At 41.1% G+C, this 72,089-nt stretch overlaps 3 protein-coding genes across 3 annotated transcripts; 2 read left to right on the forward strand and 1 right to left on the reverse strand.

Moving 5' to 3' along the window:
* Nucleotides 1-1,399: 1,399 nt before the first annotated feature.
* Nucleotides 1,400-1,951, forward strand: LOC138873630 (uncharacterized). The gene has a single exon (XM_070152104.1). It carries the CDS (start codon nt 1,400-1,402, stop codon nt 1,949-1,951), a length of 552 nt encoding a protein of 183 aa, XP_070008205.1.
* A 27,936-nt stretch (nt 1,952-29,887) lies between these two features.
* Nucleotides 29,888-30,220, reverse strand: LOC138873631 (uncharacterized mitochondrial protein AtMg00820-like). The gene has a single exon (XM_070152105.1). The coding sequence runs from the start codon at nt 30,218-30,220 to the stop codon at nt 29,888-29,890; it is 333 nt and encodes a 110-aa protein (XP_070008206.1).
* Nucleotides 30,221-48,337: 18,117 nt separating this feature from the next.
* Nucleotides 48,338-48,985, forward strand: LOC138873632 (uncharacterized). Its single transcript, XM_070152106.1, has one exon. It carries the CDS (start codon nt 48,338-48,340, stop codon nt 48,983-48,985), a length of 648 nt encoding a protein of 215 aa, XP_070008207.1.
* The last annotated feature ends 23,104 nt before the right edge of the window (nt 48,986-72,089 follow it).

Raw genomic sequence — 72,089 nt, forward strand, 5'->3', positions numbered from 1 at the left:
TTATGGAGAGAGTGGCCCAGATCGGTGCATTTTCGATGGCACCAACTGTCTCTCAGGCTGGGGGAGGAGCACAGACTCCTGCTACCCTCCGGAGCAGATGACTCCCATATATTATACTCCAGCAGTTCCGCCAGCTAGGGTAGTTTAGCCTATTGTTGCTGCACAGACCAGGGAGAGGCCTACAATAATTTAAGGGATAGATAAGGTTAGATAAGTTCACAAATCTCTTCCATATTCATTTCATTTGTGCACCTTTTGAGGACCCACAAAATTATTTGGATCGTTGGTACAAGATGTTGCGCAACATAGGTATTGTTGAGTCTAATGGAGTAGACTTTGCAATGTTTTAGATGACCAGTTCTACCAAGAGGTGGTAGTAGGATTATGAGCGGGGTAGACCAGAAAGTTTGCCACCCCTCACTTAGGATCAATTCTCGTAGCTTTTTCTGGAGAAGTTTATTATTTTCACTCTGAGAGAGGAGTACCACAGGAAGTTCGAGCGCCTTCAGTAGGGTAGCCTGACCGTTAGCTAGTATAAGACCCGATTTGTGGACCTAGCTCGCCATCTAGCTATCTTACTCCCTAATGAGAGGGAGAGGGTAAGGAGATTCATTGATGGACTTACTTTCAGTAACAGACTACAAATGGCCATGGAGACCGAAGGCGGTATATCTTTCCAGAGGGCCGTAGAGATTGCTAGATAGATCGACATGGTTCATGGTCATGATAGGGAGGCAGTATCTAAGAAGAGGCCTCATCATTTCAGTGGGTTTAGTGTTGCCTCATTTAGATGTAGAGGTTCATTTGGTAGAGGCTATCCTCCCAGGCTAATTCAGTCAGTGCTTCAGGCATCCCATAGTGCTTCGGGTAGTCGTGGTTCTTATGGGTCTCGTCCTGAGCAGTTAGCCTACAGCGCGCCTTCAGCTCCTATTAGTCCACCTCTGATCCAGAGTTATCAGGGTGCTTATCCAGGTCGACAGGTCCAGTTCCAGAGTCAACAGTCACATCAGTAAGGGCTAGTTCCAGAGTCAACATGCCACAACAGGGTTCTCGTACCATAGTTTCGGCACTAGTTGCTCCATACCCGCTCAGCTAGCTAGAGGAAGGTTCAGGCAGCTAGAGGCGAGGGCCAATATTCTAGAGGTCGAAGTTAGTCCATTAGAGGTGGAGGTCATCCATTAGAGGTGGAGGCCCACCAGCTAGAGACCATCCGAGAGGCGGAGGTCAGAGTGGTGGGGCCCAGCCCCATTTTTATGCATTTCCAGCTAGACCTCAGGCAGAGTTGCATGACGCCATCATCATAAGTATTGTTCTTGTTTGCCATAGAGATGCCTCAGTCTTATTTGATTCGGGGTCTACTTATTCATATGTGTCCTCCTATTTTGCTTCCAATCTGGTTATGCCTCGTGATTCTTTAAGTGCTCCTATCTATGTGTCCACGCATGTGGGAGATTCTATTGTAGTCGATCGTGTTAATCGCTCCTATGTGGTTTCTATCAGGAGCCTTGAGACTAGTGTAGATCTTTTACTTCTTGATATGGTAGACTTTGATGTTATTTTGAGCATGGATTGGTTGTCACCTTGTCATGCTATTTTGGACTTTCACACCAAGACAGTGACATTAGCCATGTCGGGGTTGCCTCTATTAGAGTGTAGAGGGACTCTTGGCCATTCTACTAGCATGTTTATTTCTTATGTGAAGGCTCGACATATGGTCGAGATGGGATGTCTAGCATATTTGTCCTATATCTGTGATCCTAGTATGGGGGTTCCTTCCATGGATTCAGTACCAGTTGGGCGCGAGTTTCTAGAGGTTTTTCATGTAGATTTGTCGGGGATGCCACCTAATAGAGATATCAACTTCTGTATTGACTTATCTCTGGGCACTCAGCCCATTTCTATTCCATCATACCGTATGGCCCCAGCTGAGTTAAAATATGTGAAAGAGTAGTTGCAAGATTTGCTTGATAAGGGATTCATTTGACCTAGTCTCATCCTGGAATGCACCAATATTGTTTGTGAAGAAGAAGAATGGTTCGATGAGGATGTGTATAAATTTTCGGCAGTTGAACAAATTCATCATCAAGAACAAGTATACTTTGTCAAGGATTAATGATTTATTTGATCAACTTCAGGGTGTTAAATTGTTTTTGAAGATTGATTTGAGATCTGGCTACCATAAGTTGAAGATTAGGGCATCGGATGACCCCAAGACAACTTTTTGGACTTGGTATAGGCATTATGAGTTCCTGGTATGATCTTTTGGCTTGATAAATATCCCAACAACATTTATGGATTTAATAAACCGAGTATTCAATCCCTGTTTGGATTCTTTTTTGATCGTCTTCATTGATGATTAATTTGGTCTAATACCGCAGTCAAGAGGAGCATGAGAGGCATTTGCGGATCGTACTTAAGACCTCGAAGGATAGTCAGTTATATACTAAGTTTTCAAAGTGTGAATTTTGGTTGGATTCGGTTGTCACGACCCGAATTTTCCACCCTCGGGAGTCGTGATGGTGCCTACTGGTAAAAGTTAGGCTAGACAATTATTCCAATTATTTAACCATTTTCATTGTTAATCCCTTAGCAATTCCAAAACAACATAACCAAAAGCAGCGGAAATAATAATAACAAAAATAGTGCGGAAGACAAAATTTAATAATTTAGATTAATACAAACTGCAAAAGTCTAAGTACAACTCTACCCAGAATTTGGTGTCACAACGTCACAGACCATCTATGAATACTACAAATAAAGTTTGAATAGAAATACACGAATCTGTCCCTAAATAAGTAAAAACAGAAAGGAAATGATAGAAGGAGACGCCAAGGCCTGCGGATGCCTGCAGGACTACCTCGGGTCGCCTGAATGGACTGAAGGCAGCAACCTTACTGCAGTCCAAAAGCTATAGCACTGGGATCTACACACAGTGCAGAGTGTATTATCAGTATAACCGACCCCATGTGCTGGTAAGTGCCTAGCCTAACCGTGACGAAGTAGTGACGAGGCTAGGACCAGACTACCAAATAAACCTGTGCAGTTAAATCATATACAACGAAAAATAAAGGCAGATATGTATTGGTAAGGATAGGAGGGGAAAACATGTTGCGAGGGAAATAACTAACAACAGAAAACCAATAAATAACCGTAAAGAACACCATAACTCAATTATTAGCAAGAATCAGGAAATCAAAGACAAGTGCACGGCATCACCCTTCGTGCTTTTACTCTCGTCCTCACCATAAAAATCAATATAATCGGCACGGTATCACCCTTCGTGCTTTTACCTCACATAATCATGGCACGGAATGATCCTTCGTGCATTAACACTCATATCATGGCACAACATTGTACATCGTGCGGTATGGCATCACCCTTCATGCTTTAACCTCACAATATCGGCATGCCATCACTCTTCGTGCACTAACACTCTCTCACAAATATCATGCACGACATCACCCTTCATGCTTTAACACTCTTCCTTACCCAAACAACAATCACAAAGCAATAAGGGCAAGGGAATCAATAAAATCACAATAAAATCCCGGCAAGGGAACAATAGTATAACAACCATATCCCGACAAGGGAAACAATATCAAAACAATAACATCCCGGCAAGGGAGATAACATCAAAAGTAACAACATCATGGAAAGGGAGACAATATCATAAACCTCTTCTCTTTTCCACATTTACTTCACAACTCAATTCACAACTTGATCAAATGCTCTACAATGTTTAATTGCCAATAATACTTCCACAAATTATTTTACAACTTGAGCCAACGCTCTTCAATGTTCAATTACCAATAATACTTCCACAATGTTTAATAAAAGAAATATTCATATAAAGCATGAACAATACCAATCGGAGTCACATTAATCATAGTATAAGACTCACAAACATGCTTGACACCAACGTATAGATATTCGTCACCATGTCTATATGTCGTACTCAACAATTACCACATAGTAAATAAGACACAACTCCTAATCCCTCAAGCTAAGGTTAGACCAAACATTTACCTCGATGCCACGAACACAATTCAAGCCTCAACTACCGCTTTACCTCTTGTTTCCACCACCAATTCACTTGTATCTAGCCACAATTACTTAACGATATCAATAAATGCTAAATGAATCAATTCTAATTCATAAAAATAGGTTTTCCATTGATTTCCCCAAAAAGTCAAAATCGACCCCGGGCCCATATGGTCAAAACCCAAGGTTCGAACCAAAACCCGATTACCCATTCACCCACGAACCCAAATAAACAATTTATTTTGAAATCGGACCTCAAATCGAGGTTCAAATCCCCAAATTTTGAAAATCCTAGGTCCTACCCAAAACACCCAATTTTTCCTATGAAAACCCTTGATTTTGAGTTGAAACCATGTGAAAAGATGTTAGAGATTAAAGAAAATAAGTTAGAAATGACTTACAATCGATTTGGCAGAGTACTTGCTTTTGAAAAATCGCCAAAAGATGTTTAGGTTTTGAGAAAGTTTAAAAATGAAGAATTTTCGGCCAAATTATTATTTGCATAGGTGCAGATATCGCATTTGCAAACCTCGCAAATGCGGCCCAGGCTTCGCAAATGCGAAGGTAGGCCAAATCCTGCTTTCTTCGCAATTGCGAACAGTTGTTCGCATTTGCGGTCCCTGCTGAAGTCGCATTTGTGACATAAGCCTCAAAAAAGCGAAGGTTCCTGCCCCAGCCCATCGTCGCAATTGCGACGGGTCTTCGCAAATGCGAGCTCGCATTTGCGATCCAGCCTGCAGACCTGCAACATACAACAGTTTTTTTCCTAAGTTCAAAATACTCTATGGCCTATCCAAAACTCATCCGAGCCCTCGGGGCTCCAAACCAAACATGCACGCAAGTCCAAAAACATCATACGGAATTTCTCGTGCGATCAAATCATCAAAATAACATCAATAACTATGAATTTAGCATCAAAACCAAAGAAAAATCTCATGAACTCTTAAGTTCCATTTTTAACAACCGAGGGTCCAATTCACGTCATTTCAAGTCCATTTCTTACCAAATTTTACAGGCTCAACCTAAATACCATATAAGACCTATACCGGGCTCCGAAAAAAAAATACGGGCCCGATACCATCAAACTCAAACTCATTTAGATTTCTGAAAACTCTTATAATTTCAGTTAAACAATTTTCTTCAAAAATCATTTCTCGGGCTTGGGACCTCGGAATTCAATTCCGGGCATATGCCTAAGTCCCATATTTTCCTACGGACCCTCCGATACCGGAGGATTATGGGTCCGGGTCCGTTTACCCAAAATATTCACCAAAGTCAACTTAAATTTATTTTAAAAGTAAAATTTACCATTTTTCTCAAATTTTCACATAATGGCTTCCCGGATACACGCCCAGACTGCGCACGCAAATCCAAGTGAGACAAAAAGGAGGTTTTAAGGCCTTGGAACACAGAATCGACTTGCCAAAAGAGTGATGGCCTTTTGGGTCATCACATTCTCCACCTCTAAAACAACCGTTCGTCCTCGAACGGACATAGAAAAGAAGTACATGAGTCAGAGAAAAGGTGGGGATATCGGCTCCGCATATCGGACTCGGACTCCCTGGTTGCTACCTTAACAGGCTGACCTCTCCACTGAATACGAACAGAAGGGAAACTGTTTGATCTCAACTGACGAATCTGCCGGTCTAGAATAGCTACCGGCTCCTCCTCATAGGACAAGTCCTTGTCCAACTGGACAGTGTTGAAATCTAACACGTAGGATGGATCGCCGTGATACTTCCGTGGCATGGACACATGAAACACTAGATGCACGGCTGATAAACTTGGCGGCAATGCAAGTCTGTAAGACACCTCTCCCACTCGATCAAGAATCTCAAAAGGACCAATGAATCTAGGGCTAAGCTTGCCCTTCTTTCCAAATCTCATCACGCCCTTCATAGGCGACACTTGAAGCAACACCCGCTCGCCGACCATGAATGCCACATCACGAACCTTACGATCAGTATAACTCTTTTGCTGGACTGAACTGTACGAAGCCAATCCTGAATGATCCTGACCTTGTCCAAAGAATCCTGTACTAGATCCGTACCCAACAACTGAGCCTCTCCCGTCTCAAACTATCCAACCGGCGATTGACACCGCCTACCATATAAAGCCTCATAAGGAGCCATCTGGATGCTTGACTGGTAGCTGTTGTTGTAGGCAAACTCCACTAAAGGCAAGAACTGATCTCACGAGCCTCCAAAGTCAATGACATAATCTCGGAGCATATCCTCCAAAATCTGAATAGTATGCTTGGACTGCCCGTCCGTTTGAGGATGAAATGTTGTGCTCAACTCAACCCGTGTGCCCAACTCATGCTGAATTGCTCTCCAGAAATGTGAGGTAAACTGTGTACCTCTGTCCGAAATGATAGACACAGGCTCACCATGAAGATGAACAATCTCTCGGATATAGATCTTAGCTAACCTCTTGGAAGAATAGGAGACTGCCACATGAATGACATGTGCTGACTTGGTCAGCCTATCAACAATAACCCACACTGCATCAAACTTCCTCTGAGTCCGTGGAAGTCCAACAACAAAGTCCATAGTGATACGCTCCCACTTCCACTCGGGAATCTAAATCTTTGGGAACAAACCACCAGGTCTCTGATGCTCATAATTTACCTACTGACAATTCAAATACCGAGCCACATATGCAACAATATCCTTCTTTATCCTCCTCCACCAATAATGCTGCCGCAAATCCTGATACATATTAGCGGCGCCCGGATGAATAGAGTATTGGGAACTATGGGCCTCCTCTAAAATCAACTCTTGAAGCCCATCCACATTAGGTACACAAACTCGACCCTATAGCCTCAAAAACTCCATTATGTCCTAATGTAAACTGCTTGGCACCTCCGTGCTGCACCGTGTACCTAAGGACACACAAATGAGGATCATCATATTGCCAATCTCGGATACTCTCAAATAATGAAGAACGAGTAACTTTGCAAGCTAACACACGGTTGGGCTCAGAAACATTCAACCTCGTGAACTGATTGGCCAAAGCCTGAACATCCAAAGCAAGCGATCTCTCACCGACCGGAATATATGCAATACTGCCCATACTGGCTGACTTCCTACTCAAAGTATCAACCACCACATTGGCCTTTCCCGGATGGTATAAGATGGTGATATCATAGTCCTGTAATAGCTCCAACCACCTTCTCTGCCTCAAATTTAGCTCCTTCTACTTGAACAAATATTGTAGACTCTTGTGATCCATGAACACCTCACATGACACCCCATACAGGTAGTGTCTCCAAATCTTCAACACGTGAACAATGGCTGCTAACTCCAAATCATGAACTTGATAGTTCTTCTCATGAATCTTTAACTACTGCAAAGCATAAGCAATGACCTTGCCATCCTACATCAACACCGCACCAAGTCCAATACGAGATACATCACAATAAACTATATATGGACTTGAACCTGTGGGCAAAACCAACACCGGCGACGTAGTCAAAGCTGTCTTGAGCTTCTGAAAGCTCGCCTGAGACTCATCCAACCACTTGAACTGGATACCCTTCTGGGTCAACCTGGTCATCGGGGCTGCAATAAATGAAAACCCCTCTATAAACCGATGGTAATAGCCTGCCAAACCCAAGAAACTCCGGATCTCTGTAGCTGATGCGGGTCTAGGCCAATTCTTGACTACCTCTATCTTCTTTGGATCCACCTGAATACCCTCTACTGAAACTATGTGACCCAAGAATGCAACTGAAATCAACCAGAACTCACACTTCAAAAACTAAGCATACAACTGACTATCTCTCAAAGTCTGAAGAACCACTCTCAGATGATGCTCATGCTCCTTTCGGCTGCGAGAATAGATCAAAATATCATCAATGAAGACTATCACGAACGAATCCAAGTAAGGCTTGAAAATTCGGTTCATCAAATCCATAAAAGATGTTGGGGCATTTGTAAACACAAATGATATCACCAAGAACTCATAATGCTCGTACCGAGTGCGGAAAGATGTCTTAGGGACATCAGATGCCTAATCCTCAACTGATGGTAGCCAGATCTCAAGTCAATCTTCGAAAATACCTTGGAACCCTGAAGCTGATCAAACAAATCATCAATCCTCAGCAATGGATACTTGTTTTTGATTGTAACCTTGTTCAACTACTGGTAATCTATACACATCCTCATCGATCCGTCCTTTTTCTTAACATACAACACTGGTGCACCCCAAGATGAGACACTAGGTCTAATGAATCTCTTATCAAGAAAGTCTTGCAACTGTTCCTTCAATTCTTTCAACTCAGGCGGGGCCATACGATACGACGGAATAGAAATGGGCTGAGTGTCCGGAGCTAAGTCAATGCAGAAGTCAACATCCCTGTCGGGTGACATGCCCAACAGGTCTGAAGGAAACACCTCAGGAAACTCATGAATGACAGGCACAGAATCCATAGAAGGAACCTCAGCACTAGAATCATGAACATATGCCAAATAGGCCAAACACCCCTTCTCGACCATTCACCGAGCCTTTATATATGAGATAACACTATGGGTAAAATAACTAGGAGTCCCTCTCCACTCTAAACGAGGCAACCCCAACAAGGCTAAGGTCACAGTCTTGGTATGACAGTCCAAGATAGCGTGGTAAAGTGATAACCAGTCCATCCCCAATATGACATTAAAATCAACCATGTCCAAAAGTAACAAATCTACTCGAGTCTCAAGACTCCCAATCACAACTATACATGAATGATGGACACGATCTACCATAATATAATCACCCACCGGTCTAGACACATATACAGGAGCAATCATAGAATTACTAGGCATGACCAGATATGGTGAAAAATAAGATGAAACATAGGAGTATGTAGATCCTGGATCAAATAGAACTGAAGCATATGTACTACAAACCAGAACAGTACCTGTGATAGCTGCATCAGAGGTGTCAGTCTCAGGCCTAGCTGGAAGAGCATAGCATTGGGGCTGGGCGCCACTACCCTGAACTACATCTTTGGGATGGCCTCCTGCTGGCTACCTCCACCTCTAGCAGCCTGAGCTCCACCTCTAGTAACTCTACCTCCACCTCTAGCACCTCTACCTCCACCTCTAGTTGTCTGAGCGGGCTATGGAACACTCGGTTCCTGAACCATGGCACGGGAACCCTAATGCTGAGAGCTGCTCGGTGCTCGAGGGCAAAATCTAACAATATGCCTCGTATCACCACATGTATAACAAGCCCTTGACAACTAAGACTGCTGACCCTGATGGCCTGAATAACCACTCTAAAAACTCTGGAGCGGAGGAGCACTAATAGGAGCATGCGGTGCACTCTAGGGCAACTGATCGGAATATTGCATATGAGAACCACGACTACCTGGAGCATCGTGAGAAGCTTGAAGTGCTGAATGAAACGTCCTGGGAGGATGACCCTTACCAAAAGGATCCCTACCTCTAGGTGAGGCACCACAGAACCTGCCTAAATGACGAGGCCTCTTGTCAGACCCCTGACCACTCCCCTGTGATCGAACCATCTCAACTCTCCTAGCCACATTGGCCGCATTCTGAAAAAAAACCTCACTCCTGTCTCCTTAGCCATTTGCAATCGAATAGGTTGAACGAGTCCCTCAATGAATCTCCTCATTCTCTCTCTCTCTCTCTCTCTCTCTCTCTCTCTCTCAGTGGGGAGTATAAGAATAGCATGACGAGCAAAGTCAATAAATCTGGTCTCGCACTGAGTAACAGTCATAAAACCTTGCTGGAGCCTTCCACTAAATCTTATTATCTAAGAGGATCTTAAAACTACATCACATTATCTAGGAGGGTCCTAAAAATCAACAATCAGGTCTTATCTTAAAAGTGACAATTTTTACGGCTGAATTATAATACCCTTCAACAAAACATACGCTAAATCTTGTTATCTAATGGAAATCTTCAAGCTAAGTCCCATTATCCAGGAGGGTCCTGACAATTTCGAATTGTTTCCTATCCTAAGAATGAAAACTTCAAAGCCGACTTATATTTCTTTGGGGTAAAACTTATGCTAGATCTTGTACTCATGATTGTTTTGAATTTTAAACTAGGTCCCATTTTCCAGGAGGGTCCTGAGAATTTACGGTCAAACCTGTCTGGTACTTGCTTTTCCTTACGGAGGGTTTCTTCGAAACAAACGAAATTTTCTGCCCCTATTTCAAATCAAGAAAAATCTTGTCATTTTAAAATATGGTGGTTGGTTTGTGGCCTTGACTTTGAGGACGTTTGCTCTTTCGTTTCCCACGATAACTTTGATTTCCACTCGAAAACCTTGCTTGTTTATTTACCAACCACTTTCTTTGTCACCCGTATCACAGAAAATACCTCTTCTCCGTTCATACCCAATACCTTCTATCTGTTGCATTTCTCATGAACTGACATTTACCAAACCTTTGTGTCTCACATGAATCCCAAAGCACGTCTATTGCCACCCACTCAGTGCGTATGTTATTCCTTCTTGACTTAAACCACTGGCCTTGGCCTTGAGGTCTATTGCTCCATCACTTGCCATGATAACTTTGATTTCTGCTTGGAAGACCTTGCTTGTCACTGGTTAACCACTTTCTTTTGTCAATTTTATCACAGAAAATACCTTTGATCTGTTCCAACCCAACACCCTCTATCTGTTGCATTGTTCATGAATTGACATATACCGATCTTTTGTATTTCACATGAATCTCAAAGCACGTTGATTGTTACCAAGTCAGTGCGCTTGCTGCTCTTTTCCTGACTTATGCCACTTTGATATGCTAGCCAGATACCATTTTGTGCAATTGGAAAGATAGTGGCAAATTTTGAAGTCATTTCTCACTTGTTTTTCCCAAACAGACTCAGGAAGAGGAAGTAAACAAGACAAAATGAACAAAATAAAGGACAATGGAACGAGACGATTCCTAACAAGAAAACTACAAAGTAGAAACTTATCAGATATGGATACCAACTCTAATAACCATGACATGCACCTTTGGAGTAAGTGGCCTAATCTGTCAAGCAAGTCTGATGTTCAACTCTTGTTATACCCCTAAACTGTGAAATTGGGCTTCAATGCTCCGATTATCTAATTTGATTGACAATCCTTATTCGACTTGTAGTGCCCGAAAGGTTTTCACTATCAAGCCTCTCTCATTTTGTTATTTCTCTCGACTCACCGTCGCCTTATGGTGGTCGTGAAGGTTTTCACCGATAAGACTCTCTCATTTTTGTTTTCTTTATGTAGCATAGAGTGCTGCCCCTGGTGCGAATCATACCTCAATCTCGCTTGACTTGGCATTCTCAAGTATTGGTTAGAATGTCTTTCTTTGGATCGTAATGTAGGCTTTTGGATAGGGTTAGAAAGAAATGATATCAAAAGGCTCAAAACCACTTGAATGGATTCAAAATTACAACTTTTGGAATCAGATTTCTTACAACAATCACAACTTTCTGCCCCAGTTTCTTTGCTTGGGGAATTTTGAATTTTTATTTTGATGGGACCGAACCGTGAGGCTGCCTACGTATCCTTAAAAGGAATCAGATCGAACGTAGTTCATGACATAGGAATTGCTTTGTTTTTGTACTTTTCTCTCTTTCTCTTTTTCTCTTTTTCTCTTTTTCCTTTTCTTTTCTTTTCTTTACTCTTTTTCCATTTTTTCTTTCTCTTTTTCTCTTTTTTTCTCTTTTCTCTCCCTTTTTCTGTATCATATTTCTAAACTCTACTTCTAGTTCCAAAAGAGGGATATAAAAAAAATAAGGCTCAAAGGGGTGACAAAGGATAAACTATTTAGATAGCAGAATAAAATGTTTTCGTCATTCCAATCTTCAAAACATGCCAAACACAAACAACACAATTAAATAAACCAAAGAGATCATACGTAATATCTTTTGACTGCATTAGAATTGATAGCCATATCCATATATTGGCCTTCTACATTTGTTAAATACAAAGCACCATTGGACAACACTCTCGTTACGATGAACGGCCCCTGCCAATTTGGGGCGAACTTGCTTTTTGCTTCAGCCTGATGTGGATAGATATGTTTTAATAGTACTTCTTTTATCTACCCCATTTTCACACAATTCGGGCTTTGTGATCTCAAAATCCCTTCACTTATTTCCTCAAATGTCCATATCATCTCCCAAATTGCTTCACGATTAAACTAACTTTTTAAAACCAGGCTGAGAGTTACGCATGCATGTCATATCACTATAGTCAATAGGAAAAGGACTATAAAAAGAAAAGAGAACTAAACAAAAACGACTAGAAATAATAGAAAACAGAAAATTGCATTGGACAGATGGTGAATGGGTTTGAACAACAAAACAAGCAAACTAAACTGGGGTTACAACCCTGGAACAAACCTAGACAACACTAAACGAGCTACTGCGACTAAACAAACTAGGAAAATTAAAAAGATAGAAGGGTTTGAGTCACAAGACAATATCTGGATTACAACCCTGAAAATTACCCGGACAACAGAAATGACAACAAAATAAACCGCCAAGACTCCACCCCAGCTAGCCAAAAGAGGAGCGTCTTTCCAATTACCAAGCTCTGCATCTTAGCCACTGAGTTCAACATCAACATTTCTAGAACCTTCACAAGTCTTCCTCTCATTGTCTTTAGCAAATTGCTTTTGGGTCCCTTTGGCCGGCTCATTCTTATGCTCAACTTTCGGAACCAAGAGTGATAGCGCTGAAAGCTTTGCGGCAACTGGCCCTCTGAGGATCTTAGAATAGTTCTCATATTCGTTTTTCACATGAATCATGTCCTCCATATGCGTCTCGGGTAATGGACTTTGGATGGTATCTGCTGTATTTGGATTTTGCGCGGTAATGTCACCTGCGTCAATATGCTTCTAGACTGCTCCTTTCAGACGCCAACACCTTTCTATGTCATGCCCTGGGGCATCTGAACAATATGCGCACCTTTGAGAAAAATCAAACTTCTTTAGAAGAGGGTTTAGATTTTTTATCTGAATCGGCTTCAACATGTCCAATTGCCTCAACCTTTGGAATAGAGTGGCATACGATTCTCCAATAGGGGTGATTTTCTTTTTTCAGTAGTCTTTTCATTTTATATTCTGGCCTCGGCTGGAACCTTTTGCGAGCAGGTGGTTGATATGCCTGAGGGGGCGGGTGAGACATTTGTGGAAGTGGTGCGGGCCATCGCGGGCCTCGGGGATGTGGAGCATATGGTAGTGTATTGTGGACGGGGTATCGGGGAAGTGATGTGCAATTTTGGGGGTTCTGTGGAGAGGATTACAAGGATATCTATGGGGTCGATATTGAGGTTGAAAGCATTTAGCAAGAACGACCACTGGATCTTGTCATCGGCGGGGCTCAGCAACATCTTTTCTATCAATGAGAGGACTGTCCCGAGCAACTTGTTCGTTCCATCTGAGCCAAAAATCATTAAAACTTTCCTTGGGTTTCTTTTCCATCTAAGATAGGGAGGAGCGGTCTGGGACAATGTCTATATTGTACCGACATCTTGACGATTATGCCATTCCAAAGCTGCCCCAGTCAAGCTCTCACTGAAATACGCCATCAACAAATCATCTTTCTCTCCAACACTTCTCATTTCACTGCAATAATCCCTCAAATGGGCTACCAGATCTCCGTACCTATCATATAAGTTAAACTTTGGCACTTTAAACCCTGCAGGAAGGCAAACGGCAGGGAACATACACAACTCTTTGTAAGACATGTTAACCTGGTCTCCCATCCCTTGCATGTTCTTTAAGGACTGTTCTATGCTTTTCAGTTTCCTGTATATCTCGTCTCACCCTTCTTTTCCCATGACTTTTTCATGTTCAGCATGAAGCTCATCCCGAGGGCTCTTCTTGTATGAGTCAGGAACCTTGTGGGCAACCTCTGTGGGGTAGTATTGGGCATCATGAGCTTTGAGTGGATATTCATTGTTGGGAAAAGTGGATATGACAGGAGGGAAATTTTGGGGAGAGGTAATTGGAGGATGAGTGATAGAGCTACTAGGACGGTTGGGAAAGCTATGATAAACGGGTGGATCTGGAGAGTATGGGGGATCATCCGGCACTATGACCGGAGTTTGGGTAAATGAAGCATCTAAGAGGCTAGGAGGTGGCGAGGGTGGTGTCTTCCCAGTCATCCAGGCTTGATACATGTCCATCATGTGTTGTCTTAACATCCTTACCTCATCAGCCAAACCATTGTTCTATTCAACCAACTGCTTTCGGGTACCGGTATCAACCAACCCAATTTTGTTGTTATCCACCATTGCCTTTTGACCTTATGTTGTGGAGAGGATTTACTACTTCGAGAACCACAAACCAACCACCTTTCTGCTATGAAGATATCAAAAGGAACAAAATGGGGTCATCCCGTTAACGTTAGGGCATTTAACAGATAGACAACCACACATTGGGGATGCAAGGCACCTAAGCAGTTAACCATTTCTATTATGCATTTGATCGGTTGCTTGTGTCATCCCGGCTTTTCCTAATTTCCATTTGCAACTTCTTCCTCTCTCTTTTTTTTCACTCATGTCTTTCTTTGCTTGATTTCTCGTTGCTCTTTATTCTCTTATTTCTCCCTCTTGCTTTGTCATTGTTTCCTTCCTACAGTTTCTTGCTTTCTCTCTCTCTTTTTCTTTTCTTTTCTCTCTTGTTTTCCCCTTTTTCTCTCTTTTTTTTTCTTTTTTTTCTTCTCTTTTGTTCTTTTGGTTATGATCGAATCCTATGGAGATTGCCTACGTATCATGACCCTGCATGAATCATATCTTTGCATAGTTCTGGGGGGATAAGTGTAAAAATAAGTAATAAAATATTTTGGGATTTTCATAAAAAGAAAATGCTTTGATTACAACGACACGAAAACTAACAGACTCAAAAAGACACTAACAGACTTTGATGAAAAGATGAAAATACAAACTCAAAACAAACTAACAGACTCCAACAGAAAATGAAAATACAGACTCGAAAATAGACTAACAAACTCCAATGAAAATCACGAATACATCAATACCTCAACTGCTCTTGGGGCCCGTGGGACATCATTCGGTCTCGCCACGGGCCTACGTGCTAAATCCCCTTGGAGGTGGTAGAGATCTTCCATTATCTGGCGGACAAAGGTCACCAAAGTGGCCAAGAACATGGATCTAGTCATACCCTCACAACTACTGCACTTCATCGCGTTGTAGTCGGCGATCCTTCTAACTCTCTCTCTTATGACACCCTTTCCTTGCAACAAACGCCCAATCTGCTGGGCCCTGGCTTTCAAAGTTTGTTTGGCTACATGATTCTATTCTTGAAGTTGTTGTAAATCTCTTTCTAACTGCGCCATTGCTGTATAATAGTGTTCTCTTTCAGCCTTAAATTCTTTCGCCTGCTTGATCATCTTGTTCTCACTGGTGATGACCCTTTCCTTCAACCCCGCAACCTCATTGTCGTATTTCTCTTTTAATTGTTTAACCAGACGCGCTCGTTCTTTCACATTCTTAGCCAATTTTGTTCGAGCCCTGGCTAGTTCACCATCTGCTTTGTTCAAATCAAAACCATGCTCATCCACCTTCTGCCTAAGGTTCTTTATAAGCTTTTCATCCTTTGCACTTCTGGCGGGATTTTCAGTTGCTGTTTTCATTTCTCGAATCTGGGCTCGAAGGGCCTTATTTTCTTTGGCAAGCTTTTCCCTTTCACCCTCATCCGCCGCAGCTTGCAAACCGTTCTTGAATTGGAGATCCCTGACTTGCTTTTCCGGCCTTCCTATTATGGCCTTGTACTCATTCTCCTTGGCCAACCAAGCTCATTGTTCTTGCGACGCCTCAATGAATTCTTGAATGTGAGGCTTTTTGGCTGGTCTTTCCGGTTCGGCCCTTGCAGTTTTCTTCTTTCTATACTAGGCAAGGTAGGCGGGTGAGACCTTGCCTCTAGATAGGTCATGCACTCGAGTGTTCGCTGTCAAATACTGACACTCGTTCCAAATAGAACGAACTATTTCTTCATGAAATTGTCCATCGGAGCTAATCTCGACCGCATAAACACTAAGATTTTCATCTGGGTGCATCACCTGACACCTTCCCAACTGTCTCATCGGCTAGTATGGAGTGTAAGGCTGAATGCCTCGAAGACCCATTAGGAGGAAGTAAGGACCGGTGGCGGGCATATACACAATTTCTTCAACAGGAAGTCAACCCAGTGTCCATTCTATTTGCCCCGCAGTAATGGAGCAAAGGCGGGATACCCAATCTCCAAATCCTTCTGGTGACTTGAACCCTGAAATACTTATGTTGAACCCTTCTATGCAACTTTTCTCTACGGACCTATAACTCATATACTGAGGGCGGTGACACAGGTGTTCGATCATCCACATTTGTAGTAGCAAATTGCATCCCTCGAAGAAATCTGCCCCAGCTTTACAAGCAGTGAGAGCTCGGTATATCTCAGACACTATCATAGGGGCAAGGGTGCTCTTAGCGTTGGTAATCAAGAATTTGACGACTCCAGCCACCCGCAGATCGATATTCCCATCTTTCTGCGAGAACACCACGAGGCCTAAGAAAGCTACCATGAAGGCGAAACGCCTATGCTCATCCCATTTTGCTCGGTTCCCTTTGCCACAAACCCCGCTTTCCGAGTTGTCGAATCTTCCTACATACCCGTACCTCTGGTATATGAAACGTAGAGTGGAAAAACCGTCCACCAACTCAGAGTACAGGATTCCCTTGCTTATTTTTAGCAAATCCATGAATTTGTGAGAGTGAACGGCTCTTGGAGCTATCAGATACTTTTGCCTCAGACCTTCAATACTTCCCATATAACCTGCTATCTCTTCTAAGGTGGGTGTGAGTTCAAAATCCGAGAACTGCAAGACATTGTGAGCTGGTTCCCAAAACGTAACCAACGCCTTTATGATGTCTCCTCTAGGCATGATCTTCAACAACCCGGTGAGACTTCCCAAGTGTAGATTGACCTTATCTTGCTCTGATTTACCCAGATTTTCCCACCACATATGCAACTCCAAAGGGATCTTGTTCATGACTATTATTGGCAAACTTTGACTCGTGCTCATTCTGCATATTTATTAGGGTGATTAAGCAAAATCAAGACTCATTTGGCTCAAAAACAAAGTTAACATTATTTTTCTCTCTCTTTTTTTCAAATTTTTATTTCAAAATAAAACTCGGCTTTGCAAATACGGCCTTTCAGCACTACCGGGGAGAAGATTTTAAGGCTGTGCTTGTTAACCGGCCAAAATGCCAAAACAGAGACCAAAGGTGGTTGTTCTTGCAAAAACAGCCTTTCGGCGCCCTTTGGGGACATTCGGCTATTCTCGACAAGAATGGTTTTACCTTACTTATTTCCAACAAAGTAATAAAATTTGGTGCCTTTTGGGCTATTTTTGCAAAAAGGAAGTTGGACCCGATGGGGGTTCCCTACGTATCCCACATCCGGTAAGAATCAAACTGGCGTAGTTCGGGAAATTTTGACAAAACAAAAACCAACTTTTTCTTTTTTTTCAAAACAAAACAAAAATTTCTCTCTTTTTTTTTCTTTCAAAATTTCGGCAGAGTTTCAGTATATTTTGGGACATCGGTTTTTCAAAAACAAGCAATTATCTCTCTTAGCCCTCACATTGACTTTCCTTCTCTCAACCATTCCCCTATAATCCGGTCAACATGCAAATCCCAAGCAAATGAATGCACAAGTAGCAAGTAGGATGTATCAGGATGGTCTTTTTCATTTCGGGTACACCTCTCCTAGACAGACCCAACCCCTGTGTTGAGTCTCCAAAGTCAAATGCACATGATGCAGATAAGCGTTCCTACTAGGGATCCGGCATGAGGCTTTGTTATACTAGGTATAAAACCTAGGTTTATTGTTCTAGACCTGGCTTACCCGAGCGGACAACTCGAGCCGGGGGGAGGGGGGGAGGGGCAGCGTACTGGGAATACAGAAGCTTCACCGGCTTTGTAACTTGTCCGAACCTCGTTCTAAAATGGGATAAGACTCTAGACAGAAGAGAAGTCACACGAAGTGCACCCTTCTCCATGATTTAGAAGACTCAGAAGGAAGAAGGGTTTCGTAGCAGTTTATACACAGTTCACAGAATATCAAAGCGGTAAAAGCAACACTTAGCACATTAGGCCCAAACATGTAATAAAATCAGATAATAAATAAAGCCAACTATAACAATTCATCTAAGCTCGAGTTCTGAACGTTGAACCAGAGATTCTAGGTTCGTCGTCCCCAGCAGAGTCGCTAGAGCTGTCACACCTCCTTTTTACCTACACCCCCGGAAAGGGAGTATAAGGGAGTTTTTTTCAACTTAAAGTGACAATCGAAATGGGATTTATTCATTTAATGATTCAGAACCGCTTGGGATAATTTTATGGTGTCCCAAGTCACCGGTTCAAAAAACCCGAATCGAGGAAAAGATTGACTCTGTATTACAGTCCGCGAACACAAAAAGCTGGGTAAGGAATTCTGTTAACCCGGGAGAAGGTATTAGGCATTCCCGAGTTCCGTAGTTCTAGCACGGTCGCTCAACTGTTATTATTGACCTATTATATGATTTTAAAACACTTTTGAACCAATGTGCATTTTAACTTTAAACCGCTTTTAATTATTTTAACGAAGATTTCAACGTCATCCAAAACACATCTTTGGACCACGCCACATGAAATGCACCCGCATTCCGAGACACATTTTATTTAACGCTGTTAAGATTTGGATTTGGGTCGTAAACAAGCATATATGCAAAGAAGAAGAAAAATATCGCATTCAACTCAATAAATACCAAGTGCAAAAGATTTTTAAGAGAGCAAGGTGCGAAAAGGACCTCTAACGAGTAAAAATTCCTTGCAACGTTAGAATCAACATCTGACCCTTAAGATCAGAAACTCGAACAGCGACCTCGATGACAGTCCGAATCAACCCGATATGGCTCTAAGATTCAAACAGACTCCATTGTTTTCGAAGCAAAATTCAAAACAAAAGAAAAAAACTATTTTTGTGTGAATCTGTCCGTGCTCCTTTCTCTTCCCTGTTTCGAATTTGCAGAGGTTTTTGTCAAGCAGTGGTGAAATCCGGCGACAGCGGCGGCGGCCAAAAATGGAGCTTAAAGGGTGGTCGTTGTGGCTGGTTTGGTGGTTTTGAGATGGGGTCTTTTGGGTGAGGGTAACTGAAGGACACGAGGTTTTAGGGGGGGTCTTGTATGTGTTCAGTGGCGGATGCTAAAGTCTTAAGCTCCTAGGGGTCTTTCATGGTTGAAACTCAAGGTCAAATGGTTATTGGCGTCTGGAGAACATGAAATCAGGGGGGTCGGGTTCGAATGAGACGAAAATCTGGAAGGGGGGGGTCGTTTGTGAGAAGCTGCGCAGCTTTTCAGTCTTTGTTTTTTCTTTTTTCAGATTTTAAGCATTACCTTATATGTAGAGTCTAGGTTTAGGTGTGTTTTTGTGTATTTTGCTAATTAGTCCCTAGGTCTTTTTGTGTTAAGTCCTTAGGGTCTTTTTTATTTGTTTTTGGTTCCATAGAAGAGTCTAGAAGGGTCCCTAGGCTTAATGGATTAATCCAAATTAGGCCAAGAATTGGGCTCTAAAACTCTTAAAATTATGATCCAACACCGTAATTGACTCCTTCTTAAAATAAGATAAAAATACTATACAATGCAAAAACTAACATGAAACTATTATATATTTTTTGTATTTTCAAGATTATGTAAAGATAAAAATAAGGTACTATTTTTGTATATTTTTTATTTAAATTTAATAAAGATACGTAAGCTAAAATATTTTTTGTAATTTTCCATTTTTATGAAGAAAATAAAGTAAAGAAGTCAAAAATAGTTGAAATAGCTATATTAGGCCTAAATTAAATATTTACATGTTAAAATATAAAAAATCTTGGGGAGGGTCAAAAATCACATGTCTACACATCCTACCCCGCCAACCCTGCTTTCATTCCGCCGTTGGCTCAATCCCAAGAACAACCCACTATTGATTCATCTCCAGGCTTCCCCATTTACCACCACTACCAGGGCACCACTTCCCAAACCCCACAAGCACCACCACCCAAACCAGTCCCATACCCTCCTCCACCAGTCACCCCTGTCTTCGTAGCACCCCCACCCGCTACACTCCATCGATCCTCCAGTGAGCCCTTATTCCAAACCCAGGATATCCAATACTACCCCCAGATCCTACCTTCAAGGCCCTAGAGTATTACTCCTATACTCCTCATTTTGACCTCCCTGTCGAGACTGAGAAACCACCTAAAAACCCAGAGCATGAGAAGATGTTCAGGAAAGTTAGAAGCCTGGAACAGTCATTCAGAAATATGTAGGGATTGGGAGGCTAGGTGAGCGTAGCTTACAAGGATTTGTGTCTATTTCCCGATGGTCAGTTGCCGGTGGGATTTAAGATGCCAAAGTTTGATTTGTATGACGGGCACAGAGACCCGGTGGCCCATTTGAGGGGATTCTGTAGTAAAATGAAAAGAACCGGTGGAAAAGATGAGCTATTGATGGCGTACTTTAGCCAGAGTCTGAGTGGCTCGGCATTGGAGTGGTACACTTGTCAGGATCATGGCAGATGGTATACCTGGGATGATTTGGCCCAAGCATTCGCTCGTCATTTCTAGTACAACATCGAGATTGTTCCAGATCATCTGTCTTTGACTAAAATTGAGAAAAAGTCTAGTGAAAGTTTCAGAGTATGGTTTTCGAGGAGAGAACAAGCGGCAAGAGTTAACCCCCTAACCCCCCGATTGAGGAAAGTGAAATGGTGGAGTACTTTCTACACGCTCTGGAGCCCACCTACTTTGGCCACCTGATATCGGCCATAGGCAAGTCTTTCAACGAGGTAGTAAAGATGGGTGGCATGGTGGAAGAAGGGCTTAAATCAAGCAAAATTATGAGTTACTCGGCTATCAAGGCAACTACCCAAGCCATTCAGAATAGTACTGGAGGAGTGATTGGAAAGAAGAATAAAGAAGATGTGGCAACAATTGATTCAGGACCACGATTTGGACCCAGGGGCCCGTCACACCAATATACCCAGCCTCGACCCCATCATTGAACCTGCACCCAAACCCCATATAATCCACCCCAACACTACTTCTCGTCACCAGACCCTCATATTTTTGTCCACAACACCCAGACATATACTCAACCTCCTGCCTATGCACAATGGCGCGCCCAAACCCCACAAAACACCTACCCAGCTCCATAAAATGCTTACCCACCCCCACGAGCCTACCGAAACCTTTTCGGCCCAAGTTTTCAGCCCAATCCAACATTAAAAAATGAGAGGTTGCAGCGAAAGAAAACCTTCACCCCATTAGGGGAGTCCTATACTAGTTTATTCCATAGATTGAGGTAGTTGGATATGCTGAGGCCAATTGAGTCGAAATTGCCAAACCCTCCTCAAAAGAATATTGATTACTCCATGAGCTGTGAATATTGTTCTGGTACTCCGGGGCATGATACGGAGAAGTGTTGGCACTTGAAAAATGCCATCTAGGAGCTCATTGACACAAACCGGATTGAAGTCCAAACTCCAGAGGCACCCAACATCAACCAGAACCCTTTGCCAACCCATCAGGAAACAAACATGATCGAGATAGTACATAAGGGAGGAGAGCCCAAGAAGCCTTCACAGACCGCCATAATGATTCGGTCCAGTGAGGTCAAGCCAGTTAAAAAATCAACAGTTGAAGGATCAGTGAACAAGTTGAGCAGGGCAAACGACAAACCATCTGTGGTAGTCAACAGAGGATCCCCAAGTGATGTTGTGGCTAAGCAAGAAAAGTCAAAATTGGTTGTACCAGGAGTGGAGAACAAGCCTATCATAATTGTAGAGGGTGCCCGTGTGGATCCTATCATCATTAAGCCTGTAACCTGGTTGCCGGTAATCAGCACCAAGGCCATCCCATGGAACTATGAACGGGTGATAGTGACCTATAAGGGAAAGGAAGTGAAAGAAGAAGTCAATGAGGCCCAGGGATTAACTCGTTCGGTGAGATGCTTTGCCCCAGAAGAATTAAGGAAAGCTAAAACACCCAGAGATAATCCAGCCCTAGTAAAGAAAGCAGTGACTGAAGAAGAGGCGGAGGAGTTTCTGAGAAAAATGAAGATACAAGATTATTCCATCCGGAGCAGTTGAGAAAGATGCCTGCTCAGATATCCTTGCTATCAATGTTGATCCACTCAGACAAGCATCGTCGGGACCTGATGAAAATTCTGAACGAGGCTCATGTCCCCGACAAAATTTCAGTGAACCATCTGGAAAAGATCGCCAACAAAATATTTGAGGTGAACAGGGTCACCTTCTCTGATGACGAGTTGCCTGTGGAAGGTACTGAACACAACAAAGCTCTCTATCCTACAGTAAAATGTGAAGATTCTATGGTCACCAAGGTATTTGTTGACAATGGTTCCAGTGCAAACATCTGCCCTCTCTCTATTCTAAACAAGTTAAAGTTGATGATGAGAGGATTCACAAAAACAGCATATGCGTCCGAGGTTTTGATGGCAGAGAAAAAGACTCGGTTGGTGATATAGTGCTTGAGTTGACAATAGGACCAGTGGAATTCACCATGGAGTTCCAGGTGTTGGACGTAGTCGTCTCTTACAATTTGTAGTTAGGTTGACCTTGGATTCATGCCGCCAAAGCAGTCCTGTCCACTTTGCATCAGATGGTCAAGTTCGAATGGGATAGACAGGAGATCGTCGTGCATGGTGAAGACAATTTGTGTGCTCACATTGATGCCTCTATCTCGTTCATTGAGTTTGAAGATGACAAAGGGCCTTGGGTCTATCAAGTTTCTGAAGCAGTGACAGTCGAGAAGGTTCTAGAGGGGAAATGTGTTCCAACTACAAAAATAACCTCCGCATCAGTCATGGTGGCCTTTGAAATGCTGAAAAATGTCTTTGTGTCTGGTAAAGGTCTGGCTGCATCTCTACAGGGTATCATACAGCCAGTATCCATCCCTGAAAATTTGGGTATGTTCGGTCTTGGATTCAAACCTACAGCGGTAAATGTGAAAAGGGCTAAAAGGTTGAAACAGAAGGTGTGGGCACTTCCAAAGCCCATTCCGCGTCTCTCCAGGTCTTTTGTCAAGCCGAGTGCCAGGAAACGCCCAGTGACGACAGTCTCAAGTTCTATGGTTAACATTGATGAGGAGTTAATTGAAAGGTTCCAGAGGTTGTTTGATGATGTGAACATAGTAGAAGGTGGTAAAGGTTATAGCAAAGCGGACGTGCAGTTCGTCGGGCCGAATGTAAAGCTTAACAATTGTAAGGCTACTCCTCTCCTTACCCGGAAGGAGTCTTGGTAGTTTGTTTTGTTTTCCTTTCTATATGGGTCATTCTAGGGTTATGACCCAGACTTTTATTTTCCGCTTGTTGATGTACAAACCATGTTATCCTTTATTTTAGTGAAATGCAATTTCCCTTTCCATCACTCCTGATAGTTTTATTTTTCGTGTGGTGACGAGTACCTATGCGTCGCCAGATTATCTTTTTAGCATGTTCCATTCCCCATTCCTAGTATATTGTTTTTCTGTCTTAATTGCTACTTGCTTATTGATGCTTCCATTTCTAATTGCTTCTTGTTAAATGTTGTTTCTCTATGGAAGGTATTAATTTTTCCGTGTTTTCATTATATTAAATTGTTGGTTTAAGTTGGTTTATTGGTGCTTCATGGTACACTTGGGTTGGTCTCGCTATGTAGTATTAACTGATGAAGTTTTATAATTGTATAGATTTCCCGTTGTTTTGGTTTAAGGCATAAATGTTGTGGAGGGTTTTGAGATAAATTGTGAAATACTTGTTCTTATTTTGTGATTGATACTGATATGGTAGGATCGGGTTGCACGCCTCAATAGGAGGAATAAGGGTGAAATGTGATTGTCTGGTGGGATCGGGTTACGCGCCGCAACAAAAAGTAATAAGGGTGGACAGGTGGGATTGGGTTTCACGCCGCAACAGGAGGAATAAAGGTGATATATTGAGGAGTAATAAGGGTGGACTGGTAGGATCTGGTTGCACGCCGCAGCAAGGAGTAATAAGGGTGAATGTTCATATTGTTATTTGTTATATGGTGGGATTGATATGCGCACCGCATCATTTTGTTGTTTATGGATTCTTCCTCTATTGTGATTTTAATCTGTGGTATTGTAACTCTCTTAAGGATTGGTTATAGGTGAGTACTGGCGTATTATTTGGGTTCCGTATTTATTTGTTGCAAGTTACTGTTCCATTTTTTTTCGTATTTCCTTTTTGCTTTATTATATACTGTAGCAGGTTATACTGTATATGCCCCGCCATAGCCTCGTCAGTACCTCATCGAGTTTAGACTCGACACTTACCAGTACATGGGGTCTGTTGTACTGATACTGCACTCTGCACTTTCTGTGCAAATTTTGGAGCTGGTTATGGCTGATCGAGAGGTCGGTTGCAGGCATTCACCTAGGAGACCCAAGGTAATCCTGCAGGCGTCCACAGGTCCTGTCATCCCCTCCTATGTTTTCCTCATTTTTGTTTTAATTTCTTTCGAGGCAGATGTATTTTTCTTTCAAACCCATACTTGTCATTATTCATAGAATGTTCGTGAGTTGTGACACCAGTTTCTGGTTGGTAATTGTTTCAGTTTTGTTAATGGCATAAGGATAATCAGTTAATTTTGTACTTTCGCTTTTATTTCCGTTGATTTAGTTTTGTTAAATCTTAATTATAAAATGAAATGTAAAAAGGTGAATAGGACTCTAACTTTGGCTTGCCTAACGAATGTGATGTTAGGCGCCATTACGGTCCCGACGGTGGGAACTTCGGGTCGTGACAATGGGTCATTCTGGATAGGTTGACCAACTTGCTGCATTTTATTTCAGTGATGGCTACCTATTCTTCAGAGCAGTTGGCTTAGATCTATATCTGGGAGATTGTTTGTCTCCATGGTGTGCCAGTGTCTATTATCTCCGACCGAGGCATATAGTTCACATCGCATTTCTGGAAAGTTGTATAGTGGGAGTTAAGTACACGGATTGAGTTGAGTACAGCATTTCACCCCTAGACAAATGGGCAGTCTGAGCACACCATTCATATTTTTGAGGACATGCTTCACACTTGTGTTATGGATTTTGGGGGTTCTTGGGATCAATTCTTACCGCTTATGGAGATTACCTACAATAATAACTAACAATCGAGTATTTAGATGGCTCCTTTTGAGGCCTTATATTAGAGGCGGTGTCATTCCCTAGTTGATTGGTTTGAGCCATGAGAGATTAGGTTGTTGGGCACTGATTTGGTTTGGGATGCCTTAGAGAGAGTCAAGTTAATTCAGGATCATCTTCGTACAGCCCAGTCTAGGCAGAAGATTTACGGTGATTGGAGGGCTCGTGATGTAGCATTCATGGTGGGAGAGAGGGTTTTGCTGCGGGTTTCACCCATGAATGATGTGATGAGGTTCGGGAATAAGGGTAAGTTGAGCCCTAGGCATATTGGTCCCTTTGATATCCTTGAGAGAGTTGGTGAGGTGGCCTATAGACTTGCATTGCAACCCATCTTATCGACATTTCACCTGGTGTTCCATCTTTTCATGCTCCAGAAGTATCATGGAGATCCTTTCGATGTATTAGATTTCATATCAGTCCAATTGGACAAGGATTTAACTTATGAGTAGTAGCCGGTGGCTATTCTAGCCCGACGGGTCCAGAAGTTGAGGTCTAAGTATTATCCTTCTATTAGAATGTAGTGGAGAGGTCAGCCGATCGAGGCACCTATGTGGGAGTCGGAGTCCGATATGCGGACTAGATACCCACACCTTTTTACTAGTCCAAGTACTTTTCTATGCACATTCAAGAACATTTCTTTTAGAAGTGAGGAATGTGATGACCCGCTAGGTCATTTTCTGTACTAGCTCTTATTTCCATATTTCGAGACCTCTATTAGCTCCATTTAATATTTCTCGATATGTGTGTGTAGTCCGTGTCTTTTCTGAAAAGTTTTTATGTGAAACTTTGAAGAAAACATGAATTTAAGCTTTTAAAAATAACTTGAGTTGACTACGGTCAATATTTTGTGTAAACAGATTGGTATTTTGATGATCCTGGTGGGTCCATACTGTGATTTTTGACTTGGGAGTATGCCCTGAATTAAATTCGGAAGTTCCTAACTTGATTTGACTTGTTTTGCTGAAAGCTAGTAATTTGAAGGTTTAGAAAATTCCTCGGTCTGACCGTAGGTTGACTTTGTGGTTATCAGATTCGGATCTTTTTGTCGAGACTTGGTATAGGTTTATTTTCTATTTGAAACTTGTCTGCAAAATCCTGTGCAAAACGAAGTTGGTTTGATAGGATTCGGACACTCGGTTGTGATTTTTCAAAGTTCTTGAGTTTCTTTTGAAGATTTCATGCATTTTGATGTCCGATTCATAGTTCTAGGTGTTATTTTGGTATTTTAATTGCACATGATAGTTTGTATGATGTTATTACACTTATGTGCATGTTTGGTTTGGAGCCCGGGGGGCTCGAGTGGGTTCGGATAGTCTATAGATCATTTTAAACTTAGAAAGTTGTTGGTTTTCAATTGTTGCTAGTGTTTGATGCTTTGTGCTTTACGATCGCCAAGTAACTCTCAAGATCACAAAGGGGAAATGGGGATGGGGCAGAATTTCTTCTATGCGAACGTGAAGTAGCGGGGGGTTTACCCTTCTCGAACGCAATAGGTTATGGGATTTGGGGGCAGGTTCGGCAGTAACTCTATGCGAACGCAAGCGTTGGCTCGCGAATGCGAAGGCAAAGGGGGGAGCTAAGCCTTCGCGAATGAGAAGGGTTGATCGCGATTGTGATGGCCATTTGGCCAGTGTTCTTCGCGATCTGGTGACCCCTCCATTTTCAATCTCACAAGTTGTAAACAATTCCACAATTTCAGCCCAAGCCAATCGTCATTCCAATTTAAGGACCATGTCCTTCCATCCTTGTAATTCCAATTTTTCCATTAACAAAACCATCACTTCTTTCTCTACATCTCGAAGAAGACTACCCTTCAAAATAGTTCTTTTCTAGACTTTCGTCAGCTTATCTTCCTCCACATCAGTCTCTTCTTCACTTTCTTCCTCAACTACTTGAACATTCTTTGCTTTCTAGTAAACCTGGTTCTTTTGGACAAAATAGAGTCTCTACCTCAGAAACCTTTCTTTTCTTAGCACTAGGAGTGGGTACTTCCACCTCCTTTGTCTCATCCTGATCTTGAAGGACCAGGTCCATTACCTCTATCTGAATTTCCTCACTTATTTCTCCAACTTTCTTCTTCCCCTTGGCAGCAGCCTTCTTGGCACTCTCAGCTAAGGCATTTTCAAGTTGGCTTCACTCTGCTTATCTATCTCCTTGTAGTTCTTCCTCTTGTGGAAGGAGTCTCCATAGGGATAGAAGAGGCAGTATTTCTCTTCTTGCCATCCATACCCTTTCCAGGGGTTTTATCACCGGAACTCTTCTTCTTTTGGGGGTAGCTATAAATACTTTCTGCAACAAGTTATGAAGTGGTTCTTTCCTAGAAGAAACAGGTTATTGGAACTATTTCCTTAATGTTACCAACCCTTTTAGTTGCAGTGGTGTCATCAAATCCACTCCCTCATTCCCTTTCAATAATTCCTTCCTCATCAGCACTCTCTTCACTCCATAACACCATTGTATATGTTTCTTCATCCAGCCCAACAAAAGTAGGTGAAGTATATCCAGGCACTCTTTCTTCTTCCCTTCCTCTCACATCTGCTTCAACACCCTCACTCTTTTTTTTTTCTTTTTCATTTTTCTGTACCAACAGTCTCTACACCAGTAATAGAACCAATCAACACCAACCTAGTTTCAAGATTTTTTGCAACTATAGAACCAACAACAGAAGATTTTAACCCAGAAGTTACTTGTTCAGTTTCAGATGAAACTGGTTCTTCCTCCTCGGTCGCAGATTGAAAAGAATCATTAGATTTTTTAGTTTCTTCTGCTTGACTAGCCTTTAATTTGTTTAACTTCTTGGATTATTCTTTGCCTGATATTGTTTTACATGCCATCATTTTCACATGTTTTTTTCTTGGGGGCTTGGGTGGGTGAAGGTTCTTTGGGTGTTGAAGAAGGATTCTCATAATCTTTTGGGTTTTCAATTGTGTTTGCCATCTGATCAATTTAGAAAGTTGAAAGGATTTGAGAGAGATTTAAGGTTTTGGTGTTTTGATCTTTCAAAGGTTTGGAGAGAAGAAGAAGGGAAGTCGAATCAATTTGAAGAGGGAAGCGGATGGGTGTATAACGACAGCTTTTAGAGGTTAGAAGTCTTTTCACTTTGGGAGTATCATTTTGAAGAGGCGTTGGACTCCTTCTTAAAAATTTCGACAATTATGGTGCATGAGTATTGGGATGAAACCGGTTCATTTGTAATTGATTTATATAAAAAGCATTTTGGGATAAAGTAGAATTCTTTTTCAGATCATGATTCATATGAAGTTATTTAAACTTATGTGGGTTGTAGAACACATACCTTATAAGTTCGATGAACCAGGTTCTTCACTGAAAGTTCTCTTGTGTAAGATTAAATTTTCCAAGAAAGTAAGGGTAATATCATTAGACATTAGTGAATAATTTTAGTACATGGCACAAGAGTATACTAATAAAGGTATAAGACTGAGAAATATCTAATCTAATAATTTATAATTCATAGATTATCAAACCAATTATTGAGTTAGAACTTTTTAGGTGATCTTAATCAACCCTAATTCTAACATGTTCCTTTTAAAGTGATCCCTACTCAAATCTTTTGTGAAGATGTCAAAAATTTTCTTATCAGTACCATAAAATTTCATAGTGATCAAACCTTTCTCAAAATTATCCCTCAAAAAATGGTGCCTAACATCTTTGTGCTTAGTTCTTTTGTGATGAACCGGGTTCTTGGTCATACCGATTGCACTAGTATTGTCACAAAAGATATGGATACAACATACATCAATTCCAATGTCCATTAATTGTTTTTTAATCTACAACAATTGAGCACAACATAAGGTAGTAGCCACATACTTAGCTTCACCAGTAGATAAGACCATCAAATTTTTCTTTTTGGTGGCCCAAGACAAGACATGAGCCAAGAAAATATGTCATACTTGAAGTACTCTTTCTATCCACAAGAAAATATACATAATCAGCATCATCATATCCTACTAAGTCAAAATTACTACCTTTTGGATGTCATAGGCAAAGATCAGTTGTTCCTTTAAAGTATCTCAAGATCCTCTTGACAACCTTCAAGTTAGTCTCCTTTGGATTTGCCTTAAACCTAGCACAAAGGCCTACACTGAAAATAATTTCAGGTCTACTAGCAGTGAAATATAACAAAGAATAAATTATTCCCCTATACATTTTCTGATCAACAGATGAACCAGGTTCATCCAAATCCAATTTCTTGGATGTTGTTGTATAAGTGTCAATTTCTTTGGTATCTTTCATCCTAAACCTTTTGAGCAACTCTTTGGCATACTTTTATTGATGGATCATAGTTTTATCTGAATTTTATTTAATTTGGAGGCTTAAAAAGAAATTAAGCTCACTCATCATACTTATTTCAAATTCATACCCCATTAGCTTAGCAAACTCTTCACTTAACCTATCAGTTGTTGTTCTAAAGATTATATCATCAACATATATCTGAACAACCAAAAGATCTTTACCTTTTTCTTTCAAGAATAAAGTATTATTAATTTTACCTCTTTTGTAGTCATGCTCAAGCAGGAATTTGGACAATCTTTCCAACCATGCTCTTGGGGCCTGCTTAAGCCCCTAAAGTGCCTCGTCAAACTTGTACACATGCTCAGGACATTCCTTGCTTTCAAAGCCAGGAGGTTACTTGACAAACACTTTTTCCTTTATATAGCCATTGAGGAGGGTACTTTTGACATCCATCTGATAGAGAGTGAATTCCATGTAAGCAGCAAAGGCTATTAGGAGTCTAATTGCTTCCAATATTGCAATTGGAGAAAAAGTCTCATCGTAGTCTATGCTCCCCTCTTGACTATATCCTTGAACCACTAATCTTGACTTGTTCCTTAAAAATTTTCCTTCTTCATCAAGTTTATTCCTGAAGACCCATTTAGTGCCAATCATTATTATGTCCTTGGGTCTTGGTATCGGATGCCAAACGTAACTTCGCTCAAATTGGTTAAGTTCATTTTGCATTGTATTCACCCAATCTGCATCCAGCAAAGCATCATAAAAAATTTTAGGTTCAATAAAAGACAAGAAAACATCAAAAGCACAGATATTCTTTGAAGAAGATCTGGCTTTTATTCCAGAGATTGGATCGGTTATTATGTTCCCAATGGGATGAGAACTTTGATACTTGTAAGGTTTCACAACCAACTAGTTTTCTCTAGATGCTCCTTCATTGTTTTGTTGCTGAGTAACAAGTTCATGGATAGGTTCCCTCGAGGTTTGAGGATCAATTCCTCTCTGGTCAGTTCCCTCTGTCAGGTTGCCCTGGGTAGAAGGATTTGGTCCATCACTTGTTCCTTCTTGTGATACAGCTTCAGGGTGGAATGTGGCTTCATCATTTGAATGTCTTATCTGTCCAATCGCTTCATCATCTTGTTCCTGCCTTTCAGGAAAAATGTTAGTTTCATCAAAAGCAACATGTGTAGTTTCTTCTACACACATAGTTCTTTTATTGTATATCTTATATGCTTTACAATGTGAAAAATATTCCAAGAATACTCCCTCATCACTTCTGAGATCAACTTTCCTACAGAGTCTTTTTCATTATTATGAACAAAGCACTTGCATCCAAATGCAAGTAACTCATAGGGAGTTTTCTCCATAAGAGGTCTAGTCATGCACCTCTTTATGATGTAGCACGCAATGTTCACAACTTCTGCCTAGAATCTATGAGGCAACTTACTAGCAAGTAACATGGTCCTAGCCATTTTCTCTAAAGTCCTATTCTTTCTTTCATATTTCATTTTGTTGTGGAGTTCTAGGAGCAGAAAAATTATGATATGTGCTATTCTCATCACAAAATTCAGAAAACTTAGCATTCTCAAACTCAGTACCATGATCATACCTAATTGATGCAAGTTTATTACCTAGTTATTTTTGAGTTTTTCTAACAAATAAAGTGAATATGTCAAATGCTTCATCTTTAAATATTATAAATAGTGTCCAAGTAAATCTAGAATAATCATAAACAAGCACCATAACATATTTCTTAACATCTCTGCTCAAAGTCATCATTGGTCCACACAAATCATGGACATGTTCCATCGACCTGATAGTACTAGCATTTTCTTACTTGTGAAAGAAGATCTTACCTTACTTCCCCCTTCAATAAGCCTCACAAACTTTATCGTCCTTGAACTTACTGTTTGGCAACCCAACTTGGCAGCCTATTCTTCCCTGGAACAAAATGTTTGTTCCTTAAACTTGTTTTTTTTTTCTACACATTTACTTTTATAGTGTCCAGTGTTACCCCAGTCAGTGCAAATCTTGTTCAGGAAGTGTGAGGTACTTGCTTTCAGGATCCCATTTAGGTGCAAAGTTCCCAAAGCCAAATCTCTCTCTATTGCTACTATGTGTTCTTGTAGCAATGAAAGTGCATCAGAGGACCTGTTCCATTTACATGTTCTATCAAGCTCATGTTTAAACTTTGTAAAGTCCTCTTTCTAGACTCTTACCAGTTCATCCCTTTTGTGTAGCTCATCTTTTAACTTTCCTAATTCTTCTTCTAGTGTGAGTTGTGTGACACTAGTTATTTATTTATGTGTTCCTAACTTTAATTTCAGATTTTCAGATCTAAGTTCTAAGACAGTTGTATCAAGTGCATGAACCTGGTTCTTCAAAATGATATTTTCCTTTTCAGTTTCACCAGCCCTAATTTTCCCATTTTCGCACTCTGCTTTCAAAATGACACACTCATTTGATAGATGTTCCTTTTTAATACTTACATCTTCATACTCATCAATTAACTCCAGTAGCAATTCAGATAATCTTTCTTTATAAAGAAATTTGATTGTATCTTTTAATTGAAGGAAACTTACCTCAGCTTCTTCATCAGGTTCTTCTTCAAATTCTCCAATAGCCAGTAGAGCTCGTTCATCATCATCATCTTCATCAGAACCCTCATCTGAGCTATCTTCCTAAGTAGCGATCATTGCTTTGGTTGATCCTTTATTGTTGCTTTTTTGGGGTTAACCTTTTCCTTCTTCATGTTCATTTTTCCGCTCTTTTCTTTTTCCATTCAATCTCCCACAAAGGATAGTTCTTGATTATGTGATAAGCATTTCCACATTTGTAGCATCCATCAGTCATCTACTTTTCTGGAGCTTTGGCCTTGTTGTAGCTTCCCCTTCTTGAAGAACATTTTTCTCTCCTTAGGTACTTCTTGAAGTTTTTGGTGATCATTACTATCTTATCATCTTCTAAATCAGAACCTTCAGTGATTCTGAGTACCATACTCCTTTCCTTCTTAGGTACATCCATCTTCATGGTTTGCCTCTTGAGCTCATAAGCTTTGAGATTTTCAGTCAACTCATCCAAGAGAAGTGTAGCAATGTTCTTTGATTCCTGAATGGCAGGGATCTTGCTTTCTCAAGTGACTTGTAAAACTCTAGTTAGGATTTTTTCAACCCTTTCTTCTTTAGATGTAATCCTTCCATGAGACCTCAATTCATGTGTTAAGGTAGTGAACCTTGTATACATCTACTGAATGGTTTCTCCATCCTTCATAGCAAGATTTTCATATTGTGAAAACAACAATATTCCTCTTTGTGAGCACGTGATTTTTGCCCCATATGAATTACTCCCATAAATTCAAGAAAATATTTTTATTCTATTATTTGCAATTTCGTAGATTTTTTGTAGGATTTTTGTTAATTGTTTGCATTTTTCTATGCATGTTTGTTTTATTTAAATCATGAAAAATACAAAAAATATCATGCATGTGCATTTAGGTTTTATTTTTACATTTCTAGGTTAATTAGTAAATTATTTATTTTATTAAAAAATGAAATTACCAAAATGGTTTACTTTTGCATTTCTAGCCTTTTAATTTTAAATTAGTGGTTTCTTTTTTAATTTAGGAGTAATTAAATTTTATAAATATTATGGTGAATAATTAGCTTAATTGTGTAAGTTAATTTAGTTTAAGAGTTTAATTTAGGTTTTAATTAATTGAAAGGGAAAAGAAAACATTTATAAAAGGAAACAAAAAAGAGAAGAAAAATTGGGCATTTGATTTAAAGACCCAAAATTGGGCTAGGTCATTAAAAAACCCAAACCAACCCTTCTACCCGCCCAAGTCCACCACATACTTGGTCCAAGCCATTCAAGTATCAAGACAACTAAAACGACGTAATACGGGGGAATACTACGTCGTTTTGAGTTCAGGTGTTTAAAGAGATCCTGGCCCTTCAGCTTATTTCATCCAACGGCCAGGGAAGCCTCACCATTTTTGTTTAAAATTGTCTGAAGACCCCAGAACAACCTAGGACCACGATCAACTTCTCCTTCATCTCTCTCAAGCCAAGAACCCTACATCCGCTGCCCCCAAAAATCTCACCAGCCTAGCCGGTGGCGTAACCTCAATCTGACCCCAAATCTCTACCACACAACCACCACCTACCATCGATTCCTAGTCCACCACCTACCGTTAGGGGGGTCGGGTTCGAAGGAGACGATAATCTGGAAGAGGGGGGGCGTTGTTTGAGAGAAGATGTGCAGCTTTTCAGTCTTTTATTTCAGAGTCTTTTTTTTCTTTTTTTTCAGATTTTAAGCATTACCTTATATGTAGAGTCTAGGTTTAGGTGTATTTTTGTGTATTTTGCCAATTAGTCCCTAGGTCTTTTTGTGTTAAGTCCTTAGGGTCTTTTTTATTTGTTTTTGGTTCCATAGAAGAGTCTAGAAGGGTCACTAGGCTTAATGGATTAATTCGAATTGGGCCAAGAATTGGGCTCTAAAACTCTTAAAATTGTGATCCAACACCATAATTGACTCCTTTTTAAAATAAGATAAAAATACTACACAATGCAAAAGCTAACATGAAACTATTATATATTTTTTGTATTTTCAAGATTATGTAAAGAAAAAAATAAGGTACTATTTTTGTATATTTTTATTTAAATTTATGAAAGATACGTAAGCTAAAATATTTTTTATAATTTTTCATTTTTATGACGAAAATAAAGTAAAGAAGTCAAAAATAGTTGAAATAGCTATATTAGGCCTAAATTAAATATTTACATGCTAAAATATAAAAAATCTTGGGGAGGGTCAAAAATCACATGTCTACAGCTGCCCTCTTTGACTGGAAACGCGAAGCGTTTTCGGACAAAGAACGACTAGACAGTTATTTTGACCCGACCCTTATTTAAAGAGACCAAAACTAAGAAAAAAGAGGAATGTGACCGAGCCCTGGTATCTGAGCTACCTACATATCCTTGGATATAAAGGAATCAGGCCACGTGTAGTTCAGAAGTGAGTGCGCTGATGGAGTATATTGAGGTGGAGAACCGATTGAGGTGTCATCAAGGTTCTGGTCTGCGGTCCTGTTATTACATCAAAAATCAAAAAAAATAAGAAAGACTAGCAAGGCTGTCAACTGTGAGTTACAAGATTCCTATCTATAAGTCTTCTGAAGCTTGATCTCGAGTCTTGAATGGTTCTTCATGCAGACTTTGGATTTGAACCCTGATGCTTGCTAGTTGCAGGTGCTAGTTCATTCTTCCTTAGCTTTTCGGACCAAACCCGGACACCACACCATGCTTGTGACTTCAGTCATGTCTTAAGCAGCTCACATCTTCCATCAACTTCTGCATTTGGATTAACTTTTTGCCCTTGTCCTTTTTCATTATTAACTAACTTCTGTTGATCACCTCGGACTGTTGACTCGCATTATTGCCGTGAGCTTCTTTTGTTGCTGACTTGAATTACATTCTGAAGTGAATTCTCTTATTCTCCAGGTGGACGCCTGATTACCGACACTTAAATTGTTTCCCTTCCTTAAAACTGGTGTTGTTCTCCCTTGCTCTCCAGGTGGGCGCCTGATTGCCAAAACTTTAACTATATTCCCTTGATTTCCAGGTGGGCACCTAATTACCACATCCTTAGTTGTACTCCCTTGCTCTCCAGGTGGGCGCCTGAATACAATATTTGAACTATACTCCCTTGCTTTCCAGGTGGGCTCCTAATTACCAAAACCTTAGCTTTACTCCCTTGCTCTCTAGGTGGGCGCCTGATTACAATGCTTGAACTGTATTCCCTTGCTTTCCAGGTGGGCGCCTGATTGCTGAAACTTGAAATGTACTCCCTTGCTCTCCAGGTGGGCGCCTGATTGCCAAAACTTGAACTATATTCCCTTGCTCTCCAGGTGGGCGCCTGATTGCCAAAACATTAACTATATTCCCTTGCTCTCCAAGTGGGTGCCTGATTGCCAAAACTTTAATTGTATTCCCTTGCTCTCCAGGTGGGCGCCTGATTGCCAAAACTTTAACTGTATTCCCTTGCTCTCCAGGTGGGCGCCTAATTTCCAAAACTTGAACTGTATTCCCTTCCTCTCCAGGTGGGCACCTGATTGCCGAAACTTCAACTGCATTCCCTTGCTCTCCAGGTGGGTGCCTGATTGCCAAAACTTTAATTGTATTCCCTTGCTCTCCAAGTAGGCGCCAGATTGCCAAAACTTGAGCTGTATTCCCTTGCTCTCCAGGTGTGCGCCTGATTACCAAAACTTGAATTGTATTCCCTTACTCTCCATGTGGGCGCCTGATTGCCGAAACTTGAATTGTATTCCCTTACTCTCCAGGTGGGCGCCTGATTGCTGAACTTTAACTATATTCCCGTGCTCTCCAGGTGGGCGCCTGATTACCAAACTTGAACTGTATTCCCGTGCTCTCCAGGTATGCGCCTAATTACCAAACATGAACTGCATTCCCGTGCTCTCCAGGTGGGCGCCTGATTGCCAAAACTTTAACTGTATTCCCGTGCTCTCCAGGTGGACGCTTGATTGCCAAAACTTTAACTGTATTCCCGTGCTCTCCAGGTGGGCACCTGATTGCCAAAACTTTAACTGTATTCCCTTGCTCTCCAGGTGGCCACCTGATTGCTGAACTTCAACTGTATTCCCGTGCTCTCCAGGTAGGCGCCTGATTGCCAAAACTTGAACTGTATTCCCGTGCTCTCCAGGTGGGTGCCTAATTGCCAATACTTTAACTGTATTCTCTTGCTCTCCAAGTGAGCGCCCGATTGCCAAAACATTAACTGTATTCCCTTGCTCTCCAGGTGGGCGCCTGATTGCCAAAACTTCAACTGTTCATCTGAAACTGCTGCCTTTGAACCTGATTACAACAAAATAAAAGAAATTTTCCTGCCCCAGTTTGGTGATGGGCGCATCTATGAGTGTTAATTGAATCATGTCACCAAATATCTTTATGAATTTGAAAGCTAAATCCCATTATCCAGGAGGGTCCTGAGAACTCCTAGTTAAATGATAGTTTTAAATCTAAATTATATCTTCTAAAGGTGTGACTTCCACTAAATCTTATTATCTAAGAGGATCTTAAAACTACATCACATTATCCAGGAGGGTCCTGAAAATCAACAATCAGATCTTATGTTAAAAGTGATAATTTTTACGGCTGAATTATAATACCCTTCAACAAAACTTACGCTAAATCTTGTTATCTAATGGAAATCTTCAAGCTAAGTCCCATTATTCAGGAGGGTCCTGACAATTTCGAATTGTTTCCTATCCTAAGAATGAAAACTTCAAAGCCGACTTATATTTCTTTGGGGTAAGACTTATGCTAGATCTTGTACTCATGATTGTTTTGAATTTTAAACTAGGTCCCATTTTCCAGGAGGGTCCTGATAATTTACGGTCAAACCTGTCTGGTACTTGCTTTTCCTTACGGAGGGTTTCTTCGAAACAAACGAAATTTTCTGCCCCTATTTCCAATCAAGAAAAATCTTGTCAGTTTTAAAATATGGTGGTTGGTTTGTGGCCTTGACTTTGAGGACGTTTGCTCTTTCGCTTCCCACGATAACTTTGATTTCCACTCGAAAACCTTGCTTGTTTATTTACCAACCACTTTCTTTGTCACCCGTATCACAGAAAATACCTTTTCTCCGTTCATACACAATACCTTCTATCTGTTGTATTGCTCATGAACTGACATTTACCAAACCTTTGTGTCTCACATGAATCCCAAAGCACGTCTATTACCACCGACTCAGTGCGTATGCTATTCCTTCTTGACTTAAACCACTGGCCTTGGCCTTGAGGTCTATTGCTCCATCACTTGCCATAATAACTTTGATTTCTGCTTGGAAGACCTTGCTTGTCACTGGTTAACCACTTTCTTTTGTCAATTTTATCACAGAAAATACCTTTGATATGTTCCAAGCCAACACCCTCTATCTGTTGCATTGTTCATGAATTGACATATACCGATCCTTTGTATTTCACATGAATCTCAAAGCACGTTGATTGTTACCAAGTCAGTGCGTTTGCTGCTCTTTTCCTGACTTATGCCACTTTGATATGCTAGCCAGATCCCATTTTGTGCAATTGGAAAGATAGTGGCAAATTTTGAAGTCATTTCTCACTTGTTTTTCCCAAACAGACTCAGGAAGAGGAAGTAAACAAGACAAAAGGAACAGAATAAAGGACAATGGAACGAGACGATTCCTAACAAGAAAACTACAAAGTAGAAACTTATCAGATGTGGATACCAACTCTAATGACCATGACATGCACCTTTGGAGTAAGTGGCCTAATCTGTCAAGCAAGTCTGATGTTCAGCTCTTGTTATACCCCTAAACCGTGAAATTGGGCTTCAATGCTCCGATTATCCAATTTGATTGACAATCCTTATTCGACTTGTAGTGCCCGAAAGGTTTTCACTATCAAGCCTCTCTCATTTTGTTATTTCTCTCGACTCACCGTCGCCTTATGGTGGTCGTGAAGGTTTTCACCGATAAGACTCTCTCATTTTTGTTTTCTTTGTGTAGCATAGAGTGCTGCCCCTGGTGCGAATCATACCTCAATCTCGCTTGACTTGGCATTCTCAAGTATTGGTCAGAATGTCTTTCTTTGGATCGTAATGTAGGCTTTTGGATAGGGTTAGAAAGAAATGATATCAAAAGGCTCAAAACCACTTGAATGGGTTCAAAATTACAACTCTTGGAATCAGATTTCTTACAACAATCACAACTTTCTGCCCCAGTTTCTTTGCTTGGGGAATTTTGAATTTTTATTTTGATGGGACCGAACCATGAGGCTGCCTACGTATCCTTAAAAGGAATCAGGTCGAACGTAGTTCATGACATAGGAATTGCTTCGTTTTTGTACTTTTCTCTCTCGCTCTTTTTCTCTTTTTCTCTTTTTCCCTTTCTTTTCTTTTCTTTACTCTTTTTCCATTTTTTCTTTCTCTTTTTCTCTTTTTTTTCTCTTTTTTCTCCCTTTTTCTGTATCATATTTCTAAACTCTACTTCTAATTCCAAAAGAGGGATATGAAAAAAAAATAAGGCTCAAAGGGGTGACAAAGGATAAAGTATTTAGATAGCAGAATAAAATGTCTTCACCATTCCAATCTTCAAATCATACCAAACACAAACATCACAATTAAATAAACCAAAGAGATCATACGTAATATCTTTTGACTGCATCAGAATTGATAGCCATATCCATATATGGGCCTTCTACATTTGTTAAATACAAAGCACCATTGGACAACACTCTCGTTACGATGAACGGACCCTGCCAATTTGGGGCGAACTTGCTTTTTGCTTCAGCCTGATGTGGACAGATATGTTTCAATAGTACTTCTTTTATCTACCCCATTTTCACACAATTCGGGCTTTGTGATCTCAAAATCCCTTCACTTATTTCCTCAAATGTCCATATCATCTCCCAAATTGCTTCACAATTAAACTAACTTTTTAAAACCAGGCTGAGAGTTACGCATGCATGTCATATCACTAGAGTCAATAGGAAAAGGACTATAAAAAGAAAAGAGAACTAAACAAAAACGACTAGAAATAATAGAAAACAGAAAATTGCATTGGACAGATGGTGAATGGGTTTGAACAACAAAACAAGCAAACTAAACTGGGGTTACAACCCTGGAACAAACCTAGACAACACTAAACGAGCTACTGCGACTAAACAAACTAGGAAAAATAAAAGGATAGAAGGGTTTGAGTCACAAGACAATATCTGGATTACAACCCTGAAAATTACCCGGACAACAGAAATGACAACAAAATAAACCGCCAAGACTCCACCCCAGCTAGCCAAAAGAGGAGCATCTTTCCAATTACCAAGCTCTGCATCTTAGCCACTGAGTTCAACATCAACATTGCTAGAACCTTCACAAGTCTTCCTCTCATTGTCTTTAGCAAATTGCTTTTGGGTCCCTTTGGCCGGCTCATTCTTATGCTCAACTTTTGGAACCAAGAGTGATAGCGCTGAAAGCTTTGCGGAAACTGGCCCTCTGAGGATCTTAGAATAGTTCTCATATTCGTTTTCCACATGAATCATGTCCTCCATATGCGTCTCAGGCAATGGACTTTGGATGGTATCTGCTGCATTTGGATTTTGCGCGGTAATGTCACCTGCGTCAATATGCTTCTAGACTGCTCCTTTCAGACGCCAACACCTTTCTATGTCGTGCCCCGGGGCATCTGAACAATATGCGCACCTTTGAGAAAAATCAAACTTCTTTAGAAGAGGGTTTAGCCTTTTTATCTGAATCGGCTTCAACATGTCCAATTGCCTCAACCTTTGGAATAGTCTGGCATACGATTCTCCAATAGGGGTGAAAGCATTTTCTTTTTTCAGTAGTCTTTTCATTTTATATTCTGGCCTCGGCTGGAACCTTTTGCGAGCAGGTGGTTGATATGCCTGAGGGGGCGGGTGAGACATTTGTGGAAGTGGTGCGGGCCATCGCGGGCCTCGGGGATGTGGAGCATATGGTAGTGTATTGTGGACGGGGTATCGGGGAAGTGATGTGCAATTTTGGGGGTTCTGTGGAGAGAAGTAGCAGTGGGGAGGATTACAAGGATATCTATGAGGTCGATATTGAGGTTGAAAGCATTTAGCAAGAACGACCACTGGATCTTGTCGTCGGCGGGGCTCAGCAACATCTTTTCTATCAATGGGAGGACTGTCCTGAACAACTTGTTCGTTCCATCTGAGCCAAAAATCATTAAAACTATCCTTGGGTTTCTTTTCCATCTGAGATAGGGAGGAGCGGTCTAGGACAATGTCTATATTGTACCAAAAACGTCGCATAAAATCTTGAGCTACGTCACCCAATATGTGCCACTTACCGACATCTTGACGATTATGCCATTCCAAAGCTGCCCCAGTCAAGCTCTCACTGAAATACGCCATCAACAAATCATCTTTCTCACCAACACTTCTCATTTCACTGCAATAATCCCTCAAATGGGCTACCAGATCTCCGTACCTATCATATAAGTTAAACTTTGGCATTTTAAACCCTGCAGGAAGGAAAACGTCCGGGAACATACACAACTCTTTGTAAGACATGTTAACCTGGTCTCCCATCCCTTACATGTTCTTTAAGGACTGTTCTATGCTTTTCAGTTTCCTGGATATCTCGTCTCACCCTTCTTTTCCCATGACTTTTTCATGTTCAACATGAAGCTCATCCCGAGGGCTCTTCTTGTATGAGTCAGGAACCTTGTGGGCAACCTTTGCGGGGTAGTATTGGGCATCATGAGCTTTGAGTGGATATTCATTGTTGGGAATAATGGATATGACAGGAGGGCAATTTTGGGGAGAGGTAATTGGAGGATGAGTGATAGAGCTACTAGGACGGTTGGGAAAGCTGTGATAAACGGGTGGATCTGGAGAGTATGGGAGATCATCCGGCACTATGACCGGAGTTTGGGTAAATGAAGCATCTAAGAGGCTAGGAGGTGGCGAGGGTGGTGCCTTCCTAGTCATCCAGGCTTGATACATGTCCATCATGTGTTGTCTTAACATCCTTACCTCATCAGCCAAACCATGGTTCTATTCAACCAACTGCTTTCGGGTACCGGTATCAACCAACCCAATTTTGTTGTTGTCTACCATTGCCTTTTGACCTTATGTTGTGGAGAGGATTTACTACTTCGAGAACCACAAACCAACCACCTTTCTGCTATGAAGATATCAAAAGGAACAAAATGGGGTCATCCCGTTAACGTTAGGGCGTTTAACAGATAGACAACCGCACATTGGGGATGCAAGGCACCTAAGCAGTTAACCATTTTTATTATGCATTTGATCGGTTGCTTGCGTCATCCCGGCTTTTCCTAATTTCCATTTGCAACTTCTTCCTCTCTTTTTTTTTCACTCATGCCTTTCTTTGCTTGATTTCTCGTTGCTCTTTATTCTCTTATTTCTCCCTCTTGCTTTGTCATTGTTTCCTTCCTACAGTTTCTTGCTTTCTCTCTCTCTTTTTCTTTTCTTTTCTCTCTTGTTTTTCCCCTTTTTCTCTCTTTTTTTTTCTTTTTTTTCTTCTCTTTTGTTCTTTTGGTTATGATCGAATCCTATGGAGATTGCCTACGTATCATGACCCTGCATGAATCATATCTTTGCGTAGTTCTGGGGGGATAAGTGTAAAAATAAGTAATAAAATATTTTGGAGATTTTCATAAAAAGAAAATGCTTTGATTACAACGACTTGAAAACTAACAGACTCAAAAAGACACTAACAGACTTTGATGAAAAGATGAAAATACAAACTCAAAACAAACTAACAGACTCCAATAGAAAATGAAAATACAGACTCGAAAACAGACTAACAAACTCCAATGAAAATCACGAATACATCAACACCTCAACTGCTCTTGGGGCCCGCGAGACATCATTCGGTCTCGCCACGGGCCTACGCGCTAAATCCCCTTGGAGGTGGTAGAGATCTCCCATTATCTGGCGGACAAAGGTCACCAAAGTGGCAAAGAACATGGATCTAGTCATACCCTCACAACTACTGCACTTCATCGCGTTGTAGTCGGCGATCCTTCTAACTCTCTCTCTCTCTTATGACACCCTTTCCTTGCAACAAACGCCCAATCTGCTGGGCCCTGACTTTCAAAGTTTGTTTGGCTACATGATTCTGTACCGCACTGTTTCCCGACTTTTTATCGGGAACCCAGTTCATCAGGCACACGGTTGGTACGTCCCATACGCCGGGAGACACGAGGCCCTGGTATATTTTCTGTTATTATTAGTTATATAGCTGTAGTTTAGTGCCAAATATATAGTTTATATTTTTTACTTTGTGCAGGCGATTGGATTTCATACCATCTATCATATGGGGCAGCAGATGCAGAGTTATGTCCACGATCCTATGGCCATGCAGGAGTATAATCGTCGATTCATGGATTTGCTAGCATTTCTTCATAAGCTTCATCTATCTCCGTTTGTGATTCTGCAAGTCCATAATTTCTTCTTTCCAAACAGATCCAATCTCTGAAGAGTACTGATTTTTTCAAGCTCTCCCTCCTAGACGCTCTATGATCACCGATTTGAAGTCTCGCTTGACTGAATGCGCTCTCTGATGCCACTGTTGAAGCTTGAACACTTAAAATATCTCGATCCATCCTTGAAAGAACCGGATAGTGTTTTTGTTTGTCCTTCCACCATTCCAAAACATCGAAGGAGCCGTCAGGATTCTCTGATTCACATCCCTGCGACAAATAAACTTGAAGCTCATTTAGTTGTGAACTATCACCAAAATTATCACTTTCAGAACCCCTGAACTCCGTCCAAGAACTAAGGACTTTTAGGCCCGCAGTTCTTTTAGATGCTTGCGAACTAGACGAAGGAGGAGTTGGAACATTTGGTCAAGTTTGATCTAAGGCAAGTTGATAAGCATTATAAATAGTTTGAGCATTTATTTTAATTGAGGCTTGTACATCTCCAAGTGTAGCAAATTCCTCAGCTGAAAGTGATAAAGCGTTATAAATTTTTGAATACCAAAAGTCTACAAGCATTTTAACATTACTCCAATCTTGATTTGTAAGGTGCTCATCATAATCATCATCACCATCAACTACACGAGCATTATACGTTGCGCTTATTGGGTTCCTATATTCATATGCAACAACTAAACTTTCATACATGTAATTCCATCTAGTCGGACAAGGTTTAGGAACCTTTCTTTCTCTAAGGCCAAATTCATAACATTTTTTAAAATAGTCTCTAAGTCTTTCTAACTGCGCCATTGCTGTATAACAGTGTTCTCTTTCAGCCTTAAATTCTTTCGCCTGCTTGATCATTTTGTTCTCAATGGTGATGACCCTTTCCTTCAACCCCGCAACCTCATTGTCGTATTTCTCTTTTAATTGTTTAACCAGACGCGCTCATTCTTTCATATTCTTAGCCAATTTTGTTCGAGCCCTGGCTAGTTCACCATCTGCTTTGTTCAAATCAAAACCATGCTCATCCACCTTCTTCCTAAGGTTCTTTATAAGCTTTTCATCCTTTGCACTTCTGGCGGGATTTTCAGTTGCTGTTTTCATTTCTCGAATCTGGGCTTGAAGGGCCTCATTTTATTTGGCAAGCTTTTACCTTTCACCCTCATCCGCCGCAGCTTGCAAACCGTTCTTGAATTGGAGATCCCTGACTTGCTTTTCCGGCCTTCCTATTATGGCCTTGTACTCATTCTCCTTGGCCAACCAAGCTCACTGTTCTTGCGACGCCTCAACGAATTCTTGAATGTGAGGCTTTTTGGCTGGTCTTTCCGGTTCGGCCCTTGCAGTTTTCTTCTTTCTATATTAGGCAAGGTAGGCGGGTGAGACCTTACCTCTAGATAGGTCATGCACTCAAGTGTTCGCTGTCAAATACTGACCCTCGTTCCAAATAGAACGAACTATTTCTTCATGAAATTGGCCATCGGAGCTAACCTCGACCGCATAAACACTAAGATTTTCATCTAGGTGCATCACCTGGCACCTTCCCAACTGTCTCATCGTCTGGTATGCAGTGTAAGGCTGAATGCCTCGAAGACCCATTAGGAGGAAGTAAGGACCGGTGGCGGGCATATACACAATTTCTTCAATAGGAAGCCAACCCAGTGTCCATTCTATTTGCCCCGCAATGATGGAGCAAAGGCGGGATACCCAATCTCCAAATCCTTCTGGTGACTTGAACCCTGAAATACTTGTGTTGAACTCTTCAATGCAACTTTTCTCTACGGACCTATAACTCATATACTGAGGGCGGTGACACAGGTGTTCGATCATCCACATTTGTAGTAGCAAATTGCATCCCTCGAAGAAATCTGCCCCAGCTTTACAAGCTGTGAGAGCTCGGTATATCTCAGACACTATCATAGGGGCAAGGATGCTCTTAGCGTTGGTAATCAAGAATTTGACGACTCCAGCCACCCACAGATCGATATTCCCATCTTTCCGCGGGAACACCACGAGGCCTAAGAAAGCTACCATGAAGGCGAAACGCCTATGCTCATCCCATTTTGCTCGGTTCCCTTTGCCACAAACCCCGCTTTCCGAGTTGTCGAATCTTCCTACATACCCGTACCTCTGGTATATGAAACGTAGAGTGGAAAAACCGTCCACCAACTCAGAGTACAGGATTCCCTTGCTTATTTTTAGCAAATCCATGAATTTGTGAGAGTGAACGGCTCTTGGAGCTATCAGATACTTTTGCCTCAGACCTTCAATACTTCCCATATAACCTGCTATCTCTTCTAAGGTGGGTGTGAGTTTAAAATCCGAGAACTGCAAGACATTGTGAGCTGGTTCCCAAAACGTAACCAACGCCTTTATGATGTCTCCTCTATGCATGATCTTCAACAACCCGGTGAGACTTCCCAAGTGTAGATTGACCTTATCTTGCTCTGATTTACCCAGATTTTCCCACCACATATGCAACTCCAAAGGGATCTTGTTCATGACTATTATTGGCAAACTTTGACTCGTGCTCATTCTGCATATTTATTAGGGTGATTAAGCAAAATCAAGACTCATTTGGCTCAAAAACAAAGTTAACACTATTTTTCTCTCTCTTTTTTTCAAATTTTTATTTCAAAATAAAACTCGGCTTTGCAAATACGGCCTTTCAGCACTACCGGGGAGAAGATTTTAAGGTTGTGCTTGTTAACCGGCCAAAATGCCAAAACAGAGACCAAAGGTGGTTGTTCTTGCAAAAACAGCCTTCCGGCGCCCTTTGGGGACATTCGGCTATTCTCGACAAGAATGGCTTCACCTTACTTATTTCCAACAAAGTAATAAAATTTGGTGCCTTTTGGGCTATTTTTGCAAAAAGGAAGTTGGATCCGATGGGGGTTGCCTACGTATCCCACATCCGGTAAGAATCAAACTGGCGTAGTTCGGGCAATTTTGACAAAACAAAAACCAACTTTTTCTTTTTTTTCAAAACAAAACAAAAATTTCTCTTTTTTTTTTTCTTTCAAAATTTCAGCAGAGTTTCAGTATATTTTGGAACATCGGTTTTTCAAAAACAAACAATTATCTCTCTTAGCCCTCACATTGACTTTCCTTCTCTCAACCTTTCCCCTATAAGCCGGTCAACATGAAAATCCGAAGCAAATGAATGCACAAGTAGCAAGTAGGATGCATCAGGATGGTCTTTTTCATTTCGGGTACACCTCTCCTAGACAGACACAACCCCTGTGTTGAGTCTCCAAAGTCAAATGCACATGATGCAGATAAGCGTTCCTACTAGGGATCCGGCATGAGGCTTTGTTATACTAGGTATAAAACCTAGGTTTATTGTTCTAGACCTGGCTTACCCGAGCGGACAACTCGAGCCGGGGGGAGGGGCAACGTACTGGGAATACAGAAGCTTCACCGGCTTTGTAACTTGTCTGAACCTCGTTCTAAAATGGGATAAGACTCTAGACAGAAAAGAAGTCACACGAAGTGCACCCTTCTCCATGATTTAGAAGACTCAGAAGGAAGAAGGGTTTCGTAGCAGTTTATACACAGTTCACAGAATATCAAAGCGGTAAAAGCAACACTTAGCACATTAGGCCCAAACATGTAATAAAATCAGATAATAAATAAAGTCAACTATAACAATTCATCTAAGCTCGAATTCTGAACGTTGAACCAGAGATTCTAGGTTCGTCATCCCCAGCAGAGTCGCCAGAGCTGTCACACCTCCTTTTTACCTACACCCCCGGAAAGGGAGTATAAGGGAGTTTTTTCCAACTTAAAGTGACAATCGAAATGGGATTTATTCATTTAATGATTCAGAACCGCTTGGGATAATTTTATGGTGTCCCAAGTCACCGGTTCAAAAATCCCGAATCGAGGAAAAGATTGACTCTGTATTACAGTCCGCGAATACAAAAAGCTGGGTAAGGAATTCTGTTAACCCGGGAGAAGGTATTAGGCATTCCCGAGTTCCGTAGTTCTAGCACGGTCGCTCAACTGTTATTATTGGCCTATTATCTGATTTTAAAACACTTTTGAACCTATGTGCATTTTAACTTTAAACCGCTTTTAATTATTTTAACGAAGATTTCAACGTCATCCAAAACACATCTTTGGACCACGCCACATGAAATGCACTCGCATTCCGAGACACATTTTATTTAACGCTGTTAAGATTTGGATTTGGGTCGTAAACAAGCATATATGCAAAGAAGAAGAAAAATATCGCATTCAACTCAATAAATACCAAGTGCAAAGGATTTTTAAGAGAGCAAGGTGCGAAAAGGACCTCTAACGAGTAAACATTCCCTGCAACGTTAGAATCAACATCTGACCCTTAAGATCGGAAACTCGAACAGCGACCTCGACAACAGTCCGAATCAACCCGAGATAGCTCTAAGATTCAAACAGACTCCATTGTTTTCGAAGCAAAATTCAAAACAAAAGAAAAAAACTATTTTTGTGTGAATCTGTCCGTGCTCCTTTCTCTTCCCTGTTTCGAATTTGCAGAGTTGTTTGTCAAGCAGTGGTGAAATCTGGCGATAGCGGCGGTGGCCAAAAATGGAGCTTAAAGGGTGGTCGTTGTGGCTGGTTTGGTGGTTTTGAGATGGGGTTGTTTGGGTTAGGGTGACTGAAGGACACGAGGTTTCAGGGGGGGTCTTGTATGTGTTCAGTGGCGGATGCTAAAGTCTTAAGCTCCTAGGGGTCTTTCATGGTTGAAGCTCAAGGTCAAATGGTTATTGGCGTCTGGAGAACATGAAATCAGGGGGGTCGGGTTCGAATGAGACAAAAATATGGAAGGGGGGGTCGTTTGTGAGAAGCTGCGCAGCTTTTCAGTCTTTTTTTTTCTTTTTTCAGATTTTAAGCATTACCTTATATGTAGAGTCTAGGTTTAGGTGTGTTTTTGTGTATTTTGCTAATTAGTCCCTAGGTCTTTTTGTGTTTAGTCCTTAGGGTCTTTTTTATTTGTTTTTGGTTCCATAAAAGAGTCTAGAAGGGTCCCTAGGCTTAATGGATTAATCCGAATTAGGCCAAGAATTTGGCTCTAAAACTCTTAAAATTATGATCCAACACCGTAATTGACTCCTTTTTAAAATAAGATAAAAATACTACACAATGCAAAAGCTAACATGAAACTATTATATATTTTTTGTATTTTCAAGATTATGTAAAGATAAAAATAAGGTACTATTTTTGTATATTTTTTATTTAAATTAATAAAGATACGTAAGCTAAAATATTTTTTGTAATTTTCCATTTTTATGATGAAAATAAAGTAAAGAAGTCAAAAATAGTTGAAATAGCTATATTAGGCCTAAATTAAATATTTACATGTTAAAATATAAAAAATCTTTGGGAGGGTCTAAAATCACATGTCTACACATCATACCCCGCCAACCCTGCTTTCATTCCGCCGTTGGCTCAATCCCAAGAACAACCCACTGTTGATTCATCTCCAGGCTTCCCCATTTACCACCACTACCAGGGCACCACTTCCCAAACCCTACAAGCACCACCACCCAAACCAGTCCCATACCCTCCTCCACCAGCCACCCCTGTCTTCGTAGCACCCCCACCCGCTACACTCCATCGATCTTCCAGTGAGCCCTTATTCCAAACCCAGGATATCCAATACTACCCCCAGAGCCTACCTTCAAGGCCATAGAGCATTACTCCTATACTCCTCATTTTGACCTCCCTGTCGAGACTGAGAAACCACCTAAAAACCCAGAGCATGAGAAGATGTTCAGGAAAGTTAGAAGCCTGGAACAGTCATTCAGAAATATGTAGGGATTGGGAGGCTAGGTGAGCGTAGCTTACAAGGATTTGTGTCTATTTCCCGATGGTCAGTTGCCGGTGGGATATAAGATGCCAAAGTTTGATTTGTATGACGGGCACAGAGACCCGGTGGCCCATTTGAGGGGATTCTGTAGTAAAATGAAAAGAACCGGTGGAAAAGATGAGCTATTGATGGCGTACTTTAGCCAGAGTCTGAGTGGCTCGGCATTGGAGTGGTACACTTGTCAGGATCATGGCAGATGGTATACCTGGGATGATTTGGCCCAAGCATTCGCTCGTCATTTCCAGTACAACATCGAGATTGTTCCAGATCATCTGTCTTTGACTAAAATTGAGAAAAAGTCTAGTGAAAGTTTCAGAGTATGGTTTTCGAGGAGAGAACAAGCGGCAAGAGTTAACCCCCCGATTGAGGAAAGTGAAATGGTGGAGTACTTTCTACACGCTCTGGAGCCCACCTACTTTGGCCACCTGATATCGGTCATAGGCAAGTCTTTCAACGAGGTAGTAAAGATGGGTGGCATGATGGAAGAAGGGCTTAAATCAAGCAAAATTATGAGTTACTCGGCTATCAAGGCAACTACCCAAGCTATTCAGAAAAGTACTGGAGGAGTGATTGGAAAGAAGAATAAAGAAGATGTGGCAACAATTGATTCAGGACCACGGTTTGGACCCAGGGGCCCGTCACACCAATATACCCAGCCTCGACCCCATCATTGAACCTGCACCCAAACCCCATATAATTCACCCCAACACTACTTCTCGTCACCAGACCCTCATATTTTTGTCCACCACACCCAGATATATACTCAACCTCCTGCCTATGCACAATGGCGCACCCCAACCCCACAAAACACCTACCCAGCTCCACAAAATGCTTACCCACCCCCACGAGCCTACCGAAACCTTGTCGGCCCAGGTTTTTGGCCCAATCGAACATTCAAAAATGAGAGGTTGTAGCGGAAGAAAACCTTCACCCCATTAGGGGAGTCCTATACTAGTTTATTTCATAGATTGAGGTAGTTGGATATGCTGAGGCCAATTGAGTCGAAATTGCCAAACCCTCCTCCAAAGAATCTTGATTACTCCATGAGCTGTGAATATTGTTCTGGTACTCCGGGGCATGATACGGAGAAGTGTTGGCACCTGAAAAATGCCATCCAGGAGCTCATTGACATAAACCGGATTGAAGTCCAAACTCCAGAGGCACCCAACATCAACCAGAACCCTTTGCCAACCCATCAGGAAACAAACATGATCGAGATAGTACATAAGGGAGGAGAGCCCAAGAAGCCTTCACAGACCGCCATAATGATTTGGTCCAGTGAGGTCAAGCCAGTTAAAAAATCAGCAGTTGAAGGATCAGTGAACAAGTTGAGCAGGGCAAACGGCAAACCATCTGTGGTAGTCAACGGAGGATCCCCAAGTGATGTTGTGGCGAAGCAAGAAAAGTCAAAATTGGTTGTGCCAGGAGTGGAGAACAAGCCTATAATAATTGTAGAGGGTGCCCGTATGGATCCTATCATCATTAAGCCTGTAACCTGGTTGCCGGTAATCAGCACCAAGGCCATCCCATGGAACTATGAACGGGTGATAGTGACCTATAAGGGAAAGGAAGTGAAAGAAGAAGTCAATGAGGCCCAGGGATTAACTCGTTCGGTGAGATGCTTTGCCCCAGAAGAATTAAGGAAAGCTAAAACACCCAGAGATAATCCAACCCTAGTAAAGAAAGCAGTGACTGAAGAAGAGGCGGAGGAGTTTCTGAGAAAAATGAAGATACAAGATTATTCCATCCGGAGCAGTTGAGAAAGATGCCTGCTCAGATATCCTTGCTATCAATGTTGATCCACTCAGACAAGCATCGTCGGGACCTGATGAAAATTCTGAACGAGGCTCACGTCCCCGACAAAATTTCAGTGAACCATCTGGAAAAGATCGCCAACAAAATATTTGAGGTGAACAAGGTCACCTTCTCTGATGACGAGTTGCCTGTGGAAGGTACTGAACACAACAAAGCTCTCTATCTTACATTAAAATGTGAAGATTCTATGGTCACCAAGGTATTTGTTGACAATGGTTCCAGTGCAAACATCTGCCCTCTCTCTATTCTGAACAAGTTGAAAGTTGATGATGAGAGGATTCACAAAAACAGCATATGCGTCCGAGGTTTTGATGGCAGAGAAAAAGACTCGGTTGGTGATATAGTGCTTGAGTTGACAATAGGACCAGTGGAATTCACCATGGAGTTCCAGGTGTTGGACGTAGTCGTCTCTTACAATTTGTAGTTAGGTTGACCTTGGATTCATGCCGCCAAAGCAGTCCTGTCCATTTTGCATCAGATGGTCAAGTTCGAATGGGATAGACAGGAGATCGTCGTGCATGGTGAAGACAATTTGTGTGCTCACATTGATGCCTCTATCTCGTTCATTGAGTTTGAAGATGACAAAGGGCCTTGGGTCTATCAAGTTTCTGAAGCAGTGACAGTCGAGAAGGTTCTAGAGGGGAAATGTGTTCCAACTACAAAAATAACCTCCGCATCAGTCATGGTGGCCTTTGAAATGCTGAAAAATGGCTTTGTGCCCGGTAAGGTCTGGTGCATCTCTACAGAATATCATACAGCCAGTATCCCTCCCTGAAAATTTGGGTATGTTCGGTCTTGAATTCAAACCTACAGCGGTAAATGTGAAAAGGGCTAAAAGGTTGAAACAGAAGGTGTGGGCACTTCCAAAGCCCATTCCGCGTCTCTCCAGGTCTTTTGTCAAGCCGGGTGCCAGGAAACGCCCAGTGACGACTGTCCCAAGTTCTATGGTTAACATTGATGAGGAGTTAATTGAAAGATTCCATAGGTTGTTTGATGATGTGAACATGGTAGAAGGTGGAGAAGGTTCTAGCAAAGCGGACGTGCAGTTCGTCGGGCTGAATGTAAAGCTTAACAATTGTAAGGCTACTCCTCTCCTTACCCGGAAGGAGTCTTGGTAGTTTGTTTTGTTTCCTTTCTATATGGGTCATTCTAGGGTTATGACCCAGACTTTTATTTTCCGCTTGTTGATGTACAAACCATGTTATCCTTTATTTTAGGGAAATGCAATTTCCCTTTCCATCACTCCTGATAGTTTTATTTTTGTTTTCTTTTCTTCTCTATAAAGTTCCTTTTATACTGGTTTCAATGACATGATATGCGTGAGGAATCTTCGGCCCAGTCTTAAAAGTCAGTCTAATTCTAAAATAATAATCCAAGAAATAGAGTGTGATGACGAATCAAAATATGATGAGGATGAGGCATTTGAAGAGATTAGTACGGAACTAAGTCATTTTGAAGAAAAACCCAAGCCTAACCTGAATGATACAGAAGCAATCAATTTAGGGGACCCAGATAATGTTAGAGAAACTAAGATTAGTGTCCATCTTGAACCACAAATCAGGGAAGAGATAATTAAAGCATTGTTTGAGTATAAAGATATTTTTGCATGGTTGTATGATGATATGCCTGGCTTGAGTACCGATTTAGTGGTCCATAAATTGCCAATTGATCCAGCATTTCCTCCCATTAAGCAGAAGTTGAGTACAAAACTGATATGAGTGTGAAGATTAAAGAAGAGGTCACAAAGCAGCTTGATGCAAAGGTGATTCGAGTCACGCGGTATCCCATGTGGTTAGCCAATGTTGTGCATGTGCCAAAGAGAGATGGTAAGACCAAAGTGTGTGTTGATTACTGTGATCTCAACATGGCAAGTCCAAAGGACAATTTCCCACTTCCAAATATCCACATTTTGATTGATAATTGTGCCAAGCATGAGATTGGGTCTTTTGTGGATTGTTATACGAGGTATCATCAGATTTTAATAGATGAGGAAGACGCGGAAAAGACTGCATTCATCACGCCATGGGGAACATACTGCTATCGGGTCATGCCTTTTGGTTTGAAAAACATTGGGGCAACTTACATGAGGGCAATGACGACCATATTCCATGACATTATACACAAGGAGATTGAGGTTTATATGGATGATGTGATCATAAAGTCCAGGAAGCAGTCTGACCACGTCAGGGATTTGAGAAAGTTTTTCCAAAGGCTCTGCAAGTATAATCTTAAGCTTAATCCGGCAAAGTGCACGTTTGGTGTTCCATCGGGGAAATTGTTGGGATTTATAGTCAGTCGGCGGGGCATTGAATTGGATCCGTCAAAGATCAAAGCTATCCAGGAATTGCCACCGCCAAGAACAAGACCGAGGTGATGAGTCTGTTAGGGAGGCTAAACGACATCAGTAGATTTATTGCTCAGCTCACAACAACTTGTGAGCCCATCTTTAAGTTGCTAAAGAAGGATGTTGTGGTCAAATAGACTGATGAGTACTAGCAAGCATTTGATAAGATAAAGGGGTACTTGTCAAATCCACCTGTGTTGGTCCCGCCGGAACCTAGAAGACCTTTGATTCTTTATTTGACAGCCTTGGATAATTCATTTGGTTATGTGTTGGGTCAGCATGACACCACTGGCCGGAAAGAGCAAGACATCTACTATCTCAGCAAGAAGTTCACATCTTATGAGGTTAAGTATATTCCCCTTGAAAGGACATGTTGTGCCCTGACTTGGGTATCACAAAAGTTGAAGCATTATTTGTCATCCTACACTACTTACCTCATCTCTCGTCTGGATCCTTTGAAGTATATCTTTCAGAAGCCCATGCCCACAGGAAGGCTCGCAAAATGGCAGATCTTGCTCACAGAGTTTGACATCGTATATGTGACTCGGACGGCGATGAAAGCCCAAGCTTTGACCAATCACTTGGCTGAGAACCCAGTGGACGAATAATATGAACCTTTGAAGACTTATTTTCCTGATAAAGAGGTAATGGACATTGACGAGGTCGAGAAGGAGGAAAAGTCCAGTTGGAAACTCTTCTTTGATGGGGTTGTTAACATGAAAGGCGTTGGGATAGGAGTTGTACTCATTTCTAAAACAGGGAATCACTACCCTATTATGGCTCAGCTTTATTTCTATTATACCACAACATGGATGAGTACAAGGCATGCATTTTGGGTTTAAGGCTAGCTGTAAATATAGGAATCCAGGAAGTCTTGGTCTTGGGAGACTCGGACCTTCTGGTGCACCAGATTCAAGGAGGATGGGAGACATGGGATTTAAAGCTTATACTGTATTGACAATGTCTGTATGATCTCTGTCAACGGTTTCGATCAATAGAATTCAAGCACATTCCAAGGATCCATAATGAGGTTGTCGATGCTTTGGCTACCTTGGCATCGATGTTGCACCATCCGGACAAAGCTTATGTTAACCCTCTGCATATTAAAGTTTGTGATCAGCATGCCTACTGTAATGTGGTTGAATAAGAACTTGATGGTGAACCATGGTTTCATGATATCAGGGAGTATACCAGGATGGTGGTGTATCCAGTACAAGCCACAGTAGATCAAAAGAGAACAATTCGTCGTTTGGCAGGTGGATTTTTCTTCAATGGAAGAGTTTTGTACAAAAGAACTCCAGATCTTGGATTGTTAAGATGCATAGACGTTAGACAGGCCACAGCTATCATGACCAAAGTACACTTCGGAGTCCGCAGACCGCATATAAGTGGGTATGTTCTGGCAAAGAAGATTCTTCGAGCAGGTTATTATTGGCTCACCATGGAGCGAGATTGTATTACTTTTGTGCGCAAGTGTCATCAATGTCAAGTACACGGAGATTTGATTCATTCGCTGCTATTTGAATTGCACACAATGTCCGCACCATGGCCATTTGTTGCTTGGAGTATGGATCTCATCGAACCAATTGAGCTAGCAGCATCCAATGGACATAGGTCCATTCTGGTGACCATTGACTATTTCACTAAGCAGGTTGAAGCTAAAACTTTCAAGTCTGTGACCAAGAAGGCAGTGGTCGATTTTGTTCATTCAAATATCAATTGTCGGTTCGGAATCCCAAAGGTGATCATCACAGATAATGGTGCTAATCTTAACAGTCATTTGATGAAAGAAGTGTGTCAACAATTTAAGATTACCTATCACAATTCCACCTTGTACCGCCCCAAGGTAAATTGAGCGGTGGAGGCAGCCAACAAGAACATAAAGAAGATACTTCGGAAAATGGTGCAGGGTTCCAGGCAATGGCATGAATAGTTGCCATTTACATTGTTGGGTTATTGCATTACTGTTTGCACTTCAGTAGGTGCAACTCCTTATTTGTTGGTATATGGCACTAAGGCAGTGAAACCCGTGGAAGTTGAAATTATATCCCTTCGGATTGCCGAAATTGATGATGATGATGAGTGGGTCAAAACCCATCTGGAGCAATTGAGTTTGATTGATGAAAAAAGATTGGCAGCAGTGTATCATAGCCAGTTGTATCAAAATAGAATGGCAAGAGCATATAACAAGAAGGTGCGTCCACGGAAATTTGAAGTGGTTCAGCAAGTATTGAAACGCATCCTTCCACATCAGGCTGAAGCGAAAGGCAAGTTCACCCCAAATTGGCAAGGGTCGTTCATCGTAACGAGAGTGTTGTCCCATGGTGCTTTATATTTAACAGATATAGAAGGCAAATGTGTAGACATGGCTATCAATTCTGATACAGTCAAAAGATATTATGTATGATTTCTTTGGTAAGTTGTGTTTGTTTGTACTTGGCATGTTTTGAAGATTGGAATGACAAGGGCATTTTGTTATGCTATCTAAATACTTTATCCATTGTTACCCCTTTGAGCCTTATTTATTTCTTTTCATACCCCTCTTTAGGAATCAGTAGCGAACTTCAGAAACACGAACACAAAAAGTAAGTAAAGAAGAAAAAGAGAAAAGAAAAGAGAAAGAAAAGAATGGAAAAGAGTGGGAAAAAAAAGAAAAGAAAAGAGAAAAACCACAACAAACAAAGTAATTCCTATGTCATGAATTACGTTTGACCTGATTCCTTTTAAGGATACGTAGGCAGCCTCACGGTTCGATCCCATAAAAATAAAAATTCAAAAGTCCCCAAGCAAAGAAACTGGGGCAGAAAGTTTGGTTGTTGTAAGAGATCTGATTCAAAAAGTTGTAATTTTGAACCCATTCAAGTTGTTTTGAGCCTTTGTGATATGCTTTCTTTCGAACCCTATCCAAAGCCCACATTACGGTCCAAAGAAAGACCTTCCGATCAGTCTTCGAGAGATGCCAAGTCGAGCAAGTATGAGTGTGATTCATATCAGGGGCAACACTCTAGTCTAAGCAGGAAAAATGAAAAATGAGAGAGTTGTATTGGTGAAAACCCTCACGGGTGCCGTAAGGCAATGGAAAACTGAGAGAAATTAAAAATGAGAGAGTCTTATTGGTAAAAACCTTCGCAGGCACCGTAAGGCGACAATGAGTTGAGAGATGAACAAATGAGAGAGGTTTGTTGGTAAAAACCCTTCAGGGCACCGCAGGCCGAACAAGGTCAGTGATTGGGCAAAGAAATTGGGTTACGGAGATCCTGGGGCATAAAGTATGACAACTGAAAGGTGATTGGTTGAACGGGTCGGGCTGATTAATCCAAAATGCATGTCATGATCATTTGTGCCAGCTGCCCCACTCAGATAAGTTCCTTTTCATTTTTCTCCCTTAAATAGTCATCCTATTTCGGTTTCTATTCTTTATTTCTTTACCCTCGAAATCATTGCATTTCATTTCTTTTGGGTTTATTTCTCTAAGGTTTTTCCAATGTCATCTTTGTTTAAGCAAGTAAGAAAGGATTTCAAAGCGTACTACCAACTTCCAAATTGCACAAATCAAAGTGCGGCCAAAGCATCCCAGAGATAGCATGATGTAAAGTGGGAAATAAGGTGTCAGTGAAAGTTCCATTGGTCGAATGGTTTAGTAATCTTGTGGGAGATACAGAGGTTCAGGTAGAAGGGTCAGAAATGTAAAACAACGGTTTGGGTGTAGAGCACTCGGATCATCCAAGGTCATGCGGTTGAGAGTCAGTCAAAAACTCAAACGGTTCTTGGCCAGTTCAAGGCAACCAATCAAAGCAAAGCACGGCAGCGGAGAGACCACCTTCAGCAAGAATGCCACAAACTAACCACCACATTTTAAACTGGCAAGATTTTTCTTTGATCTGAAACAGAGGAAGAAAATTTCATTTGTTTCGGAGAAACCCTCCTTAAGGAAAGCAAGTACTAGACAGGTTCGACCGTAAATTCTCAGAACCCTCCTGGACAATGGGACTTAGTTGAAATTCAACATTCATGAGTAACAAGATCTAGCATAAGATTTACTTTGAGAAAATATAAGTTGCTTTTGAAGTTTTCATTCTTAGGACGAGACTCAATTGGAAATTTTTAGGACCCTCCTGGATAATGGAATTTAGTTTTAAGACCTTCATATATAACAAGATTTAGTGGAAGTCATACCTTTAGAAAATATAATTTTTCTTTAAAACTGCCATTTTACTAGGAGTTTTCAAGACCCTCCTGGATAATGGGATCTAGCTTTCAAATTCTTAGGGATATTTGGTAACATGGTTCAATTAACACTCAACGACGTGCCCATCTACCAAACTGGGGCAAGAAATTTTCTTTGTTTTGTCTGTTTTGTTGAAATTAGGCACCCACCTGGAGAGAAAGGGAGAACAACACGAGTTTCAAGAATAGAAAGCAGTTCAGGGTCAAGCAATCAGGCACCCACTTGGAGAAACAAGGGAGGATAGTTCAAAGGAAAAACAGTTTCAAGAAAAGGACAATGCAAGTTTCAGCAATCAGGCACCCACCTGGAGAACAAAGGGAAAGCAGCAATTTCAGAGGAATCAGTTCGAGTTGGAAATCAGGCACCCACCTGGAGAACAAAGGGAAGATAGTTCAAGTGTTGGTAATCAGGCGCCCACCTAGAAAACAAAGGGAAATCAGCAATGTTCAAATGAAGACAGCAATTAGGAGTCCACCTGGAGAACAAAGGGAAACAGTTCGAGTCTCAAGGAAAAATAGCGCAAGTGTTGGTAATCAGGATTCCACCTGGAGAACAAAGGGAAAGCAAGCCAAGTGTTGGTAATCAGGAGCCCACCTAGAGAACAAAGGAAAAGCAATGCAAGTGTTGGTAATCAGGAGCCCACCTGGAGAACAAAGGGAAAGTAATTCGAGTATTGTTAATCAGGAGCCCACCTAGAGAACAAAGGGAAAGCAGCAATGTTCAAAGGAAGACTGTGCAAGTTCGGCAATCAGGCGCCCACTTGGAAAACAAAGGGAAAACAAGTCAAGTGTCTGTGGAAAGAACAATAATTAAAATGTTGGTAATCAGGCGCCCACCTGGAGAACAAAGGGAAAGCAGCAATGTCCAAAGGAGGACGGTTCAAGTTCAGCAATCAGGCGCCCACCTGAAGATCAAAGGGAAGGCACCTCAGAATACAATTCAAGTCAACAACACAGGAATTTCACCTGGAGAGTACAAGTCAACAAAGCAACAGAAACTGCAAGATCAAGTTTGAAGATATAGATAGGATTCTTGTAATTCATAGATCATAGTTTAGTCTAGCTTCTTTTATTCTGTCTTGGTGTAATAAGGGGTTCAGCAAGCAGTAGCAGCAGCAACAACAACAGTGAAATCACAGCTTCCTGGTAGTCCCATCTACCAAAACTTCTCGAACTACACTGACCTGATTCCTTTATAGCCAAGGATATGTAGGCAACCTCGGAAGCAGGGTGCGGTCAAATCTTTTCAAAATGCTTCCCACAGGGTATTCAAACGGGCAAAAATCACTCGTATCCACTCACTTTATCTTTGCACGAAAACTTTTCGTGTTTCCGAGCAAAGAGGGGCAGCTGTGAGCACGTGATTTTTGCCCTATATGAATTACTCCCATAAATTCAAGAAAAAAAATTCCATTATTTGTAATTTTGTAGATTTTTTGTAGGATTTTTGTTAATTGTTTGCATTTTTCTATGCATGTTTGTTTTATTTAAATCATGAAAATACAAAAAATACCATGCATGTGCATTTAGGGTTTATTTTTACATTTCTAGGTTAATTAGTAAATTATTTGTTTTATTAAAAAAATAAAAATCACCAAAATGGTTTACTTTGCATTTCCAACCTTTTAATTTTAAATTAGTGGTTTCTTTTTTAATTTAGGAGTTATTAATTTTTATAAATATTATGGTGGATAATTAGCTTAATTGTGTAAGTTAATTTAGTTTAAGAGTTTAATTTAGGTTTTAATTAATTGAAAGGGAAAAGAAAACATTTATAAAAGGAAACAAAAAAGAGAAGGAAAATTAGGCATTTCATTTAAAGACCCGAAATTGGGCCAGGTCATTAAAAACACCCAAACCAACCCTTCTACCCGGTCCAATCCATTCAAGTATCAAGACAACTAAACCGACGTAGTACGGGGGGAATACTACGTTGCTTTGAGTTCAGGTGTTTAAAGAGATCCTGGCCCTTCAGCTTATTTCATCCAACGGCCAGGGAAGCCTCACCATTTTTGTTTAAAATTTTCTGAAGACCCCAGAACAACCTAGGACCCCGTTCAACTTCTCCTTCATCTCTCTCAAGCCAAGAACCCTAGATCCGCCGCCCCTAGAATCTCACCAGCCTAGCCGGCGGCGCAACCTCAATCTGACCCCAAATCCCTACCACACAACCACCACCCACCCTCGATTCCTAATAGACTGATACATCTCCCCAAATCCTCACCAAATCTGACCAGCGTTGGATCTAAAAACAAAGAAAAGAAAAAATTTCCAAGTCTTCAAGCTTCCAAGAACGATTAAGGCTGAAAATTGTATTGTTCGTTTGTTCTCAATGAGAACATGCGATTAATATCAATTTCGGCTCAGAACACCGAAGATCTATTCAAGCCAAAGTCTGTCTACTTATTTTAGGTACCGTTGTTCGCTTATTCTCCTGTCTTTGTTTTCTTCTCTCCCCCGTTCTTTCTATTTTTTGTTTGCTTTTCTTTTGACCGGTTAAAATTTGGATAGCATTAGTTTGTGAGTAATTCTGGACAATTTTGTCAAACGGCTTAGAATTAATTTTGTTTGTTTGTCTTTATTTTCTAGATTTTGAGTTAGTATTCAAAGATAATCGAGCTTTTTTTATATGCTATCGATTAGGTTTTAGTCTGGTTGGGTCAAAATGTGAGCTTCAAATGCTCATGTGGTTGGGTTAAGTTCAGCTTTGGGCCTTTGCGTCATTTCTGACCCGTTCTAAAGAAGCCCGGTCATTTTGGTTTTGGGATTTGCGCTAGCTTGACCCATATTTACTTCCCTGAAAGTAATTAGTAAGTCTTTAAGGGGTAGTTTAGGGAAATTGGACAGGGAAATCTTTCCTAACTGCTTGAGGAAGGTTCCAGGAAGGTGGGGTTTGGGTAGTTTAGTAAATGGGTTTAAAATTCAGGGTGTTATTTGAACAAAAGGGGATTTGAAGAATGGGTAATCTGGAATGAATAGAATCAGATTTTGTTGCCCTAAGAGCTGGCTATAAAAAGCTCATTTTCTTTCATTTAGAGGCAGATATGACAATACTAAAAAACTTAAAACGGCTGAGAGGGATACTTTAAGAAATACAAAAGTTTTTCTGCATCATTTTGAATTAAATTGTTGAGAATTGCTCTCTAGGTTATTATTAGTAGTAGTTTAGAACTTTCAAAGAATTACTGGTTCAGTTTGGGTCCAAAAATGGTTTAGAAGAACTGAGTACTGCTATTGTTTATGTGCTGAGCTATTGTTACTGCTGAAATCCTCACTTTTCTATTTCATCTTTATCTCCAGGTACCCTTTCGGATTTTACTCATATGTTGAAGTTTAAACTTGAAGCATGTAATCTGAGTTGGAAGCTTTGAGGATGAACCCCAATTTTTGTTGAATGTTAATCTATGATCTTTAGAGTTTCTTCCTTATCCATGAGTTAATTTCATTTTTTTCATGTGTCGTACATTCAATCATGTTAATCTTCTTATATTTCATCTTCAAAGTATGTTTTAGGCTTTTAGCTTAGTATGTTGTTTCTGTGATTAAGCTGAAGGTCTTTGTTTTTGGACATTCAAAGGATCTGAATGTTTTGTAATGCAGGCCTAAGCCCATTAGGAAATATTATGTCCGTTTGGTCTAAATTTGCTTAAGTTGATCATTGATGCTTGAATTTTAGTTCTGAATCAATACATGGCATGAATACATTGCTTTAGGCCCTTTAGGATTTGATCTTAAGTTTGCATAGTTTTTGAGGATTATAATTCAAGCAAGGGATTACATGTTTAATAATCATTGCAAAATTAAACTGGTTAGGTACTGAGTAGGATATGGAATAATTAATTCGTAATTTCGGATTCCAGGTGTCTATTATCAGTAGATTATTTTAGACAGATCTGCAGCATATTATTGGGATGTTGTAGTTTTAGAATCTTGCATTTTATCTTATCATATGTTGATTAATGTCATTAAGGCTTTACTCAAGCTTGGCTGATTTGTTAGTGCCAAGTTTGAGGCAGGGGCTTGACCCAAATAAGGTCGTTTGGGCTTGACAGGCCGCAGCCATTCCCCTTCTCCCATTGGGCTCAATCTCAGGCCCAACCCTCTTGTCTTTTAGTAAAATGGCCATCTGATTTTAATGGCCATAGAATTTGTACGCGGGCTCGCTCCTTTGAAATGACCCATTGTGCGATTTGTTCACGCATAATAATCCCTTTTAAGTTGAAACCATTGCAAATGCAAGTGTCTTTGGGCCTAATTAAAAAGAATGACGCTTAAAGAATAGGATGAGGTGTGCCATTTAACTGTGTCACCTATGACCCTCGTAAGACTAGAAATCACTAGAGAAAATAGATTTGAGGCGTGCCATAATCAAATTAAATCGTCTATGGCCCTCACACATGTTATAATTTAGATATTAAAAATGAACTTTGTAGTTTGCTTTAGGCGCGTTAATTATATAATTATTATGGCTATTACCAAAATCCGGGGGTACATTTCATGTGTCCCAGTTCTAATTTTCAACAAGGTCAAATAGAATGTGTCGAGAATCACGGGTGCATTTCATGTAGCGTGGTTTGCGATGTGTTTTAAATAACCTTGAAACAATCCCTTGAACAAATAAAAGCGTTTAGAAAGTTAAAAATGCACATAGGTTTAAAAGTATTTTAAAATCAGATAAATAGGCCAATAATAATAGTTGAGTGACCGTGCTAGAACCACAGAACTCGGGAATGCCTAATACCTTCTCCCGGGTTAACAGAATTCCTTACCCGGATTTCTGTGTTCGCGGACTATAAAATAGAGTCAATCTTTTCTCGATTCGGGATTTGAAACGGTGACTTGGGACACCATAAATTATCCCAAGTGGCGACTCTGAATTTTAAATAAAACAATCCCGTTTTGATTGTCACTTAAATTGGAAAAAACTCCATTATACCCTTTCCGGGTAGTAAAAAGGAGGTGTGACACTCTTAATCTTTTCACTTGAGTTGTTCCTTCATGGGCCATTTGCAGTGTGTCCCATATTTGTTTAGCAGTAGAGCGATCACAGATTATGTTCTACCAATCAGGACCAAGTCCAATGACAAGCCTTTTTTGGCTTTAGCATTTTTTCAGCACTTCTTCAAATCCTTATAGTGCAGTCCGCTCTTGTTTTTGGAACATCCTCACCTTCAGCATTCTTCCTGACTGTTGACAGCGCGCCATCCGTGATTATATCTCATAACTCATAATCTTCTGCCTGCAAATGATCTCTCATCCTTAGTTTTCACCATGAGTAGTACTGGCTATTAAAGAGTGGTGGTCTAGCAATGGATTGCCCTTCCCAAATTTCAAGTGGTGCACTCGTCTTGATCTTTTTCTAAGGTATAGCCTCTTCAAGGATAACCCGCTCTAATACCAATTGATGTTTTATACTTCAATACCATATAACAAGGGGTGATTTATGTGGTATTCAATTTTCGTCTGCACTGCCTTACAGAAGGACTTGGTTCTTCAAAGAGTTCCTTAAACTACAGTTGCAGAATAAGTAATGCAAAAGATAAAGAACACAAGTATTTTTACGTGGAAAAACCCAAGATCTACTTCCCAGTAGGATTTTTTCCAAATACTTCACTACAACTCAGAGCCAAAAATAAAGTTTATAACCTCTTGCGAACCTAAGGATTAACTCTAACCCTTGTAGCAATATGCCATAGGCTGTTGCGACTATTTCAAATTAACTCTAACTTGAATGATACAACTTAAGTACCTATCACAACTTGCTTCTAAAGAAAGCTGAAAGGTACAATTTAAAAGATCCTACTACAATTGAACTAGATTTAAAGACATACACATGTAACTGGTTTTTCAAAAAGGTTCATGTAGCTTCAGGTTCGCCCTCTTGAAACTCACAGGAATTGCTCACAAAATGCCTTGTTATTTTGCTCTCAATTCTTGCGTAACTTCAGTATGAGTGCAATACCTATAAAAGAGAACAAACTGATATATATAGAGTTAGTAGAATTAGGATTAACTAGAAGTGTGATGCTTTACTCTTCCTTGGTGGAAGAGTTCTAGTTATCTTCAACTTTTAACTCTTTCTTTATCTTGGATAGAGTTCTCTTCAAGTAAGGAGTCTTGCTCCCTATCAAATATGCAATCTTTTCATTCAGGGATTATCAGAAATAACCGCTTATACTTATCCTTGCACGTGTATGCCTTTTGCTTGATTTTGACTGTAACCTGTGTACAGTGTCAATAAATTTGGTTCATGCATGTGTTCCTTTGTCAATCATCAAAACCTATACCGCTCAGGTCAACAGTATCCTTAGCTAGTTTACAAATAAGTGCTCTTGATGTTGCCGGTCTAACCCTGAACCTATGTGCCAATGACTTTATTTCTGGAAAAAATTGCAAAATGTGAAGATCTTGAATTTGATACTTTCTGCACTAAAAGTTAGCAATATCTTAGATAGTAAACATGCCAAAAAAAATGGGGAGGGGTGTGTCACAGTTAAAAGGTGAGGTATGAGAAGGACCTACCACGTTAGGGGGGAACATGGGCAGTTCCAGATTTGCTGCCTCTTTCTTTTTTTTTTTTTGGTCGTCTGCTGCTTCTCTTTCAGTCATTCATCCTTTTCAATCATCACCCAAAAATGATCAAATCTTATAACAAGATGATAATAATAATAATAATAATAATAATAATAATAATAATAATAATAATAATAATAATAATAATAATAATAATAATAATAATAATAATGCTGAAATTAAGATTTCACATATGTCAAAAAATTGACTCGTTTGTAGAACCGCATAAACTTGAATAGTTTAACGTGCTTTTACTTTCATGTCACCATATACTTACAAACCATTCAAACACTTCTCTACAAAAATCTTGAATTTAGTTATTTGGGGTGATATGATTTTTTGTCAGATGTCAACAGAATATACCATAATAACCTACTATATTTTTAGTAGATACACTACCGTAGTTGTTTTCCATGAATATTGATCGACAGTACAAGTATATTCGATACGGCAATAAAATATAACGTTTCTGCTCTATCCGGATTAATATTTTTGGAGGCTTTTTCTTTTTCCTGTATGGTGAGTTGGTGACGTTCTTTTATTCTTTTACTTACGCTATGAGCTTTTATATTTTTAATTCAATTAGGAATTACTTACAATGAAGCAACAAAATGCAATAAGTTGTCTGCCTTTGGTTGTAATTGAACTTTATTAAACAAATTATACAAATAAATCGGTTGCTAATTCTCAGGAAAACAAATACTACATGTTTCAAGTGTTAATGATTCTTCTACATGATGAATCTATTTTTCTCGACATGTCACCTTTTACGAACATATGCCTTGCTATGATACTACCCTTTTTAATTCAGGTATGGTAAAACAAAAGAAAGATTGATGAAACATGGCCAAGAACAGCACTATTTGACCCAAAAGATATTGAAACATTTTTGATTAAATCAAGTAATGAAGATGAAGCGGTAAATCTCAGCTAAGTGTAATAAAATCCAAATTTAATAATGTAAGAGAATGACAAGGTGAACGATGTTTCCTAGTGTGTTGGAACCAAATAATTATTCATAAATGCGAGAATTTCAAATATAAAAGAATATAGCAATGAATGCAATTAGTCAAAACCAAGAATGATGTAAGGATTTTTGATTTGTAATAAGCAAAAGCCCCCCTTTTACAGAGTGTTCTCCTTTCTTTTTATAGGGGACAATCCCCCTTTTTATCCTAAAAAAGGTACAACATAAGGAATATTCGAAAGGCATATTCTCATTGTTCCCTATCATGCTAACACTACTACAGACGCCGTGCATTCTCTAGCCACTGTTAGTTGTCACCCTTCATAACAATCGAAGGATGTTGCATCGTAAGGACCTCGTTCTTTGCTACGCTCGGTAACGTTTGTGGTCATCCAAATTTTGACCTATACAGTAAGTCCCTCCGCTTGCCGAGGTCGCAGCCTGGGCGTCCTTGATAAGCGGACGTCGCCCATACTTACGAAGAAATTTGATCTGCGAACCATAACGATTTTGGCCGATGACGAAAGAACGGTGCACTTCGCTATACCCTGGGCGGTGTGTTCTATTTGGGAAGTGACGTCACTTCCACGTGCGTCATCATTGCGCATCTTCCTGAGGCAGAGATTGATGGCCTGTCTCTTTGGTTTTGCTGCCACGGGAAGCCTTTCGCTTCGATTCTGGCGCCACCAAATCCTATAAATAGGGGAAGGGTTTGTTTTTTCAAAAACTCTTGGCCATTTCTCTTCTGATCATTCCCTTTCGTATCTTTAGCTTTGCTTCTACGATTTTCTTCATTTCCTCTTTCCTGTTCATTGTTCTAGGTCTTTTTCATTTCATTAACACATCTTCCTCCATAGACATTCCTAGAACACACCGATCACGTGAGGGAATTTTTGACGCCACTCTGTTATCCGTGGTGCTTCCTACTAGTGGTGAGGACGCGAAGGCTGGGGAAGGGGATAGTTTTCCCACCGTAGATGAGTTGTTACCAAGACACTCCATGTCTTGAAGTGACTTTCTTAAGGACCCTGCTGCTACTCCAACCCCGGTAATATCTAAAACAGAGCAGGCCCATATAAATGCCTTACGTACCAAGTATAGCATTCCCCCTCACATCGAGATGGTTCTGGAGGGTAGGGACCTCGTGGAGGTCCATAGATCGGGGTATTGTGCTTTTATGAATACCCTTTTGTAATCGGTCATTCCTTCCCCCTTCTTCCATTAGTGGAAGAATTCTGTCGGTTTTATCGAGTTTGCCCAGCGCAACTCTCTCCGTACACATATAAAATACTTTTGGTGTTGACAGAATATGCAGAGTTGGCGGGGTGCGAAGTCGATATTCACCATCTCTTGCACTTGTTTTCCCCCAGTTTTCACAGGGGTACTATGGTACACTTGAGGCACCGTGGAACCAAAGGGCTGGTGGTCGAAATTGACGACCGGGCGAGCCATAAGTTTTGGCATAAGTATTTCTTTGTCAGAACTGAACATATTGTGTCGGACCCCGTTGGATTCCTAGAGCGGTGGAATAATAATCGTAGGTGTCGTAACTTTATTACTCTTTCTTTTTTGTTTTTTATTCGACTTAGTAATTATCCACGACCTTCTTTTGTAGTTGTTGGTCGTACACCCCATCCCATTGCTAGTATAAGGGACTGGGTATCACGTTTACTGGATCACGCAGTGGAGACTCGGGACTGGCCCACTTTTATGAAACGTTTTGGGCCGAAGGTCTCATCTGGTAAGTATTTTCCTCTACACCACTTTTCGGTTGTTTGTCATTATCTACTGATACAACTTTTTGTGACGACAGGTCATGGAGCTTCTAGGCGGAGGGCCCCAGTTCCTGCATTTCACCAAGATATCGACTCAGCGGGATGCAATTTAGTTTGGATGAGTCCGTCCGAGAGGGTTGTGTTCCACCGGTACAGGTGAGAGATTCCTCTCAGGATATGGTCTTGAGGGAGGATATTTCTTCTTTACCGGCCTATCACCTCTTGGACGAGTCCTCTAACGGGGACGAACCTTCGCTGGGAAAAAAAAAGAGGGTAGAGCTAGGGAAAGACGTGGACGTTGAGACTAATAAGAGTAGGACGGGTGCGTCGGGGATGGAACCTGTACCCACTTTTATGGCGGATGCTATCTTGGCAGGAAGGTCTCCCCGGATGGAAGGAGTTTACCAAGGAGGGGATCGGTGCGCTCTGTTGAGGGTGGCGCATCATCTACTGTTAGAGGGGGCTTACATGTCGAGAACAACGGATCGGGTTTGGACGTCGACCCAGAGGATGCTTGGGAGTTTTTGGAGCTCCATACTCGCGTAGAGATTAGAACGGAGGGTTCTGATCGACACATAGTCGTCCCCGGGGACTACGACTTGTTGTCGAACTATGATCAGGTGGCATCCATTTTCGCCCCTTTGTGTGCTGCCCCTGAGAGCGAGGCACTTAAAGCGATGAGTGATGCAGAGTTGTCACAGAGCATTTCTGGCATGGCTCTATGGGTAAATGTATTTCTTTTCTTTTTGTCGTTGGATCTGTTTTACTATTTTTGGCCCATCTTTTTGTTTTAACTTTGCTTTTTGTGTTAGATCCTCATCATGGAGATCGAGCGTAAGCGTCAGGAAAGGAGGAGGAGGACCGTCTATGGAAAGATTTCTTCTAAGTATCAAGAATATCGCACCAAGCATCGTGCGATTGCCGACATCTACAATCAGGATCACGACTTCCAGTTGTTCCGCAAAAGGCTCAAGCAGAGGGAGGATCAATTGGCGTGTAAGGTCGAGGAGTTGAAGGAATAGGACGAGGACCTCATGAAGGTCGTTGCCCGTTGTAGTAAGCTCGAGGCATCCCTTAAGGTCAAGGAAGATGAGCTTGAGCTAAGTAGGGAATAGTGGCCGAAAATGCCGACCTCCAAGCAAAGGTGGCCAATTTAACTGCTGAACTGGATATAAAGACGACGGAGGTCGTTGAGATTAAGGGTGAATTGAGAGTGAATGCAGATAGATTGGCCCACGTTGAGAGGGAGAGGGCGATTACCATCTTTGAGGCAGCGTTTTTAGAAGATGCCCTCCGTGTTTGTAGGTTGGAGCGGGCCAAGGAGATGGAGGCATGTGCGCTTAAGATAGCAGGACTTGACGGGCGTATTCAAGTGTTGGAGGCGGAACTGCCTGCGTTAAATGATCAAGTGGCTTCTTTGAGAATGGAGGACATACGATGACGGTCATAGCTTTCTACATCTCATGTTCCGGCTGATCCCTTTGTGCCTCGACATTTGTATGAGTTGTGGGTTCACGCTGAAGCCCAGCGCGATGTGTATAAGGCTCTTCGTGTTGATGGGATGGAATCCGAAGTAGAGCTTCGGTATGTACGTGCCAAGGCTCGTGCATCTCGTGAGGCATGCGGGTACGATCCTCTCACGCCTGACGGGGATGATATTAATTTTGATGATGCGAACAGACTTACCTCCGACTCTTGGTACGAAGATGTGTATGCCACCAAAAATGATGTTTAGTATTTGGTTTGCATTTACTTTTGTTTTGCAATTTTTGTAAGGGCGTCTTTGAGCCCATTGTAAAGACAGGTACTTGTAGTATATTTGCTATAATGAAAAATCATTTTGTCGATTCGGTGGTAACCTTTGTTGCATTCACATTATTCCGAACCTTTGTCGAAATATTTAAACTCGTTGTGTTTCAAGTGAATTCGAACTAAATTCTTTGACGATGGCCTTAGCCATCGGGATGTTACTTTCGAGCTGGTGTCGAAGTAGTATCTCGTCGTGGTTCAAATGATGTCGAACTCATTTTTTTATGATGGCCTTAGCCATTGGGATATTACTTTCGAGCTGGATCCATAGTATCCCGTCGTGGTTCGAACTACGTCGAACTCACATCTTTAATGATGGCCTTAGCCATTGGGATGTTACTTTCGAGCTGGTGTCGAAGTAGTACCCTGTCGTGGTTCGAACTATGCCGAACTCATATCTTTGATGATGGCCTTAGCCATTGGGATGTTACTTTCGAGGTGGTGCCGAAGTAGTATCCCGTCGTGGTTTGAATTATGTCAAACTCATTTTTTTGACGATGACCTTAGCCATTGGGATGTTACTTTCGAGCTAGAGTCGAAGTAGTATCCCGTCATGGTTCGAACTACGTCGAACTCATATCTTTGATGATGGCCTTAGCCATTGGGATGTTACTTTCGAGTTGGTGCCAAAGTAGTATCCCGTCCTGGTTCGAACTACGTCGAACTCATATCTTTTTATGATGGCTTTAGCCATTGGGATGTTACTTTCGAGCTGGTGCCGAAGTAGTATCCCGTCGTGGTTCGAACTACGTCGAACTCATATCTTTGATGATAGCCTTAGCCATTGGGATGTTACTTTCGAGCTGGTGCGGAAGTAGTATCCCGTTGTGGTTCAAACTATGTTGAACTCATATCCCGTCATGAGGATGGAGTTCTATTGTATTGGCTGGAGTGTCGCATATGCCGATTTTATTCATGCATTGGAGACACGTATTCATTTCATATACATGATGGAGTGATGAAATTCCTGTTGAAAATATATGATGACTTCATGCGTACAATGGAGGTTCTTTATATCTACGATGGCGGTACATGTCGACTTCGTACATACAATGGAGATTCTTTATACCTAGTCCCTTCATTGCTCGGCCTGGAGATGATATCAGCAGGCGGGGCAATGAACAATAGTTTGGACCTCGAGACATTTCCCTCATCTCCTCATTAAAAACCTCCCCAAGAAAACCCGATTAGGACAAAACCCGGGTGAGGGAAAAAGAGTACGACTTAGGCGGCGTCTCTTTTTAGAAGTGGAAGTATTTGAGGTGGGCGACATTCCAGGTATTTTGTACTAGTTTTCCTTCCATTATCTCTAATTGGAATGCTCCTTTGTTTGCTGCTGCTGTGATTTTATATGGCCCGTCCTGGTTTGTTCCTAGTTTCCCTTCATTCAGGCCTTTCGCTGCTTGTGTTTTGTCTTTAAAAATATAGTCCCCGACTCTGAATGGTCGTACTTTGGCCTTCTTGTTATAGTACCTTTCTGCTTATTGTTTTTGGGCTAACATTCTTATGTGAGCCATATCCCTTCCCTCTTCGACTTCATCCATGTCTTGTAATCTGCTTTCATCGTTTCTTGGTCCACTCTCATTGGAGTATCTCAGGCTAGGTTCTCTGACCTTGATGGATATAACTGCGTCAGTCCCATAGACTAACGAATACGGCATCTCGTCTGTGATAGTTTTTGGCGTGGTACGGTATGCCCATAGTACCTCTGGTAGCAGTTCTGGCCATAGCCCCTTGGCTTCCTCGAGCTTCTTCTTCAATACATTTAATATTGTTTGGTTAGAGGATTCAGCTTGAACGTTACCGGCGGGATGGTGTGGTGTGGAGAGTATCCGTTTAATGCGCCATTTTTCAAAAAACTCGGTCGCTTTCTTCCCGATGAACTGAGGTCCATTATCACAACTGATTTCTTTGGGAATGTCGAAGCGGCATATTATATTTTTCCATATGAATGCGATGACTTCTTGCTCGCATATTTTGGTGTACGCACCTGCTTCCACACATTTGGAAAAATAATCAGTTAAACCAAAAGGAAATGTACCTTACCTCGGCCTGTTGGGAGGGGTCCGACGATATCCATTCCCCACTTTATGAATGGCCATGGCGAAGTGATGGAATGCAGGAGTTCTCCTGCTTGGTGTACCATAGGGGCATATTTTTGGCATTTCTCACATTTCTTGACGTAATCCATGGCTTCTTTTTTCATGGTAGGCCAATAGTATCTTACGCGGATGAGGCATCTGACAAGGGCTCGGTTTCCTTTATAGGCACCGCAGTGACCCTCGTGTACATCTTCTAGCACCCGCCTTGTTTGATTTGGCCCACGGCATTTGGCCAGTGGACCGCCAAACATCCTTTTGTAAAGGTCATGGTTTACGAGGCTATACCTGGCTGCATGTATTCGAAGCTTTTTGTCTTCTTTATTATCCTGCGAGAGCGTCCCCTCCTGCAAATATATTATGATACGGTTGCGCCAGTCCCAAGTTAAATTTATAGAATGTACCTCGACCTGGTCTATTGAGGAATGGAGGAGGGTGACCATATTTTCTTTGCTGATATTTTTGGTAGATGCCGCTAGTTTGGCGAGATCGTCTACTTTGATGTTTTGCGCCTGGGGTATCTGGTCGAGGCGGCATTCGTCGAATTCTGGTAGTAGTTTGTGAATTTCTATCTAGTACTTCTTTAGTCTCTGTTCCTTGATTTGGAAAGTCCTAGTGACTTTATTTACCACGAGTTGGGAGTCACAGTGAAGGACAAGTCGTCGAGGGCCATACTTGAGGACAAGTCGTTGAGGGCCATACTTGAGGGCCACTCATAACAAGGATGATAACCGGGGATCTCTCAGTATCCCGAGGATCTCTTAGTACCCTCAATATATACCAGGGATCTCTTGGTATCCCGAGGATCTCTCGGTATCCTCGATGTATGTTAGGGATCTCTTGGTATCCCGAGGATCTCTTGGTATCCTCAAAGTATGATAGGGATCTCTTGGTATCCCGAGGATCTCTCGGTATCCTCAATATACTCTAGGGATCACTTGGTATCTTGAGGATCTCTTGGTATCCTCAATGTATGATAGGGATCTCTTGTTATCCCGAGGATCTCTCGGTATCCTCAATAGATGCTAGGGATCTCTTGTTATCCTCAATGTATGATAGGGATCTCATGGTATCCCTCACCTCAATTCAGATCATAAATACGTACAGGGGATCTCTCGGGATGTCGTCCCGTAGTCCCAAGGTAAAAACACACAGCAGCAACACAAGAATACCCAATTAAGCTAAATTTCATACCAAGTAAACTGTTAATTCTAGCCTAACATGCTTCACGTAATGCAATTAAGGCAGTTTAAGCAAATAGGCAATTAAATCAACGAAACATGCTTTTCTAAACTAACAACATGCTAAATTCACAAGTAGAATAAAACAGGAAAAAGAACTCAATTGAAATACTTAAAGAAAAAACGGATTTTCAACAATTAGCTCAAGTACGCGCTCGTCACCTTACGTACAAGGCATTTCAATTATCAAATATATCAATATCCTAAGGGGAAGGTCCCTCACACAAGGTTAGACAAACCACTTACCTCGAACCAGCTCAAAATCAACCTGAAACCACGCTTTTGCCACAAGTATCCGACTCCGAATGACCCAAATCTATTTAAATTCAATTGCATATTGTAAATAACACTTCAAGTACTACTTCTACAATTAAAGTCTAAGCTAACACGCAAAATTATGTAAAATGACCAAAACGCCCCTTGGGCCCACATCTCGGAATCGGGTGAAATTTATGTTTTCAGAAATCTCGTACTCTCACGAGTCTATACATAACAAGAACACTGAAATCGGAGTCCAAATGTCCCCTCAAATCCTCATTTAAAGGCCTCTTAAACTCAAGCCCTAATTACCCATTTTTCCTAAATTTCTTATCACTAATTAGGTCTTCAATCACGTAAAACGAGTTATGAAGTCAAGGACGTTACCTCCAAGTAATTCCCCTTTGTTTTCCTCAAACATCTCCCTAAAAAACTTTAAACACAGATGAAAAAGGTGAAAGAATGGCTCAATTTCGCAAAGGCAACTATTTATATGTTCTGCCCAGCGATTCCCGCCTTTGCGGCCCTAGGACCGCATCTACGGTCCCGCTTCTGCGGAACAAGTGTCGCATCTACGACTTTCACTTAAGGACCCAGCTTTCGCATCTGCAGAACTCTAACCGCAGGAGTGGTTCCGCTTCTGCGGACATTCCACCGCATCTGCGGTTCC

This window comes from Nicotiana sylvestris, chromosome 7 (assembly GCF_000393655.2).
Source record: "Nicotiana sylvestris chromosome 7, ASM39365v2, whole genome shotgun sequence".
Taxonomy (NCBI): Eukaryota; Viridiplantae; Streptophyta; class Magnoliopsida; order Solanales; family Solanaceae; genus Nicotiana; species Nicotiana sylvestris.

What these genes read in the sequence shown, in the direction of transcription:
- LOC138873631 (XM_070152105.1), bottom strand. Translation starts at nt 30,220, where the DNA reads ATGCAAAATGAACTTAACCAATTTGAGCGAAGTTACGTTTGGCATCCG.
- LOC138873630 (XM_070152104.1), top strand. Translation starts at nt 1,400, where the DNA reads ATGCCTCGTGATTCTTTAAGTGCTCCTATCTATGTGTCCACGCATGTG.
- LOC138873632 (XM_070152106.1), top strand. Translation starts at nt 48,338, where the DNA reads ATGCCAAAGTTTGATTTGTATGACGGGCACAGAGACCCGGTGGCCCAT.